Raw genomic sequence first — 72,089 nt, forward strand, 5'->3', positions numbered from 1 at the left:
GTCAGGACCCTTTATATGTCCTTAAACATGAGATGTCCTTTTAGTCTATGGGCGAGCCTTATGGCTTTGGTCTATCTAAGAGTGGTTCCTGGTTTAGGATCACTTATGGGCAATGCTATGTCATCAGGTAACCCATGATATTAATAGTGATGCCCAAAAAGGAGTCCTCCAACCCAACAAGGAGTCCTCCAACTGTCTTGTAGAGGAAAGTCATTTACAGTTATGATCTTAGTAAAGGCCTTCAATAATGGATGGCTAGCTAGTTTTGATAATTTTTTATCAAATGGTTTTCGTAAAACAATGGTGGTCTTCAAAAGGTATTTGGATATGCATTTGCGGGTTCGAGCTGATAGATTGAATGATATACCATTGAGTGGGCCCAAGGGGTAATTGATGTCCATCCTCCGTTGGACCCAAACTGGAAAATGAGAATGAGAGGAAGAATGTACACATTGGATGTGATTACGGGTATGTTGATCTGATGGTCTTCTTTAGGGTAATGTCCTGGTGGGGGTTACTTGCCTAATGCGATCATAACTAGACTACTTCCATGAGATTGCAGTGGAGCCTTTCGTGGGTTTTGCAGGGTCAGCCATCGAATCCCTGCGTCAATCCCACACATGACTCCCTTGATCCAAATGGATCGTTGGATGATCTTGGTACCGGATTTGATCGTTTGCATGGATGGATATGATCCACTGTATGAGATACAGGGAGGAGGTACACTATACATATAGTGTGCACAAGTTATTAGAAAGGAGTACTTATGGTGGGTGCATATTTATTAACATATGCTAAATTGATACTTAAATCCTATTGGTTGGAGGTTAAGTGAAATCCTATTGGCTAGTTTTTATCTTGATTCCTATTGGATAAAGTAAAAGGGAGAGAGAGAAATTTAATTAAAAAAGGTTTCTAATTTTCATGTTGCCAAATAAAAGGATTTTTATTTGAAAAAAAACATTTTGGCCATACCTAATTGTTTTGTGTTTATCAACAAATTAAATAAAAGTTGTTTTATTCTAAAGAAAAAATGACGGATGGGGGACATACTTTTTGCTGAATTTTCACCGGGTCCCATCAACTGAAAAGCTTAGTGACGGGGGACAATTCACTGTTTCTAAACAGAAAAATGATCACAATGTCCTGTTACAAAAGAAACACGTTATACATGTTCCCGCCCCTTTTTCTCTTCCCATTTCACCATTCTTCCTTGCTTTTTCACCTTCGTCCCTCCGGGAATATGACTTTGCTGGCATATGCTACCTCCCGGGAAGTTTTTCAGTCGAAAGGTTACCATCCTCCTCACAGGAACTCTATTATGTGAGTTTTTTTTTTTTTTTTTTTTTTTTAAGCTTTTTCTTAGTTTTTTTTAGCTTTTTCTTAGTTTTTTTACCTTTTTTTTTAGTTTTTAGTTTTTTAGAGGGAGGGCAAGATTAGGGTTTGGGAAAGAGAGTGGCATGAGGGTTTGGCCGTTAGGGTTTAGGGAAGAGCAAGGGCGAGATTAGGATTTTGGGACAGTGCATTGTCAAGGTATTTAAAAAATTAAACAAACTCTTGGATAGTGGACTATCATTTGACAGTGCATTGTTCAGGAATTTTAAAGCAACCATAAACTCCTGGACAATGGACTATTAATCATGATGCACTGTCCAGTTATTCGACCCAAAACACATTTGGGCAAAATGGGGGATTGTCAAGTCAAAATTTGAGGTTATCAAATTACCTAAAAGGGATCATAAATTTCGGGTTATCAGTTATCTAAAGGAGGGTTATGATGGGGTTACAAGTATGTGAATGTGGTTATTAATTCCTAAAATAGGGTTATCAATTATCTATACTTATCTAAGATGGGGATTCCAACAATGTAAAATGGGGTTATCAAATGAATTAATGGGGATTATCAAGTATTTTAATGGGGTTATCAACCCATGCAGATACCTATATAAGCACATTACTAGGCATCTTCATGGGGTTATCAAGTCCTAAAATGGGGTGTTCATCCGTCTAGAAGGGGTTTCCAAATGTCTTCATGGGGTTATCAAATGTAAATACTCTGTTTACAAATTGCTTAACAATGTGCTTATCTAAATTGGGGGTTTCAACTATGTAAATGGGGTTATCAAATGAATTAATGGGGGATTTCAAGTATGTGAAAGGGTTATTAACCGCCTTAGCTGGGCTTACTAGGTGTACCTGCATGGGGTTATCCGGTAATAAAATGGGGTGGGTTTTGAACCCTTTAGAAGGGGTTTTCAAATATCTGAATGGGGTTATCAAATACAAATTGATGCCACCCTATTTACAAATTGATGCACATAAACACAAATTTACAAAGAGTACACCTCAACTCCATATAAACTCCATTCACATTTAAAAATTTACAAAAAATCCACATAAACTCCACCTAAAACATCATGTCAACAATGAGAATAACCTAGTGGAAGTCTTGACAAAATGGTAATAAGGCCATCTTAATAGCTTCGCGTGGTATATCTTTAAGTCTAACATGTAGAAGCGCTTTCACCGTCTTCCATATTTCTAACTGCTTCTCTGATATTTTATCACGGCCTGAAGTTAGATAGCCCCAATACTTGAAAACCCCATTAACATACCTAGTAAGCCCTGCTTAATAACCCCATTAACATACTTGAAAACCCCCCATTAATTTATTTGATAAACCCATTTTACATAGTTGAAACCTACTATGTATATATGCATTTTGGCAAGCGATTTGTAAATAGAGTATTTGCAACAGTTTGTATTTGATAACCCCATGAAGATAATCCTAAAACCCCTTCTGAAGGGTTGAAAACCCCCATTTTAACACTTGATAATCCCCTAGTACTTCATTTGATAACCTCATTTTACAAAGTAGAAACCCCAAATTTAGAAAAGTACATTCTTAACCCATTTGCTTAATTAATAACCTTATTTTAGGAATTAATAACCCCATTCACACACTTGAAAACCCCATGATAACCCCCTTTAAGATAATGGATAACCCCAAAATGATGAATCCTTTAAGGTAATTTGATAACCCAAAATATAGAATTGACAACCCCCATTTTGCCCTACTGTGGGTCGAATAACTGGACAGTGCACTATGGATCAATAGTCCACTGTCCATGAGTTTGTTTGTTTTTTTAAATACCTGGACAGTGCACTATGTATTGATAGTCCACTATCCAGGATTTTTTTTTTTTTTAAAGAAAAAGGAAAAACTAGACATTGCACTATGTATCGATAGTCCACTATCCAGGAGTTTTATTTTTTTTTAAATTTTTTCCCTTCTTCTTCTTCCTCCCACATACAACAAATAAACCCTAAATAATATGCAAAAATATATTTCCGTTATCATATGAAAGAGAAGTAAACTGGAAAAAACAACCTAACAATCTATCCATTTTTTTTCTTCGTCTTCTTTCTCCCACATACAACAAAGAAACCCTAAATAATATGAAAAAACAGACTTCCATTAACAGTTGAAAGAAAGGTAAAAAACCTAATCTAAAAAGTGCAAAACCCTAAAACAAATCTCAAATAACAATGGAACGGCTTGAAAAACCTAATCTAAATACAGCAATACCCTACTTTTCACTTTCCTCGGAGCTCCAACACGCTGGCAAGAGGAGTGGTGGGAGGAAGACTGTGAAAATAGTTGGAAAAAAAGTAGAAAAGTAAAAAGTAGAAGAAGAGCCGTGTAGCATAAGTGAAAGGGCATTTTGGTCATGGTCCATGTCAGAATCTGTACTTTGTCACCCATCGGATAGGTTTTGAAAACCTGGGACCCCCACCGTTCAAAATTCTAGTGAAAGTTTGTCCCCCATTGTTCATTTTCCCTATTCTAAAAGAATAGGAATTCAAGTGGGAAACAATTTCTCACCATGAAATCCTATAAAATGGAAAGAGTGGGTTGGATATGCAATTGTATTGCGCTTAGACGTCCATCCTCCTCTACTACATACACAATTCCCATTTCCCCTCTCTCTCTCTCACTTCTAGTTTTGAGAAAAACAAAAAGGGCGAAAGGATTTCAACATACACTTGGGATTGGATCTCAAGATCGGTTCTCAATATCTTCATCCTTCAATTTGTGCAACTCAATGAGCCACTACTACAACTTCTAAAGAGTTTGTGTTTCAGAAACACCAAACACCAAGCGGTGAGTGGATCAAGTAGTGCTTATCTTTTCGATAATCTTGGGGTAAAGTTCTCTTAAACTTCTGAATTTCAATTTGTCTGGGAAGAAAAAAATTTGTTTTATGTGATCGAAAGATTCTGCCGCGCGTAATTCTTCCCATGCCACCTTCCACCCTCTGCATTGTAGTGAAGAGAAATCAGACAATTTATTATCAGAAAGTAATACAATTCCAAATGATAAGTGAAGTTCAATGAGAATTGTTGTACTGATAGATTTCTTAGCATAGATAGCTTTGAAAGTTTTAATGGCAACTCTCCTATCAATGCATTCAAGGAAAGATGATTGCAAAGAAGTATATCAAACTATAAGATAGATATAGAGAAGAGAAGAGAAGAAATAAAAGTAAAAAAGGAAAGTCAGTTGCATCTTACTGTCTTTGAGGAGGGCTTTTACAAATGCAAAATTTCACGTCTAGGTTCATTTCTCTTGTTGGCACCAAGCTTCTCTAAAAAGGAAGCTGAGCTACATCTTACTGGTTTTGAGGAGGGCTTTTACAAATACAAAATTTCACCTCTTGGTTCATTTCTCTTGTTGGCACCAAGTCTTTCTTCATTGCACTTGTAGGCCCAAATTCCTCAAGCATAAGTACTTCCAAAATAGGTATATGAATGTAAACCAAAACTGAAAAACTAAAATCCACACTAATATAGAGCCAATATTCCTTAAAACACATGAAGAATTCACAATTCAAATATATTAAACCACCAAAAAATCATCTTATACATATTTTAACAAAAGAAAGCTAAACACAAACACCAAAACAATTGATAGTCAAAGTCAATCAAACACCACACTCAAAACCAAAATCAAAACTCAAAAAATAAAAAAGTACGACTCAACTACTTGGATTACATTGAACCTGCGAACAAAATAAAGCAAAAATATATATATATATATATATATATATATATATATATATCGATAAATAATTATTCATGTCAATAAAGGCTCATCATGCATCAGTAAGTAAATGAACATTACTTAAAAATGCAAAAACCCAAGCGACATTTGCTCCAATGACATCTCTTATGGTTTTGAACCTTCCAAACGGTCTTACTTCATCATGAACCAAGGGTACTTTAATAGTGACTACACAGAATCTATATCCGAATGGTGTGCCCCCAACTTCTGCCATTGGATCTTCTGTCTAAAGAAAATATTGTGTGCCACTTCCACATCATGTCGTGTGAGGCCCATCACAACAACCTGAGCAATTGAGGGTATATGATGATAGTTATTTAAGATAATTAATCATACTTGTCAAGTATTGACATTATTCTAGGTAAAAATATCAACATATATATCTCAATAGGGGAGGGAACTGCGTGACTTGCAGAAGAGAGTGGTTCATCTAACCATCGAGTAGCAGCGTTCAAAACTTACCATATAATAAGATGGGATTTCCTAAGGACAATCGCATATGGCATTTCATGGACCAGGTGTTGCATGAGAGAGCGGCCACTTAGGATGAATTAAATGAATAAGAAGAAAACAGAGCCATGTGGTTGCTCTCTCATGCAACCGCCAGTCCTCGAAATGCCTTTTGTGATGGCCCCTAGCAATTCCTAATAAGATAGATGCATTAATCAATATGTAAAATAACAAATTTTAAACTTAATCATAGTAAACATAATTAAAATATTAACTGATTGTTACCCCTAAAATTCAACAGAATGTTTGCCCATTGTTCTTGCATCAATGTGCGCTGCTATTCTATCTCATTTGTCTTTTGAGCTTCTGCGGTCTTTCTCTATCACTCTATAGGGCTCCATACTCGGCCATGTCTCTCCTCTCCCATAACCTGAGAGAATACATCATCTCTTGTAGCTGCTCGTCGAATAGGCGGGATGATGAGTCTGGTAGTCCATGAACTAAGACTGAAAATGAAGAAACATGATGTCAAATTTGTCTAGATAAACAAATTAGTGTATGAAACTTAAAATGTATATAGTTTTACTTGCGGGCTCACATGATAGTATAATAGGGCCTTACTTGTGAGTCTATATGATTGTATTAGTGGAGCCTACTTGTGAACGGTCAAATGAGATGGTGAATTAGGCTTACTTGTAAAGGCTACATGAAAGTAAACTAGGGTCAATATGTGAAACCTATTGTAAGTAGAAGTGCATCTCAAATATATAATACACTTTTTTATCGTTTTGTAAATCTCAAATACATAAGTTGAAGGGTCTGATATAAATACAATATATTAGATTGACAATGATATGTGTAACGACATATTTTTTAACACCTTCATCAATATATCCATATCAAAGGTACATCGTTGCATATATATGTCAATGCATTAATTGACACACCCCGATTTATAAACTGTGAGGGGCCTACTCTGGATGGGATCTGGCCCTTGTTATGGCTAGGCCATGCAACAAAATCAACTCTCATCGCGATTCTAACCTTCCCATGTGAGAACCTAATTCGTTGCTTCTTTGTTTTTTCACTGCCCACTAACAACCCCATTGGAGTATGAGAATTTTTCGGCGTGAGTAGATTTTGATACATGCTCCATATTAACTAGGCCTAACAAATAAATTATTTGGATCATTGAACGGGTTCCACTTCACCTGCTCATAATTTTTCTTCAAATGGTTTGTCTGTGCATCATATAGAAACTCTCCAATGTATGGTTTGCAAGTTGTCTTAGGGAAAAAAATGCAAAGAAACCTTAAAATGTGATATTTTACGAGTAGATTTTTTTCAAGGAAAAACACCGGCAGCAAAGGTATATTAAAAGTGGGTGGTCCAACCATTCGGTGATCAAAACAATCTATCTATTGGTGTCGGTTGATGCTGAAATCTGGACTTCAGCCTAGGTTGAGCGTTGTAGATGAGCTTCGCTGTTTAGGATGACTTGCGATCACTGAGAATTCATTAAAGGGCCCGGTGTTTGGACACAGGAGCACGCTCTGATGCTCAAGTCAGAATGGAATACCAAACAATTTAAATTAAATGCTAAAGCAGGGAGAGCTTGAAGAGAAACAAATGGTGTGGTTGTGTGATGCATACTTTGGAGTTTGGTCCCCCTTTGAGAGACTAGTCCCTGGTAGTTTGGAAAAATTAGCTTTAATGGAGTCATTGTGATTGACCGACTTGCCTAAGAAGTCGGTTTCCATACATATCCTCGCCGCGAGCTAGGTTTCCTATTAGGGCACGGGTTCTATGATTTTTTTCTGGAAGAGGTGCGAAATGACTCTTGTGCCCTCAGTTGCCACTATGTGAACCTGAATGATATGACTAGTTGACCGCATACGCGGTCCTAGCCTCATGCTGAACAAACATCCCAATCAACAATTTTTTAGTAGGTCGGATCAATGGATCCTATCATATGAACATTGCACATTAAAAAAGAGCCTAAGAGACACCGTCTAGCAATTTCTTTCTCTTAACTCTAGGTTTGCAAACTACACATCTTGTCCATAAGATTAAAGCCTATGAAATCAATAGTTTAGGCATCTTTTGTTTTGGATTTTGAGAATTGACTGAGTCCAAAATTAATTATCGAACTAAAATTTTAACTCCATTCTGAGTCCAATAATCTGTTTTCGGACTCAACCAATTCTCAAAATCCGAAACAAACAGTCTAAATGAGGCCCAATAAAACGAAGAGGCTAAAGTCATTTGATCAAGGTGGGGTCGGATTGACGGATCCTATCACATGAACACATGTGGTGCTCACTTGGAACCTCCATTGATGAATATATCTTCCTCCTCATCAATATTTCTAAATACTTCGAAGGGCGATGATAATTTTGCACCCCTCTTGGATAATTCACACCCCTTTAACGGGAATCAACGTCAAAAGCCATTAAAGTCTTGCACACAACCTTCTTTTTTACGCTTTTTGATGTCAATTCATAGTAGAGAGGTGCGAATTATCCTAGAGGGGGTACGAATTTATCATCTCCCTACTTTGAATCTTATACTCTAGTTGAATTAAATTAGTTGTTGCAGATTTTGCATCTCTCAATACATTTCTAATGTCAACTTCGCGGTTATCTTATGCCCTATTTGTGTTGGATTTTGAGTACTGATTGTGGGTCCAAAACTGATTAATGGACTAAAAATTAAACATAAATTTGAATCCAATAATCAGTTTTGGACTCACAATCGGTTCTCAAAATACAAAATTGAGCCTTAGAGTTCTAATCTTGTTTTGGAGCTTCTCGATCGATCTATACTTTTTTCCAATGTGTTGTGCCTCGGTGGCTAGAACACGTTAATTAGGAAGAATAATTATCGCTTCTTTGTCTTTTATGTAGTGTGGGCACAATCAAGCATGCTTTTCATTAAGTCTGCTACTTTAGTGTGATGCTCCTTGTCGGCCATGACTGTAAGTACACAACACTTTTCAAGTCTACACAAGAAGGGCTCTGTTTGGTTGCAGGCTTACCTAGTAGATCAGTGGTGTAAGTAGTCAATAAGGAGGAGCAGAGCATTGGATTTACCTGGAACTTACCTCGTAGAATATTGGTAGTAGTTTTTGCTTGTCAACCAAGTAGAGTACTGGTAGGAGGTGTTATTACCAATATATAGATAGAGAAGAAAGTAAAAGAGAGAAAGAGAGGAAAAACATAATTCCCATGTGATCATCATAGCATGGAAAACTAAGCTAAGTTAATTGGGAGTGATCGACTAGTCACAATGGGGCCCGCTTCCCTTCATGTTGTACCATAATCCATAACCAAAGATGATCCCATACATCTACAGACTTGACTACACCTCTCTCGATTGAACCCTCGAAAATAAGTTCTCTAACGACTGGTTGACTCTGTTTCCAAGACTTTCTTTTGCAAATTTAATATTTCTTTGTTTTTGAGGAAAATTTAGAACTTGTTTGGTAAGCATGGAAAATTGTTCCTTGGATTGGTTTATTGTTTTGCTTTTATGATACTTATGAGCTTTTCTGTATGTCCCAACTGCCCTTGCAGACTTTGGATACATAAACTATCAAGATCAATCTTCTCATCAAAATCAGGTCACATATGGGGACTTGCTTCTAATAGCTAAACCGTCGATTTGAAGGGCCACGAGGCTAGGCCAATGGTTATGGTGTCATGCTTATGGATTTAAATTCCGGTTTCAGTCCATTTCGGCCGAAATTTAGTAAAAAACTTAATTAATCATTTAGGTAATTTCTATAATTTCAACCAAAATTTTGAAAAAATATTAAATTTCTTTTTAAAATATTAAATTTCTCGAGATTTCGGCTGAAATTTCTGAAATTTCCAAAATTTTGGGAAATTGCGAAATTTCGGTTAAAACTATGCCCATGCCAAACATTAAGATTAATGCCTAAAAATCAACGACTTAGCTTTTCTTGGAAAGCCCTAAACATGATTGATTTAAAAAACAAAAAGAGTGTAAACATTATCAGGTTATAGAGTAGCTATTATCTTAGAGTTCTAATCTTGTTTTTGGAGCTTATCCATTTGATTCCAGTGTTGATCCAGGTTTTGCCCAGTTATTTCTTGTGACCAGGGATGAAACTCGTACTAAGATTTTTTTCTCTCTTCGAGTGTGGTGCTAGTTGGCTTGAGCACGTGAGTGGGGTAGATGAATTATTGCATCTTTGACTTTTAATACAGTGTTGGCACAATCAAACTTTGCTTTTCTTAAAGTGGGTTGCTATTGTTTGATTCTCCTTGTTGGCCACACGGGACACTGACATTAACTAGTGCTCAAATGGGCCCCATTTGATTGGTAAAAATCTCTCCACTCGTGCTTTACTATTGAATTGAGATGGACGACTAGTATAAATTTGATGGGTCTTGCTATTTTTGACAGTCTTGTATGAGTCTTGGGGCATGTAGAGGAGATCCAAAGCAAGGTCGGTCAAGTGAACGGGGGGGCCTACTATGAGATCCCTAGAGCATTATGGGTCCCATCTTTAACTTATGGGAGCCATCCATTTCATACCAGTCCACGTGATGTCAAGAATCGACGATTTGCAATAATTTTGGGGCATGGAGATCCAAAGCAAGGCTCAACAGTTCATATCAATCAAACTTACTTTTTCTTCCTATTGTTGGTCATTATTTCTTAGTTTTTGCAAGCAATAAAGAGTATTCTAATTTTCTTACAATGATAAGAACGTGTAGCTAGATTTTTTTTCCTCTGTGTGGTGCTCCTTGGCTTGCTACATAAATCTCAAAGATGAATTATTGCATCTTTTTCTTTTTGGTCTGGCAGTCACCATCAAACTTACTTTTCTTCCTGTGTAAAATTTATTTTACACCCATTTTACGTCAAAATAATGATCCATTACTTGTTTTTCCCCTCTGCAAGAGGTTCTCTATGCTAAATAAAACCAGAGGCTTTCAGAGTTATTATCAGTTCTAGAGAAGCAACCATCTTAGTGCTCTAAACTTGCTTCTTCTTTTTTTGAATCACGATTTGTTAGTTCGTTGCTTCTTTCTCTGGGTCTTGGTTGAACGAACATCCCAATCAACAATTTTTTGGTAGGTCGGATCAATGGATCCTATCATATGAACATTGCATGATGGGGTATAAAAACTCAAGCCTATCACAAGCCGCCACCTGTCCTGGAGTAGGTGAACTCAAACCTATCACAGGCCGACACCTGTCCTGGAGTAGGTGAACTCAAGCCTATCACAGGCCGCCACCTGTCCTGGAGTAGGTCAATTCAAGCCTATCACAGGCCGCCACCTGTCCTGGAGTAGGTGAATTCAAACCTATCACAGGCCGCCACCTGTCCTGGACACCTGTCCTGGACACCTGTCCTAGGCACCTGTCCTGGGCACCTGTCCTAGGTAATGAAAAACTTCCTCTCCACCCAAAACTCTTAAACTAGCTCTGCACTCTTGCTCATACTGACTTGAGTGTCGAAGGGCCTGTCCGGAGTAACACCCGGGTTGGTCTTCTGACCTCATTTGCCATTATGCAGGACTCAGCCCCTTCACTCCGCTTTACTCCGGTCCCTCAGGACCCAGCTCCTCGAGTCCATTGTGCCGGACTCAGCCCCTTCACTCCTCTTTACTCCAGTCCCTCAGGACCCAGCTCCTCGGGTAATCCAGCTCAGCTCTTACGTCACTGCCGTACCTGTTACCGATTTCCGGCCTAACAGATTAGCGCCATCCGTGGGACTCCAGAACTAAAAGCTGTTCAGATCTCTTACAAAAATGGCAGAGCGCAAGAGTGCGCGGGTACCAACTGCACGGACTAATCGACCCGTGCTGCCTCGAAGGACCCGGAGCGAGCGAATTGCTTCACGGGTGGTGGCTACCTCTGCTACAGCTGAACAGAGCCCGGCTCGTTCGGAACACCTCAACCCTATGCCCACTCCGGATCAAGTTCAAACTCTTTTCCAGCAGATGACGGCTCTGGTCGGTCAGTATCAGCAGCTACTCTAAGCGCCTCCCCAACCTCCCCCAGAAGCTTCACGACCTGTACAAGAAAGGTCGAATATGCACAGAGAGACAGTACGCCACGATGAAGACCGGACTCACCACTCAAGGCAGGTCCATCACCTCAGGGACAGGCATGCGCATACAGAGCCTCACCGCCGCCGAAAGTCGCGGTCCCGCACTCCGCGAAGGCCCCGAGGTCGTGAAAACTGCACACAGCAAGTGAAATCCCGGCCTCACCAAAAGAATCCGGAAAGTCAGTCCGGTTCCGTGGCGAGCCCCTCAGTGGGAAGAAACAGATCGTTGGACCAGCCAGAGCGTAGGGCTGATCCAATGCTACGAAGGATGGAAGCAATGGACAATCGCCTAGAAGAGCTAGCAAAAGATCAGAGCCGCCCTACTGTGCGGGCGTTCTCAAGCCGAACGCCGTTCACCAACGATGTTATGAACGCTCCAGCTCCCACAGGGTTTAAAATGCCAACTATCCCGCAATATGATGGGACCACTGACCCTGTGGACCACTTGGAGACGTTCAGAGCGATGATGCTCCTCCACGGTGCATCCGATGGTTTCCTCTGCAGGGCATTTCTGACCACGCTTACCGGTGCGGCCCGGGACTGGTACTCAAGGATCAAACTGAACTACGTCAGCAACTTTGACGATTTCGGGGACGACCTGGTCCGCCACTTCATGAGCAGCCGGAGACCAAGAAAAACAACAGCATCCTTGATGGCCTTGCGACAGGAGAATAATGAACCTCTGAAAACATTTGTTCGTCGCTTCAACAGGGAGGCGCTCCAAGTGCCGAAGCTGGATCCTTCAGCCGCAATGAGCGCGCTCCTCGCGGGCGCCAGGTCCAACGACTTCCGCCGCTCAGTGGCTCGCCAGAATCCGCATTCATTGGCGGATCTAATGACCGGAGCTGAGGAATACATAGCAGTCGAGGAGACGTTGACGGCCCTGGACTCGAATCGGAGGAGAACCTCTGGGGAAGGCAAGAACCCTACCAAGCAACGTAGGGATGATAAAGCCCCCAAAAGAGAGAAGTCCCCTCAGAGGAGAGAGGAGAACTTCACGCCCCTCAACACCTCCCGGAGACATATACTGGCCGCCATCAAAGAAGAAGAGTTTGTAAGGTGGCCGACCAGAATGCTATCTAAGGGAAATAAGAGAGATCAATCAAAGTATTGCCGGTTCCACAAGGACCATGGTCACGACACAGACGAATGCTGGCAGCTAAAGGAGGAAATCGAACTGCTGATTGGCCGGGGCTACTTGAACAAGTACGTCCGAGGTGACGGCCGCAGACCGGAGCGCAGAGAGAGAAGTCCCCGAGGTCGTAGTCCTCGAGGCCGTAGCCCTCGACGGTCACAGCCGCCTCCTGTCCGAAATCCATCTCCTCTGCCGCCTAGTTCGCGACTAGAGGCACAACGGTCCCAGCCAAGGGGAGTCATCGGTACAATTATGGGCAGACCGGCCGCTAGGGGCACATCATCCGCTGCTTGTAAAGCATATGCACGTCGAGCCAACGCCGTGCACACATGCAGCAAGAAAATGAAGACGGAGAATGAAATCTCCTTTTCGGATGCAGACCTGGACAACCTGATACTGCCGCACGATGATGCCCTGGTCCTAACCATGCTCGTTGCAAACTGGGAAGTGAAGAAAATTCTTGTCGACAACGGGATCTCGGCAGATATCCTGTACTACCACGCCTTCGAGAAAATGATGATAGGTGATGACCGTCTGAAGCCGGCGAACTCCGATCTCTTCGGTTTCTCAGGAGAGGTTGTGAAGGTGGAGGGACAGATCAAACTCCCAGTCCTCGTTGGAGAGTCGCCCTGTCAAGCCTTCGCCATGGTCAACTTCCTGGTAGTGAAGGCCACTTCGGTCTACAACGCTATCTTAGGACGGCCTGGCCAGAACCTGATTCGTGCGGTGGCTTCGGCATATCACCAGAAGATGAAGTTCATAACGCCAAATGGCGTGGGAGAAGTCCGGGGAGACCAGCCCCAGTCTAGAGAATGCTACGCCATGGCACTCAAAGGCAAGAGGGCGATGGAGTTACTGCCAATTGAGCTAATACTAGACCTGAGGGAGGACTCAACCCGCTGAGGACCTCATCTCCATCCCTCTGAACAAGGACGATAATGGGAAAGTCGTCCAGATCGAATCTTCTCTAAGCAGCAGCATCCAGCAGCACCTCACCAAATTTCTTCAAGACAATGCGGATGTCTTTGCATGGGCTCCCATTGACATGCCTGGCATTGATCCAGAGATCACCACTCACAGACTCGGTGTTGACTCAACCTGCAAGCCGGTGAAACAGAAAAGAAGGCATTTCGCTCCCGAAAGGCGGCAGGCAATAAAGGAAGAAGTGGAGAAGCTTTTAAAGGCTGACTTCATCCGAGAAATCCAATATCCGGACTGGTTGGCAAACGTAGTCCTGGTGAAGAAAGCAAATGGGAGGTGGAGAACCTGCATTGATTTCACTGACCTGAATAAAGCCTGTCCCAAGGACAGCTACCCGCTCCCAAAGATCGACCAGCTCATTGACGCCACCGCAGGTCACGAATTACTAAGCTTCATGGAAGCCTTCTCCGGGTACAATTAGATTAGAATGTATGAGTCGGATATACTGAAGACTTCCTTTGTGACGGATCAAGGGACCTACTGCTATCGTGTCATGCCATTTGGCCTAAAAAATGCCGGGGCCACTTATTAGAGGCTTGTGAACACGCTCTTCCATAACCAGATTGGCCGCAACATGGAAGTCTATGTCGATGATATGTTGGTCAAGAGTCGAAGTGCACAAGATCATGTCTCAGACCTCAAAGAGACCTTCGAAGTCCTGAGACAGCGTAGTATGAAGCTCAACCCCACCAAATGCACATTCGGCGTCAGCTCCGGAAAGTTCTTAGGGTTTATGGTAAGCCAGCGAGGGATAGAGGCCAATCCAGAGAAAATTAAGGCCGTGGTGGAGCTCACTCCACCGAAAACCATCAGGGAGGTGCAATGGCTTACAGGAATGGTGGCTGCACTCGGGCGCTTCATCTCGAAATCTGCAGAGAAGTGCCTTCCCTTCTTCAACGCAGTCAAAGGACTTAAAATCGCGCCCTAGACAGAGGAGTGCCAAACCGCGTTTGAAGAGTTGAAGCAGTACTTGTCCTTTCCGCCACTGTTGACAAAGTCGGAATCAGGCGAGGAGCTACTCCTGTATCTATCCGTGAGCCCCACAGCTCTAGCAGCAGTCCTAGTGCGTGAAGAACATAGCCAGCAAAAGCCTATCTATTATGTCAGCAAAGTTCTCCATGATGCTGAAATCAGATACCAGCGGATTGAGAAATTGGCTTACGCGCTGGTGGTGGCAGCCAGGAAGCTAAGGCCGTATTTTCAAGCCCACACAATAAAAGTTCTGACCGATCAGCCGCTCAGACAAATTCTCCATAGACCAGACACCTCGGGGCGTCTCGTAAAGTGGGCCGTCGAGCTGAGTGAGTTCGACATTCGGTATGTGCCTAGGCCAGCAATAAAGGCTTAAGTCTTGGCAGACTTCGTGGCTGAATGCACCGTCCCCCAGCGGATAGCTGAGCCTGAAATTGTTCAAACCCCGGCCGTGGAGACTACGACTGAAGAACGAACAAGAGATGGGATCAAAACATAAATTATCCCTGCACCAGCTGGACAGGATTTAGCAGCCGCGGAGCCTATCTGGGAAGTGTACATTGACGGATCTTCGAACAAAGGTGGTTGTGGAGCCGGTTTGATTCTCACCGGATCGGATAATTTCACTGCAGATTACGCCCTAAGGTTCGGGTTCCGCGCGTCCAATAATGAGGCAGAATATGAAGCCCTCCTTGCCGGAATGAATCTCGCCGTCCAAATCAAGGCCCAAAGGCTGAAAGCATACTGCGACTCCCAGCTGGTTGCAAACCAGATCCAAGGGGTCTATGAGGCCCGTGACGAGCGCATGGTCAAATATCTCTCCAAAGTCCGCCGGCTAGCCAGCAAGTTCACAAGTTTCGAGGTCATCAGAATCCCCAGAATGGAAAATATAAAGGCAGATGTGCTATCTAAACTGGCCGCATCCGGATATACCACTCTCGGAAGAATATGCATGGAGTTTCTACAGAAATCCAATATCGAAAATGAGGCCGCTGAAGTAATGCAGGTGGAGCACGAGTCCTGCTAGATGGACGAGATTATTGAATACCTGTGAAGTAGGAAGCTTCCCGAAGCAAAAAAGGAAGCCCGCAAAGTAGTACAGAGAGCAGCTCGGTTTTCCCTCGATGGTGAGAGCCTGTACAAAAGGTCGTATACCCTCCCATACCTAAAATGTCTCCTGCCAAGCAACGCCGCATACGCTCTGCAAGAGACGCACGAATGGATTTGTGGGGAACACCTAGGGGGCAAGGCCCTGGCAATCAAGGTGCTGCTGAGAGGATTGTACTGGCCAACCCTAAGGCAAGACGCACTGAGCCTGGTGAAAAGGTGCGAGAGGTGTCAGAAATTCTCTCCCACCAGTCACCAGCCCGCCGTATCGATGGCCCCGATCATTAGCCCACTCCCCTTTGCAGTATGGGGGATGGACATCCTGGGCCCCTTTCCACCGGCCTCCGGAAGGCGCGCGTTTGTAGTAGTGGCTATTGACTATTTCACCAAGTGGGTGGAGGCTGAACCTCTAGCCCAGATTACAGAGCAAAACGTGCAGAACTTCTTCTGGAAATCAGTGGTTTGCAGATTCGGTATCCCCCGTGTTCTGATAACAGACAACGGAAAACAGTTCGACTGCAAGAACTTTCGGAAATTCTGCTCTGACCTGAAGATTGAGCAGAGATTTACTTCAGTAGCGCACCCTCAGACGAATGGGCAGACAGAAGTGACAAACAGAATCCTACTCCAAGGAATTAAAAAGAGGCTGGATGATAAGGCCGGCCGATGGGCAGATGAGCTTTATCACGTTCTATGGGCGTATCGCACCACTCCGCGCACATCGACGGGAGAATCACCGTTCAATTTGTCCTTTGGGACGGAGGCGGTAATACCAGTCGATGTAGGCACTCTGTCTCCCAGAGTCACCAATTTCAATGAACAGCTCAATGGTGACGGGCTCCACGCAAATCTTGACTTATTGGAGGAGGCCAGGGAAGAATCCCGAATCAGAGTCGCTGCCTACAAGCAGAAAGTGTCCAACTATCACGACTGCAAGATACGCCGCAGAGAATTCCGAACATGAGAGTTAGTCCTGAGGAAAGCTGCCATCTCCCAACCAACGAAAGTCGGAAAACTCTCCCCGACCTGGGAGGGGCCGTATCGAGTGAAGGAGGTGATTCGCCCGGGAAGTTATAAGCTGGAGTCGTTGGAGGACCATCTGTTACCCCACGCTTGGAACTCAAAGAACCTCCGCAAATATTATCAATAGATTACCTAATGTAAGTGACTTGTACATATGTACATATTGAGTATGAATGATAATTGCTCTTTTGTAGCTCTTTTGTAAGTCTTCACGCACCATATGGAAACCCAGTTTAACTACAAGCAGAAAGTGTCCAACTATCACTAAAACTAGGGTACTCGCTGCTTGGTTCGCTACGGCTCGTCTCCACAAAAATCGGGAGCCCACTCCTGGTTAGGAACAAGCCGGACAGCAAAAACCAAGGCCGCCTGGAAACCCGGTTCGCTAAAACTCGGGTACTTATATATGGAAACCCGGTTCACTAAAACTAGGGTACTCGCCGCTTGGTTCGCTATGGCTCGTCTCCACAAAAACCGGGAGCCCACTCCTAGTTAGGAATAAGCCGGACAGCAAAAACCAAGGCTGCCTGGAAGCCCAGTTCACTAAAACTCAGGTACTTATATCTGGAAACCCAGTTCATTAAAACTCGGGTACTTATATATATCTGGAAACCCAGTTAGCTAATACTCGAGTACTTATATCTGGAAGCCCAATTCGCTAAAACTCGGGTACTTATATCTGGAAACCCAGATCACTAAAACTTGGGTACTCGTTGCTGGTAATCCAGCTTGCTAAAACTCGGCAAGAAATCAAACAGTATTATTATTTAGAGGCAGACAAGTGGAGAACAGGTTGACATCAAAATGAGATTTCTATTCATGAAGAAGTTGGGCCTCTAAGGACCATTACAAGAAATAAGGCCTCAAAAGGCTGTTACACAAGTCGGGCCTCTATGGGCCATTACAAAAAGAATCAGATACCATGGCTTAGAAGAAGAAAGAAGAAGGGAGCTCAAGAGGCCCCGTCTGATCCACCCCGTTGTAAGTCCGCCTCCGGGACCACTGCGGCAGTGGTGGTGACTGGCTCCTCGTCGCCAATTGCCAGTGGATCAGGGATATTCAAGCCGGTGAGCGTCACAGCTGGGTTGGACGCTTTGACCTAGTCAAGACAGTCAAAGAATCCGATCTTATAGGCCTCACTGGACAAAGTGAAAAGTTCGTCCTCCTTCTTCTGTACGGCCTCGGCCACGACCGCTATTTGTCTCTCCTTGGCTCTCTCCCTCTGGGCGATGAGGGCTTCGGCTGCTTTCTGCTTCTGAAAGGCCAGCTCCTCCCTAAGCAGCTTCTTCTCTTCTTCCACCCGTCCAATCCTCGTTTGAAGCTCCTTCGCCTCCTGCACCAGCTTCCCATTCTCCGCTTCTGACTTCGTGATTGCCTCGGAGAACTTCTTACTCTTCTCCTGAAGATCATTGAAGTACACTCCAATCTACAGACACAGACAAGCAAGTGTTAACAAAAAAAGTGAAGTAAAAGACGGACAGAAAATGAGCATACTCGTTGGCCATCTTACCCGATAGAGTGAAGAGAATACGGCCTCTTCGGCTGTAGCTGGCGGTTCATGAAGAACCTGCTGTTTGTCTTTGCTGAGGATACACTTGCTCAGGATCTCAGCAGCTACTCGGCTCTCGCTAAGGCCAGTATCATTTTTCTGAACGGCCCAGTTGGGCCGAAAACATTGTCTCCCGCCTCGCTGAGGGAGGACGGGCTCCAGCTCCAGCGGATGTGCCACCGGATTTTGAGGAGCCAGTTCCTTGGCCAAAAGCGCCAACCAGTTTCACCGTGGTTCTGCCTTTGGGAGGCGGTGGAGGCGCAGTGTCTTAGGTAGCAGCCGGACTCGCCATCTCGGCTGCCTTTCTTTTTTGGCTCTGTTGGGCCACTTGCTGAGCGCCCTGCTGAGCCCTTGGGAAAGCCCCTTGCCTTATTCTCTCGACTGTTGATTGTTGCTTCATCTCTGTGCAAGTAAGCAAACAAAACAGTCAGAAGCAAAAAGAAAACAAACGGGGAGTTTAAAGCAAGTCTAGCCACATACGTGCTGGGGTCGCAGTACTGAGACCCAGCGCGATCAACATCGGTTCCCCTGAGAACTCTCCACAATGAATGAGGCCCCCCTCGTTCCACCTCCTCACGCATTAGGGCGAGCGTTCTCCTATCTTCGTCCTCTAGTAGCGGCTTGCGACTTAGCGCCACTGTGTCGGGGGCATCCCATGTTAAAGGAACCGGCCAGGGCTCGCTGGACTCCCTGTCCTCAACATAGAAGAAGCTATTCTTCCACAAGTGTATGGAAGAAGGAATGCCAGTGATTATCTTCAACTCTGGGCGCTGGCTAATGTAAATCCACCCCCCCTCCTTGTGCCTCTTTAAGTGGGCACAGGCGCGGAATAACGGCACAGATAAGTTTCTCTCTAGCCGGCCCTGGACAAGATAGACAAAGCCCGTCAGCAACCTCCACGAGTTCGGGGCGACTTGAGCCGGGGCCAGTCGGTAATATCGAAGCACCGCAGCGAAGAACGGGTGCAAGGGGAACCTGAGTCCAGCCCTCAACGACTCATCATAGATATAGACGTCGGAGCTTTCGTTGCAGGCTCTATCTCCTTCTGTCGCCACCCTCAGTCCAAACCTTGGGGGAACACAGTATCTGTCTCTAATGTCCCTCATCATGGACTCATCAAGATAGTTCTCCTCGACTAGAGCCCGTATGTTGTATTTCGGGTTTGCTTCCATCCGGGCCCTGGCTATGACCTCAACGGCCTGGCCAGGAAGAAACGTTGTGGACGCCTCCGCGGCGTCACTACCAACACTCCCTCCTGCTTGGAGATAACTATCCGTTGGGAGTGGAGTTGTATTGAGATCAAGAATCACCTCCTCCTTATCCACCTCGCTATCGCTATCTACAATTTCTACTCTAATATTGGGACTTGCCATTACTGGACTAGACTCCGGGCTACTGGAAGATGACTCCGAGCCGGACTCAGAACTAGAACTACTAGACATGAAGGTAGAAAGATGAGAGGCACAAGAAGAATACCGGGCAGAGTAGAAAGCTCCTAATCCGCGCACGACTCCAACCACGCACTACGCAGACCGAACTGGCAGAGCAAAGAGGAGAAGGAGAGAAGGAGGGAAAGTAAAGTGAAAAGTGAAAAATGAGAGGTAAAAACCTCCTTTTATAAGTTTTGCCCAAGGCGGTGTGCATTTAAATGCAGGACACACACTTCGAGGTAAAATCGTAAGTGAATACGCGCATCTCCAAGGAGCTAAGTGCATCCATGAAGCGCTCGTATAAGGAATCGGTCCGGCCGAAGCCGGACAGAATATAGCGGTTGTGTCCGACAAAAATCAGTCCAGCCCAAGCCGGACTGGATATGACGCGTCCTGCAAAACGACAAAAGTTAGTCCAGGTCAAGCCGGACTGGATATGACGCGTCTCACAAGACGACAAAAGTCAGTCCAGCCCAAGCCGGACTGGATATGGCGCGTTCGCTAAACGACAAAAGTCAGTCCGGCCTAAGCCGGACTAGATATGACGCGTTCCACAAGACGACAAAAGTCAGGCCGGACTGGATATGGCGCGTTCGCTAAACGACAAAAGTCAGTCCGGCCCAAGCCGGACTGGATATGACGCGTTCCACAAGAGGACAAAAGTAAGTCCGGCCCAAGCCGGACTAGATACGACGCTTCACTAAACTCCAGTCCGGCCCAAGCCAAACTCATTCTAGGCCAGACTGGCAAATTTTCGGACTCATTTCCGGACTCATTTCTGGACTCATCTCCATCGAGTTTCCGGACTCATTTCCGGACTCATTCTGGACTCATTTCCGAACTCCTCCAGCGAGTTTCCGGACTCATCTCCAGCGAGTTTCCGGACTCATTTCCGGGCTCATTTCTGGACTCATTTCCGGACTCATTTCTGGGCAGTTTCTGGACTCATTTCCGGACTCATCTACAGCAAGTTTCCGGACTCATTTCCGGACTCATCTCCAGCGAGTTTTCGGACTCATTTCCGGACTCATTTCTGGACTCATCTCCGGACTCATTTCCGGACAGACTCCGCCCATTCAGGAATGTGAATCACCACACTTCCCCAAGTCACCATAATGACTTGGAGAACTGGGGGGCAACTGATGGGGTATAAAAACTCAAGCCTATCACAGGCCGACACCTGTCCTGGAGTAGGTGAACTCAAGCCTATCACAGGCCGCCACCTGTCCTGGAGTAGGTGAATTCAAGCCTATCACAGGCCGCCACCTGTCCTGGAGTAGGTGAATGCAAACCTATCACAGGCCGCCACCTGTCCTGGGCACCTGTCCTGGACACCTCACCAGGTCTTCCTCTATAAAAGGGGGATCAAAGCTAAAACCAAAGGGTAATGAAAAACTTCCTCTCCACCCAAAACTCTTAAACTAGCTCTGCACTCTTGCTCATACTGACTTGAGTGTCGAAGGGCCTATCTGGAGTAACACCCGGGTTGGTCTTCTGACCTCGTTTGCCATTGTGTAGGACTCAGCCTCTTCACTCCGCTTTACTCCGGTCCCTCAGGACCCAGCTCCTCGGGTCCATTGTGCCGGACTCAGCCCCTTCACTCCGCTTTACTCCAGTCCCTCAGGACCTAGCTCCTCGGGTAATCCAGCTCAGCTCTAGCGTCACTGCCGTACCTGTTACCGATTTCCTGCCTAACATTGCACATTAAAAAAGAGCCTAAAAGACACCGTCTAGCAATTTCTTTCTCTTAACTCTAGGTTTACAAACTACACATCTTTTCCTTAAGATTAAGTCCTATGAAATCAATAGTTTAGGCACCTTTAGTTTTGGATTTTGAGAATTGACCGAGTCCAAAATTAATTATCGAACTAAAATTTTAACTCCATTCTCAGTCCAATAATCAGTTTTCGGACTCAAATCAATTCTCAAAATCTAAAACAAACAGTCTAAATGAGGCCCAATAGAACGAAGAGGCTAAAGTCATTTGATCAAGATGGGGTCGGATTGACGGATCCTGTCAGATGAACACATGTGGTGCTCACTTGGAACCTCCATTGATGAATGTATCTTCATCCTTATCAATATTTCTAAATACTTTGAATGGCGATGATAATTTTGCACCCCTCTTGGATAATTCACACCCCTTTAACGGGAATCGATGTCAAAGAGCATTAAAAGTCTTGCACATAACCTTCTTTTTTACGCTTTTTTATGTCAATTCATAGTAGAGGAGTGCGAATTATCCTAGGGGGGTACAAATTTATCATCTCGCTACTTTGAGTCTTATAAGTTGAATTAATTAGTTATTGCAGATTTTGCATCTCTCAATACATTTCTAATGTCAGCTTCGCGGTTATCTTATGCCCTGTTTGTGTTGGAGTTTGAGTACTGATTGTGGGTCCAAAACTGATTAATGGACTAAAAATTAAACATAAATTTGAGTCCAATAATCAGTTTTGGACTCACAATCGGTTCTCAAAATACAAAATTGAGCCTTAGAGTTCTAATCTTGTTTTCGAGCTTCTCAATCGATCTATATTTTTTTCTAATGTGTGGTGTCTCGATGGCTAGAACACGTAAACCAGGAAGAATAATTATCGCTTCTTTGTCTTTTATGTAGTGTGGGCACAATCAAGCTTGCTTTTCATTAAGTCAGTTACTATAGTGTGATGCTCCTTGTCGGCCATGACCGTAAGTACACACCACTTTTCAAGTATAAAAGAAGGGCTATGTTTGGCTGCAAGCAATTACCTGGAACTTACCTCGTGGAATATTGGTAGGTAGTTTTTGCTTGTCAACCAAGTAGAGTACTTGTAGGAGGCATCATTACCAATATATAGATAGAGAAAAAAGTAAGAGAGAGAGAGAGAGAGAGAACATCATTCCCAAAAAAATCCAAGCAAAAAAATCACATTTTTGCAGTCCTTTGCTTGTATTTTGTTAGTAGAAGACACGGGTGACATGTCACTGCACAAGGAGGATTCATTCGTCTAATGCCAACCAAACATAGCATATTGATGATGTGGCACCCAAAACTCAAGTAAAACTGGCGGCTACAAAAGCCAGGCTTTTGCGAAACCAAACAGAGACTTCTTTCCTATTTTACGAGGAGATCACTTGACCACTACTCTACCAAGACACAGGTAATTAAAAAAAACTAAATGGGTTCATGAGAAAATAGCATTTGATTGATTCTACGTTGAAACATGACACCTGGATGGTCACATGTGATCATCATAGCCTGGAAAACTAAGCTAAGTTAATTGGGCGTGATCGACTAGTCACAATGGGGCCCGCTTCCTGTCCTGTTGTGCCACAATCCATAAACAAAGATGATCCCATACATCCACAGAAATGCAGAATTGACTGCACCTTTCTCGATTGTACCCTCGAAAATAAGTTCTCTAAAGACTGGCTAACTCTTTTTCCATAACTTTATTTTGCAAATTTGAATATTTCTTTGTTTTTGAGGAAAAGTTAGAACTTGTTTGGTAAGCATGGAAAATTGTTCCTTGGATTGGTTTATTGTTTTTCTTTTATGATATTTATGAGCTTTTCCGTATGTCCTAACTTCCCTTGCAGACTTTGGATACATAAACTATCAAGATCAATCTTCTCATCAAAATCAGGTCACATATTTGGACTTACATCTACTATCTAGACCTTCGATCTAAAGGGCCATGAGGCTAGGCCAATGGTCATGGTCTCATGCCCATGGATTTAAATTTCGGTTTCGGTCCCAGTTTTGGCCTTCGTTGAAACTAAAATTTCTGCCGAACTTCGGCAAAAAAAAAGAAATTAATTAATCGTTTAGGAAATTCGACCGAAATTTCATTATAATATTATTTTTATAAATTTTTTTTTTTTCGTAGTTTCCAAAATTTCGGTTAAAAGTTAAAACTATGCCCATGCCAAACATTAAGATTAAGGCCTAAAAAATCGACTACTTAGCTTTTTTTGGAGAGACCTAAATATAATTGATTTTTTGAAAGAAACAGAGGGTAAACATTATCATGTTGTAGACTAGCTATTATCCAAGTTCTAAACTTCTAATCTTGTTTTTGCCTGTTTGGGGCTTATCCATTTGATTCGAGTATTATCTAAGTTTTGCCCAGTCATTTCTTGTGACCAGGGATGAAACTGGTACGAAGATTTTTTCTCTCTTGAAGCCACCTTGGCTGTTTTTCTAACCTGTGGTGCTCGTTGGCTTGAGCACTTGAGTGGGGTAGATGAATTATTGCATCTTTGACTTTAAACCATCAAAGTTTGCTTTTTTAAAGTGGGGCTGCTATTGTTTGATTCTCCTTGTCGGCCACACGGAACAATGACATTAACTAGTGCTCAAATGGGCCCCATTTGATTGGTAAAAATCTCTCCACTCTTGCTTTACTATCGATTCGAGATGGACGACTAGTATGAATTTGATGGATCTTGCTATTGTTGACAAGTCTGTGAGGTCAAGATGGAAGGATTTGTATGAATTTTGGGGAAAGATTTGTATGAATTTTGGGGCATGTAGAGTAGAGCCAAAGCAAGGGCCAACGATTCAGATCAATCTATATCCGATTGTTGGTCATTATTTCTTAGTTTTCTAATCTTCTGACCATGACAAGAACGTGTAGGCGATGTAGCTAGATTTTTTTTCCTTTGCGTGGTGCTCCTTGCTTGCCACATAAATCTCAAATATGAATTATTGCATCTTTTTCTCCTTACTTTTCTTCCTGTGTAAAATTTGTTTTACTCATCAAAAAAAAATTTGTTTTACACCCATTTTACGTCAAAAGAATGATCCATTACTTGTTTTTCCCCACTGTATGATTTTTGGGGCATATATAAAGGAGATCCAAGGCAAGGTCAATCAAGTGAACGGTTAAGATCAATTGACTATTGGGCATACTATGAGATCACTAGAGCATTTTGGGCCCCATCTTTAACTTATCAGAGCCATCCATTTCATACCAGTCCACCATGATAAGAACATCATGTAAGTATAGAATTTAATAACCAATAGGTACCTCCGTATAAAAAAAAGTTATGCTTGGTTACTACGCAATTCATGATTTCCTTCTTACCAACCACAAAGATAAATCTGCATACATTTTGATGTTTTCCTTTCCTTTTGTATTGTTATATTGGTCTGATGCTTCAGGACTTACTAAAGGAGCCTCATGAACTGTCTTTTGACCCAATATGTGGTTCGTTTTTTAGAATAGAACAAAAAAGGAAGAAGAAACAAGTTCAAAGAATTGAATTGCAATATTCTTAATAGCTACCACAAATTCAAATAGCCAATAATGAAATCTCCATTACCAATTCTATCTAAAATGCCTCTAGATGGTCATTATTTCTTAGATTTCTATCTTCTGACCATGATAAGAACGTGTAGGCGATGTAGCTAGATGTTTTTTTCCTTTGTGTGGTGCTCCTTGCTCGCCACATAAATCTCAAAGATGAATTATTGCATCTTTTTCTTTTTTGGTCTCGCTGTCACAATCAAACTTACTTTTCTTCCTGTGTAAAATTTGTTTTACACCCATTTTACGTCAAAAGAATGATCCATTATTTGTTTTTCCCCACTGCAAGAGACTCTCTGTGCTAAAAGAAACAGAGGCGTTTTGAGTTCATAGTGCTCTAAACTTGCTTTTTCTTTTTGAATTGTTGCTTCTTTCTCTGGCTCTTCTCTCCAATACAGGAAGAAGGTATGGCAAATCTATTACTGTCTCCTCTTGTTGATACAATCGTTGGCAAATTGATGGATTCAGTCATACAAGAGATTACATTACTATGGGGTGTTGATGAAGAGGTCAAAAACCTATCCACCACATTATCTGCAATTCAAGCTGTGCTTCAAGATGCTGAAGAACAGCAAGTAAGCAGTAATGCAGTGAAAAATTGGCTTCGGGAGCTCAAGGATGTTGCTTACGATGCAGATGATGTAGTGGACGAGTTTACAACTGAAGTGCTCCGATCAAAATTGGAAGGAAATATCCAAACCAGTAACAGGAGGCAGGTGCGCAGCTTATGCTTCTCTTGTTTTACTTCCAACCCAGTTAAGTTTCGACATGAGATAGGACATAAGATCAAAGAAATTCGGGAGAGATTGGATAAGATTGGACAGGATAGGCATCACTTTCATCTGAAACAAGGAGATGCAGGGAGGCGGCGTGAAATAAAAAGGCAATTGGTGACTAGCTCCTTAATAAACGAATCAAATGTATTCGGTCGGGATAACGATAAAGAGAAGATAGTAAAATTGCTACTGGATGAATCTGCATCATCGTCATCGTCATCGTCGTTGTCCAAGGATATATCAGTTATTCCGATTGTCGGCATTGGGGGCCTTGGAAAGACAACTCTTGCCCAGTTTCTTTACAATGATAAACGGGTGGGGGATCATTTTCCAGTTCGAGGATGGGTCTGCGTCTCTGAAGAGTTTGATATGTGTAGAATAACAAAAGCAATTATGGAATCAGTGACAAAGAAACGTTGTGATCTTAACGAATTCGACCCACTTCAAGTTAGCCTCAAGGAAGAATTGAGTGGCAAGAGATTTTTACTCGTCCTAGATGATGTATGGCATGACAATCCTAATGACTTGCAGAGGCTACAGTCCCCATTCAGTTTTGGGGCAAAGGGGAGCAGAATTATAGTTACTACACGGAGTTCAACCGTTGCTAGAATCATGGGCACAATTCCTGACTATAATTTGGGTTGTTTAGACGATGATGACAGCTGGTCCTTGTTTAGAGGACGGGCATTCATAGTGGAAAGCTCAGATGTATCTCCAAACTTAGTAGCAATTGGAAAAGAGATTGTGAAAAAGTGCAATGGGTTGCCTTTGGCAATAGAAGCTCTTGGAGGTCTCTTACGTTCAAATACCGATGAGAACAAGTGGAAGAATATCCTTGAAAGTGAAATGTGGGAAATATCAAAGATGAGTAATGATATTATTCCAATATTAAAATTTAGCTACGATCATTTACCTGCTTATATGAAACAATGTTTTGTGTACTGCTCCCTGTTTCCAAAGGATTATGAATTTGATAAGGACACTCTAATCCAACTTTGGATTGCAGAAGGATTTATCCAATCTGAGAAGCGATTGGAAGACATAGGCTCTGACTATTTTGATGACTTGACATGGAGGTCGTTCTTTAAATATTCTAGAGGGCTCTACGGATCATGCTTCAAGATGCATGACTTAAATCATGACCTTGCGCAATGCGTTTCTGGTGATGAATACTTCCGAATAAAAAATAGCATTTCGTCGTGCATCAATATGGCAATGCAATGAACACTCACGAATTTTCGAGTCCTTTCATGAATCTGAGAGGCTGCACACATTTCTGCTACCGCCAAGGTACGAAACACTCACTAAGCAAGTTGCTCATGATTTCTTCCTAAAATTGAGATGCTTACGGGTGTTAGATTTGGGTGATGCTTGTGTAAGAGATTTGCCAGATTCTATTGGCGAATTAAAATATTTGAGGTACTTTGATCTCTCTTCTACGACTATTGCAACCTTGCCTGAATCAATAGGTAGGCTCTATAATCTGCGAACACTGAAACTTTGCTATTGCGAGCAACTTGCTGAGCTACCAAAGTCCACCAGTAACCTAATTAACTTACAGCATCTCGCTTTGGAGGGTTGTAAGATTTCTACGCCGCCGGAACTTGGGAAATTAATAAGTCTTCAAACACTGACTATATTTGTTGTGGGCAAAGAAAGTGGATGTGGAATAAGGGAGTTAAAGAACCTGACAGAGTTGAGGGGAACTATTCACATTTCAAATTTAGAGAATGTGATAGATGGGAAGGAATGCAAGGAAGCCAATTTTAAGAAGAAACAGCACCTTGATGAGTTAACGTTGGGATGGAGCAATAATAATCCACGAGATGTTGCAGTTGATGAGGAGGTACTTGAAGGCCTCGAACCTCACACCAACCTCAAAACCCTAAAGATTTTATCATATGGTGGTGTTAGTTTCCCCAGGTGGATGATGAGCGGTAATTTGACGAATCTGAACACTGTTAGTCTCGTTGGATGTTTGAATTGCCAACAACTTCCACCCCTTGGGCAGCTACCTTTCCTCAAGGAGCTCAAGATTAATGGAATGGATGGATTGAAACATATTGAAGGTGAGTTTATTGGTGGGTCCAATAAGGTTATTAAGGGTTTTCCATCATTGGAGGAATTAGAGCTTGTAGACATGCCGAATTTGGAGGAATGGTGTGGAGCAAGGGAAGGGGACATGCCATGCCTTGGTACACTAAAAATATCAAATTGTCCTAAGCTGCAGAGATTTCCCCACCTCCCATCCATTAATAATTTGGTATTACGAGACTGCAATGAGATGGTATTGGCCTCGGTTCCTTGCCTCACTACTCTAAAGTCATTACAAATTCGCTCTATTAAAGGCTTGATATCCTTACCCCCTGGATTTCTTCAACCCTTAACCGCACTTGAGAAATTGGAGGTCACTTTCTGTAATGAGTTGGTGTCTTGGCCAATATTCGGCTTGCATGACCTTCCTTCTCTCCAATATTTAAGAATTTCCCAGTGTCCTAAACTCGAGTCATTGGGAGACGACGAGGAGGGCCTTCCCATCACGCTTAGATCTCTCGATATATCCAACGGTTGTGATAGCCTCAAGTGTACGCCTACAAGGGGGCTAGGAAAACTGAGTTCCCTCCAACATCTGGACTTGGTTACTCAATGCCCATTCTTGCCAGCGGAGGAACTGCCCGCCACTCTTCAATCCCTTAAAATATTCTCATGTTCTAATCTCAAATCCATGTCCAAGGGGATTTTCAACAACCTTACATCGCTCAAAGAATTGGTAATTAGAAATTGTCCGCAATTGGAGTCATTGGCAGGCGAGGAGGAGCTACCCACCGCGCTTACAAATATCTTGATCTCCAACTATCCTAATCTCAAATCCCTATCCAAGGGGATGCGTAATAACCTCACCTCCCTCGAAGAATTATATATTAATAAGTGTCCACAACTAGAGTCATTGCCAAACATCATTGGCCTCCGTACAATGAGAATTATAAAGTGCCCTCTAATGCAGCAGTTTCCAGAGGGAATGCTTGACATGCTTACATATCTCTCAGTTGATAATGTTGAGATCTTTTCTAAAAACCTTACATCCCTCCAAACCTTAATTATTTTTGAATGTTCACAAATCGAATTCTCTCCAAGCATGCTACTGCCCCCCACGCTTAAAACCCTCCGTATCTATTCTTGTCATAATCTGAAATCCCTGCCCAGGGGGATGTTGAAGAACCTCACCTCCCTCAAAGAATTGGCCATTCGTTATTGTCCTCAACTCCTTTCCTTGCCAGAGGAAGGGCTGCCCACCACGCTTCAGGAATTACATATTGATGGTTGTCCGGAAGTAGAGAAACAGTGTCAAAAGGACGGAGGCCAATATTGGCCCAATATCTCACACATCCCCAAAATACGGATAAATGACTTGAGGGTTTGAAGACTACTCTGAAGAAGGTACACGACTGTCTCTCCTCTTGGTTTTTGTTTTATTTATTTTTGGTATGTAAGATGGGATTGAACCTCCGACCTCCAGGTTGATGAAAAAGCCTTAACCATTGAGCTAGAGGTTCAATCCCAAATTAGGGCTCTTGGATTTTATTAATCATATGAATAGATTTCAATTCATTATTTATTTTAAAGAATAGTAAACCTCAATTTCTCTCTATCTCTTTTCATTTCCTCATTTTCTCTCTTTCAAAACAAAACAAAGGAAACAGTTAATTTTACTGGAATTCCAGGCTCATAAAGAGATTTTTTTTTCAGGTTCTTTAATTTTTCATTATATCTCAAAATTTCTTGTCTTAGTCTTGCCATACAGTAGATTATGACTTGTTTAAGACAAAAGGAACCCTAACTAGGATGAATTTACCTTACATGCTTCATTGAATTTATGCTCTGTTTTGACCTCTATGGTATCATTCATATTAATTGATCTTGTAGCTACTCTTCAAATCTTCTTTCTTTTTATTTAGTGTTGGTTTGCTTTAAATGTTATTTGATTGATGATTTCATTTGCAATTGATTACATTTCCTAAACTTCTGTTAGAACTGAGCATCAAAACTCTGTTAGAACCCCTCACACACAGAGACACATTTTATTGAAATTTCAAGTTCATAAAGGAAGTGCACTTTTCCATGAAAAATGAAAACAATAAGACAAAGCAAAAATCCCCCATGACTTTCTTCTCCAACCCAAACATTAACTGTTTTTCTCATTAAATCTCAAAATTATTTACTAATATCTCAGCCCCTTTTCTTCTGATTTTTTATAATAGTACACAAAAATGGTTTAAAGCCTATTATGTTGCATGTGCTCAATTTTTTCTAATTTTCTTTTTTTTTATTTCTTATTTTCTAAGAAAATAGATACACTTCAATCACCACATGTTTGAGTTATATTTCTTACTTCTAATTAAGTTAGTTTCACTAATGCATAAGTATTTTAAGATTAGGAGGTGCTAAATCAGTCACCAAAGACAACCTCCATCTGCTAATTGTTGATCCTGACAGATACAATTATCATTCATGCATTTTGGTTTTGTGTATATTAGAAGACTTTTTCATTTACACTTCTTTTACTCTAGTTTGATCTGACAACAGCTGTTGAATGTACCTAAGCGTTCATGCAGTAGAAACTTTTGAAATTCTTGATCAATAAAATGTGGGAACCCCATTAGTGCACGTAAAATCTCAAGAGACAAGACAAGGAACACATACATGCCTAACATTCAAATTAGTAATGCTTAAGAAACTCAAAAGAGATTAAAAAATGAATGCATTGATAAAGATACATACTTCTATTACTTACGGTCGGTAAATAGAAACCCAAATTCGAAACTCTCTATTCTAGTTTTTTAGCCTAGTATGGAACACCATGATGCTGGCAAACACATAAATTCAAAAAAATTGCAGTTCCAAAACAGAATTATGTTTTACATAGTTCAAAGGAGGTTTAAATGCGGTATGTCTAGGTTGAGATATTTTAATCTAAAATCAAATTTGAAATTAGTTGATTTGATGCTAGTAGAATGCTCTTTGTTCTAGTTCTATGGATTAGGATGGAACAACATGATGCTGGAAAAAATTTACTCAAAGAAATTTTAGATGCCCTTACAAAATTCTATCTTACATGGTTCGAAGTAGGTTAAATGTTTTTCTTTGTTGTATGTTTGGGTTGAATTTTTCTTCTCTAAAATCAAATCTGACATTAGTTGATGATGCTAAAAGAGTGGTTCGTACATTCTTCGCCATTTATTTTCAAATTTACTTACCTAGTAGTCTACAATAAATTGTTACCTTTTTTGTAACAAAAAGAATCCAACTGGGATGAATTTACTGAGTACCCATCGCTGAATTTAAGCACTGTTCTGGCTGCTTTGGTTCTTATGGGATTTCCTTTTCTTTTCCTTTAGTGGCTTTTTCCCTTGGTGCAGTATTTGTTTTATTTTTCTCTGTTCTCCTTTTTCAATTAGTTTCAATTTCTCAAGAAGAAAAGAACTGTCTGTATTAAGAATTTCATCAATGTGTGTAACTAAGATCTATGCACAATTAACTTTGACAATGTCAAACAAGCCACCATGGATTTTTATTGAGCTTTCTATTCATTGGTCATCATTTCTTTGTATCTTTTTTATTGGTGATTTAGTTTGCAAATAGTTACATTCCATATGCTTATAAGAAGATGGAGTGGTGTCTAAAGGTTTCTCTTTTGCATTTGTTACACCAACTTCTATTAGAACTTAGCATCAACATTTAATTAATTTTCCAACTTGCATGTACCTCTTTCTCTATCTCTCCCTTTTCCTCACACACGCACACACACACACACACATTGATTTTTTTTGCTAATTAAGGAAAATTAAAAATACAGACACATAAACACACTGGCATATTGACTTCTTTTTTGTTAAATAAGAAATAGTTAAAAGCGCACACACACAAACATACATGTTAACTTAAAATGCTTTATTGGACCTTTCTTAGTTGCAACTTTTTACTGCCCTAAAGTTTCTCCAATTTATTTCAAAATCTCACCTACTCTTTTAGTTTAGGCCTACCAAATAAAGAATGATAAAGAAGTTGGAGGTTATATCCTAGCTTACCTTTAAAAAAAAAGAATGATCCCTGCCTGTTTCCATATGTTTCCCCTTCTCCATGATTTTTGGATGCCTTTATCCATTCACCGAGGTTAGTCAAAAGTATCAATTGGGACTAAAGAATAGTAAACCTCAATTTCTCTCTATCTCTTTTCATTTCCTCATTTTCTTTGTTTCACTTTCTTACAAAACAAAAGAAATAATTAATTTTACTCGGATTTCAGGTTCATAAGGAAAGGACACTCATCCATGAAAAATTAAAAGAAAAGGCAAGGTGAAAATTACACCACATTCTTCTCCCCAATCCAATCATTTCTTTAATTTTTTCATTATATCTCAAAAAAATTTGTCTTGGTCTTTTGCCTGATATAAAGTAGATTATGACTTGTTTGAGACAAAAGAAACCCTAACTAGGATGAATTTACCTTATATGCTTCATTGAATTTATGCTCTGTTTTGGGCCCTTTGATTTTTGTTCCTTGGTGGAGTGTTTGTTCTACTTTTCTTTTTTTTCATTTTTCAATAAGTTTCAACTAATCCTTGAAAAAAGAAAAAGTATCTTTGTATACATTACTTCAAAATTTCATCAATGTATGAATGTAAGATCTATGCATAATTAACTTTTAACAAAGTCAAACCAGCCACCATGGATTTTTATTGTCTTTACTACTCATTAGTTGTTCCTTGTCATTATTTCTTGGTATCATTCATATTAATTCATCTTGTAGCTGAAATTTTAGGCATTCAACTCTTCAAATCTTCTTCCGTTTTATTTAGTGTTGGTTTGGTTTACATGTTATTTGATTGATGATTTCATTTGCAATTGATTACATTCTTTATGCTTAACTTCTGGTAGAGCTGAGCATCAAAACTCTGTTATTTTTCATCTTACACACACACACACGCACATCGACGGACAAATTTTATTGGAATTTCAAGTTCATAAAAAACAAAAGTAGCTTGCATCAGAAGCCATCCAATGAGACTATGTTTTGCCTTGAATGTGGTCTTTCCATTCATTACCCGAGTTGATTCGGATTTGATCTAGCCACTTCTTAGTTTGATTTTGTTGAACATTCTGCACTAGCGAGCATTTCTGTTTATTATGGTATTTTAGTTTTTTGGTAATTTCTTTTATGCAAAATACATTGTCAAGCTCATTAATAGAACAAAGAAAAATAGATTATTCTCCCCTATGGAGGATTTCTCTCCTCTATCTCTCTCTCTTATATGACTATAGATGATATTACACCATTCCATAGCATAGGGAACCATTACCAATTCTATGTAAAATGCCTCTAGATGCATAGCCAAAATTGTTTCTTGAAGCTCCGTCTTTGTTAACAATTTTTATTTGCTTTGCTAGTGTGTATTGTGTGTAACTTTCTACTAAAGCGTGCGTGGGCAGGGATTGCAATGCAAAGCCACTGGCACAATCCCTAAGTCTTGTACAATCATTGAAAGACTGATGCTTCAGATGCAACAGAGCAACTGTAGTATGCTTTTCAACACCAAAACCATGTTTTGTCCTGCCCTAGAAATCTTACTAGTTGAGCCCTTTTGGGTTCTTCATCTGTTGATCCTACCAGCAATTTATCTTCAATTGTGCGTATTGGATGGTATGAATTTATAGTTTGCATCATTTCATTGGAAGCTTTGCCCCCCTAGATGAATAGGAGTTGTAGAAATCTTTTTTTATTTTTTTAAAGACATAGGGTATCCCCACCCCAATTTTTAGGGCAGGACTATTCCCTACAGATGCGCGCAATCACCCTAGATGAATAGAAGTTGTAGAAATTTGACAAGCCTAATTCGATCTCACGTACAAAAGGAACCAAACAACTAATATAATGATAGCAGTGTTTTATGCTGTTTGAAAATGGTGCCTACATCCATGGGAGAGACGACAATATTTAAATATATGAAAAATAGATAAACAAAGATTACAATAGATTAATGAAGTAGAACTATTGGTGGCTCTTTGTATCTTCAAGGAAGAACTATTCCTAAATCTTATAGTCAAAGGTGATCCACACCAATTGATGTAGTAGAAGAATGTCCTATGGACCTTGGAGATTAGCAAAATGGCTGTCAGAATTCTATCTATACAAATTTAGTCCAACATTCTTCAACTACATTTCGACATCTGTTAAAGATACTGCAAATAGGAACCAAAGGAGAGAGCATGGAGCGCTCTTCGCGGAGCATTGAGAACACCCTCCCCTTGCAGTAGTTCGTGGTACACATCAGAGGAGTTGTTGTTCCTGTCCGCATCCTGCTCCATCTATCCAAGCAGCGAAAGTTTCATCCATTTTGTGCTGCTGTTTTGTTTCAGGCACTATTTTCCTGATGGCAGGTTCTTTGAGATTTAGTTTTTCTTAGGCATAGTGGTTGGGTTATAGAGTTGTTAGTACTTTTTAGTCACCTGCTTGGTATCGTCTTTGTTGAGACATCTCGTTCCATTTTGTTGTAGCCTAGGCATCTGGTTGTATTAAAAAAGATTACCAGGTTTTAGTCATGACCTTGACTTGAGTTGACATGGCTAGTCACCCTACTGAATAAAATGGTTGCAAGACATTCTAAAATATTGGATAAAACTTATTTTACTTGTAGTAAAATAGGACAATAAATTCAGATTCTCAATAAATTATTTTTTATTTTCAGTTTTGGAAACTTGGGGGCTGATAACTCCATGTTCTCCAAGCCTCAAACAAAGACACGGTCCGGAGCAACTGGCGAAGGTGTTGGGACCACTCTTCACAACCCTATCAATCAATATGAATCCCAATTGTTCCAATACTCAGGCATATGGGTGTGTGGCACTATGAGTGCGTGGAGCTGGCATTCACTTTGTAACTTCTAATAATTCTTCGATATTGGCTTTATATTCAAGGAAACATTATTGTACTAATAGAGAATCTGTATGAATATACTAAAAAAACGCATAATAGTGAGAGACTGCAAATTTTAGGAAATACAAAAATAATTTACTGACATTCATATTATTGTTAACCTACCACTAAATAACAGCGTAAGTAGTGAAACAATCTGATTATGTAGCCTGCAATGTAACACTAAAATATATTGACAATCCCGTATTCTTGTATGAGAGCAGAGCAATATATTAAATTTTGTCCATGATTACTTATATTATTAGGTTGCATTGGAAGTTCAAAAGGTTATAAATTTGCTAATAAAAACCTCTGCATATTGGCCCATACCTCCTACTGACAAGTAGAAAATCTAAACTAAAGAAATCTAGATGCCAAACATGTAATCAACAATCCGGAGAGTCGCAAAGTAAATGTTTGCATAACTTATTAAATGTTTGTCTCCTAATGATAGTACTTTCAGTACCCAATAGCTTAAGCATTGCTGCTTTAGGCACCTCTCAGCTGGTGTGTTCTGTTAGAGCATAAGTTTGGACTTGAAGAGGACCCTATTGGGTTTTACCATGAAAATTGCTTGATTTACTATTTGAAGTGGACTATTAGAGAATAATATAAGAGAAATGACAATATTTTGTTGTACCCTGAAAATTGCTTGATTTATGATTTGAAATGACAATATTTGGTCTCTACCTCCTCTTATAAGTTAGGCATTTCTCTTAACTCTATCCAAATCCTTGAGTTGTGAGATTACGTAAATTAAGCTACGCTCATCATTTATGATCCACGGCTCACTCAATTAGAGCCCTAACTACTTCAATGAAATTAGTTCCAAGGATGCTATTAATCGTTGCGCTGGAACAATTTGGTCGAGAGTTTGTCCAGTCATCTCAATGAGGAATTTAGCTATGCCACCCGCTGACCTTACACTATGAGTACTGTTGTAGCAAAGCCAACGGGAAGATCAGTCCCCGGACCCAATCTAGGCTATTAGCCAGGGTCAAGATGGATGAAGGGGTTGTCAGGGAGCTTTATAAGGAATTGTAGGATCCACAGCTGGGAATACTGAATCTTCAAGGCATATACTTTTAGCTGCTCAATTTCATTTTGAAGGATTTCTGTTCAATTTTTTCTATCTTTCCACTTTGGTTGGATTCCTCAAGATACAATCTGATGGCTTGGTAACACGTATTCCTTCTTTGGATGCAAAGTTATATTATGGAAGGATTTGCTGCTTCTCATCCTTTTGGAGTAATGGAAGAAGAGGTATACGAGAAGGTTCAAAGAATGTTGCAAGTTATGCCTCCCCCCCATCTCAAACAAGGAGATGAGGGGAGGCAGCGTGGAATAAAAAGGCAATCACAGATTAGTTCCTTAATAGACAAATCAAATGTTTTTGGTCGGGGTAGCGATAAAGAGGAGTTAATAACATTGATGTTGGTTTCGAACGAATCTGCATCATCATCGTCAAAGGATATATGTGTTATTCCGATAGTCGGAATTGGGGGCCTTGGAAAGACAACTCTTTCCCAGCTTATTTACAATGATAAAAGGGTGGAAGATCATTTTCAAATTCGAGGATGGGTTTGTGTCTCTGAAGATTTTGATATTTGTAGAATAACAAAAGCAATTTTTGAATCAATGACAAAGAAACGTTGTTGTCTTAACGAAATCGATCCACTTCAAGTTAGCCTCAAGGAAGTATTGAGTTGCAAGAGATTTCTACTCGTCTTAGACGATGTATGGAATGACTGTGACTGGCAGAGGCTACAGGCCCCATTCAGTTTTGGTGCAAAAGGAAGTAGAATCACTACAACAAATCTGGGCTTTCCCTACCGACTTTAGTTATGTCAGTAGGGAAAAATTCACCTTTTCCCTACCCATTTTATATCCGTATGAAAATACTTCATATCCCTACAGGTGTTAGTTTTATCTGTAGGGATATAGTGTCTACCTAAGGATTACTATGCAATTCGTAGGGATATCCTGAGCGATATGCCTACGGTACTCCTTTCCCTACAGGAATCAGTAGTTTTTCGTAGGGAAATACCGAGTTTTGCCTCCTTAAAAAATTTCCGTAGGTAGGGTTTCTTTTGCCGCAAGAGGCTTTGCTCGGGAACCATTTCATAGATTTATGTTTGTTACTTTCTCCTTTTCGTTGTGATTTTGGAATTAATCATGTCTTTGCGTACTGAATAGTGTAGATGAATTACGTATTTGTTTCCTTTTCATTGCGATTTTGTTTCCTGAACAGCAAAATGGGTTTCTAGGGTTTCTTTTGCCGCTCTACTACTGATGTGTAGGCCCTAAATTTAAGGCCCAGGTGAATGATAATGGCGTTTTTGTTCTTTTTTTGTTCTTTTTATTGACCTTTTTGAATATTCTTTTGGTGCCTAGAACCCACATGCTTATTTGCTAATGGTTTGTTGAATCGATTTTATATTTTAATTTGGATGCTAGGACTGTTATTCAATCCTAGTTTCTGCCTTTCTTTTCTTATGGTTTTTCTAAAGAAGAAAAGGTTGATAGATGAGAGGTTGGAAGGAATTTAGGCAGAAAAACACAAATTTGGGGTTGAAAATCCGAACCCTTGTTATACACCGAGATTGACTTTTGCTGCAAGAGATGTTAGTATGGAAATCAGATCAGATTATCAAAAACTCTCCCCGTAAGAAAGCGACTTGGGGTTGCAAAAGAAGGATTTTGGACTTAGAACCCTAGGGTTTTTTACTTGGATTTTATTTTCCTCATCTTTAAAGTTTTATGGTTTCAGGTGTGTCATTGATTATTTCTGTACTTTCTCTTTTGTTTGTATTGCTGTAATCAATGCTTATGATTTTCTTTCATGCTTTGTCTTTCTTTCTGAAATTTCTATTTTCATTGCTATGGTCAGCACTTGATGGCAAATACAAAGAGGCTTTTTGTAAAACCCATTGAACTCTGTTTTTGCTACTCTTTTTGTCATTTTTTGTTGTTTTCAATGGTAACTAACTTTGAGCTGAGGAGATATCCTTTGGTGACCAAAAAACATAGTAATTATCCACATGCATTTCTTGCCATTGATACGGACCATTTTGAATATGACAGGTTTTATTCACTCTGTGATCTCATTTCAGACAATTGTATCATAACAATGGAGTTTTGCATTAAAATGTTAGAATTGTATCTTAGTTTTGCTTCCCTTTTCATGGAACACCCATGTCTTACTTAGGGATTAGCCCAACTATATACTGCTAAAATCTGTTATGGTATTCCTCTCTCTTTTCATGTGTGGCCTATGCATCCGATCAGGAAAGATCATCTTTGATTCTTATGACTTCAGAATTGTTATTCTGGTTCCGAGTTTGGTTGATGTGTATGTAAATGATTGTGCATAACACTCATCTAAAAGATGGAATTAACTGTCTTTCTCAGTATGCCGGCTTGCAGCTAATGATGAGCAATAGTAAGTTGGTAACATGGAACTTTAGATAACATAGAGCATGTATGTACTCCATAGCAGGGAGCAAATTGGGGTGTGTAGGGGGATCTAATTCACATATATGATAAGTTCCTTTTTGTCTAGGTGACAATACATATCCATGTATGTGGATCACTTTAGAGTGATAACTAAATGATCAAAATTAATTAGGAGTGGTAGCTACTAATGTAGCTAAAATTCTTCTTTCTTGATCTTAATAAGCTATCAAAGCTGGGAAATAAGACCTGTCTAAGGCTTTTGATCTTTTAAGCACCTATCTGACCATGGTGGGTCCCTCTTGCTGGACTATGTGGACATATGGTAGGTCCGACTAATACTCCAATTTGGAACTTGATGAGCACATGGGATCAAGTATACAAGGTAAGGCACGACCAACGTAACATAATGAGTGCTACATTCGGTTGATTCATATTCTAGCTAGCAGGACAGACCATACATGGATGATCCTAACCATCCAAGTAGACTGTCATAAAACATACAGGTGATACCCTTATAATTCTGTTTTCCCTAGTAATGATGAACTTCAACTTGAGGTTAGCCCCTCATTTGTTAGATTGTTAGGGAGATGATTAGCATTTTTAATGCATGACTTCCCTGGGAACTTTATGAGTCTAAAAACTTTATCCATCTTTTAGATATTTTGCTCATAATAACTTCAAACTTGATTTTGAAATTTGAGTTTTCTGAAATTAATTTTCCGTTTCAGACGAGGTATTTAATTTTGATCCACTTACCCTTTTGGTCACTGATGAGGTTTTATTTACAACTTAAATCTTTTTATCTTATTATATGTATGTGTCCTTTTGCAGGTTTTCAATGATTTTGTTCTTTGGAAGACCTATTTCCTAGCAAGAGTCTGGCAGATGGTTTCAAGAGGGTTCAGGCCCTCCGTATTCTTTCTCAACAGGTAAAACGTGAAAGCCTTTGGAACTGCATCAGGTTTTATCATGGTTTATTTGACATTCTTCATGCTATTAGCCAATAATGAGAAATATACAGCCGTAGCATATAGCTCTTATTAATTTTCAGTTAACTGGTATTTTTTACATTGTTAAGGACATCAATTCTGCATCTCTGTTTGATATAGTTCACAATGCCTCTTAATGTTGTTTAGAACATTCGCAATGCCATGTCTCCCGCTGGTTTGTGGCATATGAATGATCCGTGTGAGCCGAATAATGTTTTCACAATTATTCTTCTCTTTCATTTTTCTTGACCCTCATAGTTCTTTCTACCAGAATATGTCAAGTTCATGAGGTTTAGGTTTGTGGTTAGTAAAAGTGGCACCGAAATGTCAGCCTTTTGAGAAAAAAATAAAAGGTTTCCTTGTTTCATTACATATTTATTTCTTGAGTAATCCTCATACTAGAAGGTGATATGAATTATGTTACTATTATAATGCTCGGATATATTGTTTAAGCTAAGAGCTCATCTGACAGACATCTGTTTCTATAACTGAATCTATTCACTCTGGTACTTCACATTCCTCCATTTATAGTTTATGATATAGTGTCTTTTAATATTATTTAGTTATATGTAGTTATTCTACTGCACTCTAGATGATTTTGTGCTTGCAATTACACTTTTTGAAAGCTATGTAACATGCTTGCTGTCATTTCCTATTTCTAACTGAATTGTTATTGTCTTAGATGCTATACAGACTGTATTGTGTCTCCATTGTTGTTGGGAATCCCCCGAGGCCTTATCATATCGACATGGGTCATGGAGTGATTTAACGTGGATATAGCATGACGCTCCATGCACTAGCTGTGCCAAGGTACTCTCCAATTGGCAGTTCAAGATTCTTATCAAATTCCAGCACTCTCCAATTGGCAGTTCAAGATTCTTATCAAATTCCAATTTCTTCATTTAATTAAAGTTCAAGTGGTCAAACTCGTAAACATTATTTTTTTTGTCCATCTGGACACCATGGTGTCTAATTGTGTCAATGATGAACTAGCACTTAATAGGTGATATCACACTCTCTAAGATTTAATTCCACGATTGCTTTGTTGCAAGCATGATAATCTTTGATAGTGAGAAGAATGATGGCCACATTTGAACCAATTTATCAGCCTTACCCTCTTTTATAGGTCCCTGTGTACACTCTGGATATGCATGGTCTGTCTTGCTTGTTTTGTTAGGCTTGTACAAGTATTGTTTACTTCGTCTCTCGCTTGTCTGAGTTGACAGGTAAAATGTAGACATGGTCTTCTTGTGATAATTGGTTTCAGAAAAAAAAAAAAAAAAAAAAACATCACTCATACTCTAATGGAGACAATTTATGTAGGGACCACATCCTCTTTAAAGGCATACCAAAGGGAAAATAGTGACCGCGAGGGATTCTTTGAGCCTCAAATTTCAAAGAGATCAGAATCATGGATGTTGTCTCTTGTCAAGGCGACTATGCGATGGAATATTCAGATAATAGCTCCTCCATGTATCATTAAATGAAAGTTAATTCATGTATTAGTTTGCAATATTCATTTATAGGTGTGCATATGGTCAGCAAGGTCAAGTTTTAGTCTCTTCTGCAATGACTGATCCGATTATTGGACTTAGCGGACCAGCACATAACTTCCCTTCTTAGCTGGCAAGTCAATGTATCATCATCTATATGGGATACTTGGACATAGCTTAGTTTCAATGTATATTTTGATGTGATATATAAGGGAGATGAATTGAATGAGCCTATTTCTTGACTCTTGCATTACATAAAACAAAATATATAATCTACGCAATGTGTCTCTTTTGTAAATATGGCCATTGATGTTTTTAATATTACTTGTGTTTCTTGTGGTCGTATAAATGTGCAACGCATGCTTTTTTTCTACTATATGTTGTAGTTGTTTCCGTATCATTCATTTTGAAAGCGTAATGTATGCTGTGTATTCTTGTATGTATAATTTTTGCAGAGAATCGGCTAAGAACTTCATTCTTTTTAACTTTTTGTTTGGCAGGATATGTCACATACCGTTGCTCCTAAAGAGGTTCAGTGCCTGTAGAGCCATCCATCTCAAAGAGTTCAACATTCAACTGAAAATCACATGGAGTTCTGGAGTAATTGATGATGAGGATCGAGGAGATGATGAGGACATGATGAAGATAGTGTTATATAAATCATTAGATGATGAATGTTTAACAATGCTGTATTTTGTCAAGTTCAGTTGAGGGAACAATATCGAGACTTTTGTTATTAATGAATTTTTGTAATTTTAAAAATATTCAATTAAAATAGTTAAGTTTTTATATATTTGTATATTTTGGGGGGAAATGGATGTTAGAACTGTGGAAATTTTGATGTTATATATAATGTCTGTGAATGTACAGATCCACTAGGTCACAAAGAATTGATATTTAATGGATTAAAAAAATAGGAAAGGCTATCCCTACGGATTTATTGTTGAAATTCAGTAGGGAAAAGCACATTTTCCCTACGGCTTTTTTTTTTTTTTTGAAATTCTGTAGGGAAAAGAACATTTCCCTACTGATTATTTTGAAATTCCGTAGAGACAAGGCTGTCCCTACGGATTTTTTTTGGAAATTTTGTGGGGAAAAGCACAATTTTCCCTACGAATGTTTTTGAAATTCCGTAGGGAAATATGATCTATGCCTACGGAAAAAGCCGTATGGAAAAGTACAATTTACCTACAGTATTTATTAACTTCCGCAGGGAAAAGGCTTTCCCTACCCTCACCTAGCCTACGGAAGTTGTGCAAGCTAAAATCCGTAGGGAAAAACCATTGCCTACGGATTTTGGTACTTTTCCCTACGGATTTGTCCGGAAGTTTCAGGTATCATAGGTACAATGCATGTCTATAATTTGGATGGCTTAGCGGAGGATGATAGCTGGTCCTTATTTACACAATCAGCATTCACAGTGGGAAGCTCAGATGTACCTCCAACCTTAATAGCAATTGGTAAAGACATTGCAAACAAGTGCAAAGGCTTGCCTTTGGCAATGGAAGCTCTGGGAGGTCTCTTACGCACAAACACTAATGAGAACAGGTGGAAGAATATACTTAAAAGTGACATGTGGGAAATTTCAGAGATGGAAAAGAATATTATTCCAATTCTAAAAGTTAGATATGATAACTTACCTGCATGTCTGAAACAATGCTTTGTGTACTGTTCTTTATATCCAAAGGATTATAAGTTTGAGAAGGACACTCTAATCCAACTATGGATTGCAGAAGGATTTATCCAACCTGAAGGAAGGAAGTGATTGTAAGATATAGGTTCTGAGTATTTTGATGAATTGACGTGGAGGTCCTTTCAATATTATGCTGATAAGTACGGATCATGTTACAAGATGCATGACTTGATTCATGACCTTGCACAATCCATTTCTGGCAATGAATATGTTAGAATGGAGGACATTAACTCTTGCAATACCCGTGCAAATGTTGCATTCCTCAGTGATGTGGCCCCACGACGACTTCTCACAAAATTTTGTGACCTTTCATGAATCGAAGAGATTGCACACATTTTTTATATTGCTTTACAAACCACGACACTTATCTCCCAAGACCATCAGTTGTGGTAATCTCATGTCCCTGTCCAATGATTTGCTCAACCTCACATCCTTCAATCAATTGCATATTGCTGAGTGTCCACAACTGGAGTCATTGGAGAGGCTACCTGCTACGCTTACATCTCTCGATATCTTCAGTTGCGATAATCTCAAATCCCTTGATGAGGCATCACAAAACTTCACCGATTGGAAATTAAAATGTGTCCTCAAATAAAGTCATTGCCAGAGGGGATGCTCAACAAGCTTACACACCTTGTAGTTGATAATATCGAGATCTTGCCCAACAACCTCACCTCCATCCAATATTTGAAAATTCAAGACTGTCTGCAACTTGTGTCCTTACCAGGAGAACTGCTTCCTACCATGCTTATAAAACTCGCTATCCGCTCATGTCATAATCTCAAATCCCTTCCCAAGGGGATGCTAAGGAACCTTACCTCTTAACATCTCACACAGCACCCAAATATGGATAAATCACAAGCTGATTTAAAGGCTACTCCGCTGAAGGTACATTTCTATTTCTCCTCTTGGCCTTTAATAATTTTATGAATGGTTTTCACTCCATTATTTATTTTTAAAGACAAGTAAACTTACACAGTCTTTGTATCTACTTTCACTTCCTCATTTTTTCACTTTCTTGTTCTTACAAAACAAAGGAAATAATTAATTTTAATTGAATTTCAAGTGCATAAAGAAAGGACACTTGTCCATGAAAAATGTAAAATATGAGACCAAGCGAAAACTGCACCAATTTCTTCTCCACCCAAAAATTACCAGATTTTCTCATTAAATCTCAAAAAAAAAATTATCTTAATCTTGCCTAATCTACCATTGATTATTACTCATTTGAGGAAAAAAGGAACCCTAATTTGGACGAATTTACCTTGTATACTTCGTTGAATTTATGCTCCGTTTTGGATTCTATGGTTACTTCTTATGAGATTTCTTTTTTTGTTTCTTACCATTACGAGCTTTTTCCGCTGGTAGAGTGTTTGTTTTATTTTTGTTGTTATCCTTTTTCAATGATTTCTAGCTTATCCTGAAAAAAGAAGAAAATTTTTTGTATAAATTACTTGACAATTTGATCAATGTATGAAAGTAAGGTCTATGCACAATTAACTTTAACAAAATTAAACCAGCCACCATGATTTTTATTGACCTTATTAATCACTGGCTGTTCCTTGTCATCATTTCTTGGTATATTTCATATATTTGATCATGTAGCTGAAATTTCAGACATTCAACTCCTCAATTCTTCCTCCTTTCTTAGTGTTGGTTTGCTTTAAATGGTATTTGACTGATGATTTCGTTTGCAACTGGTTACATTCTCTATACTCATAAGTCATAATAAGATGAAATGCTATGAGAGGTTTCTCTGCTGCATTTATTACACAAACTTCTGCTAGAACTTAGCATTGGTAATTTTCCATCTTGCATGCACCTCTCTGGCTCTCTCCCTTTCTCACACACACATTGCCGTTTTTCACTAAATAAGCAAGTAAAAACAGAGGTGCACACATGCATATTGACTTCTTTTCTTTCTAAATAAGTAAGAATTAAAAGCGCACACACATGTTGACTTAAAATGACTTCTCTCATTCTCACACAAACATTGCCTTTTTTGGCTTATTAATCAAGAGTTAAAAACACAGGCACACACAGATATTGACTTCTTTTCTTTCTAAATAAGAACTTAACATGCACACATTTTGACTTAAAATGCTTCTTTGATTCTTTCTTAGTTGCAATTTTTTACTGAACTCAAATTTCTCTATTTTATTACAAAGTCTCATATACTCTTTAGTTTAGCTCTACCAAATAATGAATGATTCCTACGTTTTACGTATGTTTCCACTTCTCCATCCCTTTTGAATACCTTCATCCATTCATTGAGAATATTCAAAATTCTTGCTACTTTGGACTAAATGTGATAAAATTAGGAAAAGCCTTTTCAACATCATGTAAGAAAAAATTTACAGAATCCGAATCAGAATCAATACGACATGAGAGACAACAAGAAGTTAACCTTTTATCTATTCTCTGAAAGCATTTACAGCTAGAAGCCTATTTAAGAAATTATATTATGTTAGGATCAACATGTTGTGTAGTTTCATATAAACTCTAACTCATTTTAGATAGTTTCAACATATTGAATATGTTTTCAAGCCTCTTGGTTGGAATCGCTGCATTTCATATTGGGATCCATAATATGGTTCTATCTTGGGAATTCAGTCCAATGACTAATATGCTTGTGAAATCATGTGCCAAGTTGTTTTGAATTTTGCTTGAGCCTAAACTATTTCCCACCCCATCCGATAATAACCAAACTGATCATCTTGCAGAAGCTGAGGGAATTTTTCTTTTTTCTTTTTATCATGGTTCTTCCATATTCAGCCTAGAAAATGTTTCTTGAAGCAGAGACCACACAATTTTAATAAGAGAAGTTTTCCTTCGTTAACCTTTAAATTCCCAAAATTTTTGTTCACGGATATGACTTTCTAGCTTACCCAACAGAGATATCATTGTGGCAGTTTGTTATTTTTGTATTGTTGGAATCAGAACCTTGGGTTCTAATTATCTAATTTTCCTTTTGGAAGGAAGATTATAACATGATCACTTCATATTCAAAAACAGAATTTATCTTCCATGACAACAGATAAAAATCAAGCTACATTGGAAGGGACTGATCGTCCCACTTTCCACATTTGTTCACTGATCTCAGCCCTTGTGTAGATACTTGAAAGTTTGCTTTATTTGATTCCCAAAATCATAGAAATTCATGCAGGAATTTAAAATAAAAATTCCCAAAATCATTAACTGCATTTTTTAGCTGCAAGAAAACATGTTCAATAAAATAGGTAATCAAGAACTGTTCAATTCAACCCTACGGGTGAAATATGTAAAATCTTGGCACAAGAAGCTTCTTCTAAAGTGTAAGCTATAATTGTCTAATCCTAGACCAATAGTGCTTTCTAAATAAACCCAAAACACATTTCCTCTATACTCTAAATTTCTAAAGTTTAGTACGTAAGAGTTGTTTTGGCCTAAAAAACTCAAAAGAGAAAAGCAATTTCTAAACTCTTGAAACGATTAAACTTAGACTTCCTACTTCCGAAAAACAAACAACGATTGTTTCTCCTATTGCAAGTTATGAATCTCATCATACATACAGTACTTCCCAATTAAGTAAAAATCCCAATTAGAAAGAATAGAGATTTTGTGCAAGTAGTTCGTACACTATTAGCAACTTTAGGGCTTGAAGAACTGGTTTAGAAACTACTATAAATCCCTCTAACTCAAAAGGAGATCAACATGAAGCCCTACTCAACCCAATTGCATTTATTATCTCCAAAGTTTCTTTTTGGAATCTTTCAAACTGGAAAAGCTCATGATTGCCAGTTCATAAACTTACTAATTTGAGCATTTTTAAAAAAATAATCAAAATTGGTTTTAAAATGTTTTGAAAATTTAGCATACATCAAAGTAGATAGGAATGAAGAGGAATGGAAAGTTTTAGTTGTTTGATGAGGTTGGGAGTTCTTACTGACATCAACATGACAACATAATGTTTCATCAGTAAGGGTCGCTTCTGGATCCATGTTTCCTACCACACCTTTCTTCATAATTTGTATGGAAGTTTAAACAATTCCTTGGGACTGTTGAGCTTTACATTTGTATATCACTATCATACATCTTGTCATATAAATGTTTTGTATTTCTTGAACTTGCTGAATCTTCGATTGTTTAATTTGCATTTGAGTGTTACTTGATTATTTATTTATGTAATGTACTAAGTCTCTACATCTCATTGTTATAGATTAATGTACTAAGTCTCTACATCCCATTGTTATAGATTAATATACCTCATTGAAGTGCTATCATGTTTGTGATTGGTGACTGTACTGGCTTAGTCTTCACTATATTTTCAGGCTAGGAGCCTAATGTCTTAACTAACCAACTTCTTGAATATATTCATGGGTAATTCTTGCAGCCCGGTATCGAAAACTTTATGGTAAGTCTTCCTCTTGATATTTTATGTCTAGGAACCACTTCATGCCTTAATTCAACAAGTATTCAAAAACTTTACTACCATATCCTCCCATAACATAATAGTATGGAAGAACTAGCACCATTTTCATAAAACCCTTGTATTTGTAAAGACTTCTTAGAGTGAACAGCTTCTTTGGCAAAGCTCTAGATTTAGCATAAAATTTTTCTTCAATCTAGCAGAACCATTAAGCCTAATAGTGGAAATATTTAATGTCGTTTGCTAATTGTGTAAGTTTTTTTTTCTTGATAAGCTGCTAATTGTGTAAGTTGAAGATAGGGAAGAAGTGCTTCATTTCTTATGCATCAATAAAAAAATCATTAAGACATCCTCTTGGCCAAGAATTTTGTTTCACTAAAAAGTTTAGAGAAACAGGCATATGAGTTTTATTTTATTTTGAATGATAAAATAAGCATATGGATATTGTGTTCATCTATGAGTTTCACATTGATATTACTTCCATTTTTTCCCTTATGAAGATCTCTTCTTTAATCAAAGCATTTAAATAGGTTTTAATGTGAATTTTCCACCAGAATAACAAATGCAGCTACCACCACCTTTTGTTTTACTCTCTCAATAGACAAATATGAGTTAAATATATGGATTGTTGATTTTTCCTTACCTGATAATAAGACATTAATATTATTTTGGTTCTTCTAGAAATCTTATGGCAGCTGGAATTACCTGTAGTTTGTGAAAAGTGAAAACATGCTGTTCAACAGTGTATCATATCCTCCAAATCTCAAACTTGTGCTTGGGAGGTGGAACTTAGAATTTAACTTGAATACATTGCAATGTTACCAATGCCTCTCTATGTGTTCCATATATCAGTTGTTAAATTTCTTGAAAATAAATGAATTTGTCCATGACCTTTTCCCATTCATTGGTGACATTAGAACCACAAGCTAGATTCAGACAAGGAGCGGTAGGTTTATTCTATTATCATCCTTTATGGGCTACGAACATTTGTAATAGGGATTTTTGCATATTGGCACCTGTACTGTGACATCCCCAATGTCATTACAAGTACATTAACAAAATTTGATAATTAAAAGATCAAATACACTTTACGATAGCAAAAAGGAGCTAACTTAAAACTTTTCACATTTTTATACAAAAACATGTCCAAGTAAGAATTATACAAGTCAAGCTTTTACATCCCACAAAAGTTTCATTCTTTTACTTTATGCAATAGTCCTTCAACATAAGGATTTTACAAAAAACTACAAATCCTAAGAGAACACAAACAACCTGACGCGTCCTTGTAATTCCCAAAACCAGCTCTCACGTTCGATGCTCCTCGGTATCACTGACCTGTAAAATAGTCATAAGACATGGGATGGGCGACACAGCTTAATAGATGCTCAACTTACTCAAAAAGTGAAGTACACCTTTGAGGTTGAGTGAAAAATCAATATTACACGATCAAAAGTATGAATTCTATGATATAGCAATCCAAAAGTTCAATGATAAGATACTAGTCGGTAAGTACGATATGATATTAATGACAAGGAGTGGAACCATGTTAAGCAATTCCTTTAGCAATCATAGTCATTGATTCACTTTTGAGTCATAAGACAATACACTTCGAGTACAATTCAAGGGTTTAAACACTTGCATATTTATCCTGACAATACTTCAATATTTTATCCTCCTACACACCCGCTAGCCAACACTCCAAGCAATTAGGCAAAGCCCCTTTTTCCATACATAAACCTGTAACACTTCAGAATAAGCACTTCAATATTTCTATCCTCCTACTCACCCGCCAGCCAACACTCCAATAAACACTTCAATATTGATATGCTCCTACGCACCCGCCAGCCAACACTCCATGCAATCAAGATTTCTACAATCTACGACCACACTATCAAGTTCTAAAGAACCCCAGGATTGAGAAGAGTACAACACTTCAATATATATAACTAACACACCAATAAACACATCAATATTTATACAACAAAATTTCAACATTTCAACCCAAGTCACTTTAATTTGATACATTCCAATTTCAAGAGAGAATAACAAAAAAGATTTTTATCACTAAGTTTGATCCTAAACAAATATATAGCAAATGACATTCAAAAATTATGAAACCAGGTCCATATGAAAGATAATTGAGTGTACATTAAAATATATGAAGACATCATTCTCAAATAATAACTACATAAGTAGCAATAAGGGTAGACTATACAAAGGTCAAATTCAAGCTCAACACAGGGATTTTCTGACCATTCGCTTCATTAGAAAATTTTCAGAAAAATATAGACGTCCAAATGCACTCAAATTTTAACATGTAGATTACATATTTTTAATCAACAGATAAAAAATTGGGATTCAAATTGCACAAAAATAACAGAAATTCAATCAATACGGACCAGATTTAAGATTCTGTCCTTAAACTTGAGTTGAGTCAAAACTATAGTAAATGGTGTCCAAAATTTATAAAATTTGTACCTTTCAAAGATATTTTCATGTACTAAAATCTTGTAGAGACAAGATTTCAATTTGATAACCATAGAATTAACTATAATAGAATTACTACATGCATTAGATTTCAATGAATTCTGATGATTACAACAAAAATTCTACAGACAAATCCTGTGATCCAAATACTCTGAAATTTTTACCACATTTCTAAATATCACATATGATTCTCTGTTAAAATTTTCAAAGTAAAATTCAAACGAAAACTATTTTTCCAGTATTTAATAAAAACGGGTAAAAATAGGAATCTTTGTAAACTAGATTTCTAGTAAGGAAAACCATAGGACTTTAAGAACAAAATCATACCACGTTTTCACTTTAAATAAAAAATACACTCCAAGCTAAGAGGAAGTTAGGAACCTAGCTTATTTCAAGAAAATTCCTCTCCCTTTCTCTTCTCTTCTCTCTCTCTCTCTCTCTCTCTCTCTCTCTCTCTCTCTCTCTCTCTCTCTCCTCACTTCCTTTTCTTTCTTTTCCTTTAGTCTCTTGTTTTCTCTTTAGCTAAGCTCTAGAACGAAATTTCTTTCTGTTTCTATCATGTTCTACTCCCTTCTAGTCTCTTCTCATTGTTTCTACAATTTTCATTAGCTTTAGAAGTAGTTAGTTGTAATAAACTTGTTAATTATTAGTACTAATAATGGTGAGGTGTTGGGGATTGACTTCACTAATGTGTGATGGGACTATCTTGACAAAGACACCTATCTATTAAAGGATTAGCTTCATGTTATGTGGACATATGGCAAGAAAACCTCTAAGTAGACTTTTGCCCTCCATTTTCCGTACAATTTTACAAATTTGCCACCTCAAATGAAAAGTCTATTCTATCCTTTCTTCAAATAAAATTTACAACTCTTTAATAATACATCCCTAACTATATTTAAAGGTTAAATCATCCTCTAATCCTAGGTTAATAGGTTGGGTCTTTAGCCTTGTGGACCTCCATCAAAGCCAAGTCTAACATAATTCCAAATGGAGTCTAATTAAGAGTCCTAGGATGTTCTAACATTTTTAATCTTAATCATCCTCTATCCAATGTAGTGTTACAAAATTTATACACAATAATATTTTATATCTTATAGATATACGGTATGCTATACAAGGAGGTCACTTCATCATAAAGTTATAATTCATTAGTATAATATATACTTTAATTAAAAGTGACACAATATAGTTATGGTAATATAACTAAAAGTATGAAAATATGTAATTAATAATGCATGCTAAACGACAATTAAAATCCTAGGTTCTCACATGTACTTAGATCTTTTCTTAGAAAAACTCCTCAACTATCATTTTTTACATAATGACACCTATTTGTGTTTACTTTGGAGAGAAACCATCTTAAATTAATAATCATACTGAAATTTAAACAGATCATTGGTTTTTGTTAGAGAAAGAATAGATTTTCCATGTTCTTAAACTTAATTTTCTTTTCTCGTTGTTTACTTAGGGTGTGTTCTTTAACGATTCTCCTTATTCTCATTCTGGAAGCCAAAATCAATCCTTATTCTTTGGAGTGCTTCTTGAATCAGAATCGCGTTTCTGAACTCATTTCAGAGAATTTTTTTTTCAATATTTTTAGAATAAAATTACATTCTCGTAATTGGAAAGCAATTGAAAGAAATTTGCAGATCAGGTCATGCCATCATTTTGTGACCGAAATGCCCATGACAGATTTTTCACAACAGAGAACTCCAAAAAATTTACTAAAATAATAAAACAATTCTGGATTTTTCTTAACTTCCCAGGAAAGAGATTATAAATCAAAGCAATGGTCAGCAGAGAGCATCAAGGAACAAGAAAACCAAAAAGATCAAAGAAACCAAAAAACAAAACCAAGTGGAAAAACACGCAAATTGGAACATTATATTATGAATTCAAGTCATAAACCAACAAACAGTTCAAGTTCCAACCAGGCTACGAATAACACAGAGGAACAAATCTAGAATTTGCTTTGATATCTAGCAATGTTAGACCACTGGAAAAATTAACAATTTACAAGTGTTACACTTTCAGAGAAAAACATCAACCAATACAATGTAAAAAACACAACAGTAACATTCTCAAACATTTGGTGTGCAAATAATACAGTGGGGAGAAGATGGAAGACAGTCTGGTTGTCTTCTTGAAGAAAAAAAAATGTAAAAAAAAAATACAGGGAACAAAGAGAACTAGGTCGGATGGTCATCATCTTGAGGTAATAAACAAAAAACATGTTAAAGAAAAGATTCACAGCGGAGAAAAAATGTTTTAGATGAAGAACATAAATTTTGGATTGGTCACGGAATCGTTCTAAGCACTCTCACGGCTCCTCTCCGTTAGTCACTACCACTGGTTTTCTTAGATGAAGCCCTATGAACAATGATATTTGTTGAGACGGGAGAAGATTGAGAGGAATACCTAAAGATTCGGTCTGGGCGATGATGGGCGTAGAAACGTGAAGAGAGTTGTGAGAGGAGAGAATGAATGTGCCGAGGAATCACTCCACATCCGTTGAAGCGAGAAAAAATCGCTCCCAAAAATAATGCCAAAAAATAAGGACGATTTTTTTTTAATTGGATATTAAAGTAGTTACAGAACGACATTCTTTCCGATTTTTATTCCCAGGGAACGAAAGATGCGAGAATTCATTCCCGAGAAATGTTAAAGAATGCACCCTTATTTTCATTGTAGATGATCCTAAACTAACAAACCTCTTTCCTCTTTCCTTCATCTCTTTTGTTGCAAGTTGAACGGTCGTCTCTCTCTTTATTTCTCACAAAGAATTAAACAACCATTTCTTCGGAGATTTAGTTCTAATTTCATCGCCATAATCAGTTCATGTGCCTTTTTCTTTGCATTGATACTGATTCATCAGTTGACTAGATGATACAAAAAAAGAATATATGGTTTCTATTAAAGGATATTTTTGTCTTTGTAATATATGCATCATATAAATATGAAATTGTGTGGAAGAAAACTCTAACTCTGTCTCACGCCATTCTCCATTTCTTCTTTTTTTCTCTACCTCATCATCACGTAAGAACTTAACAGTTCCCATGATAGCAGTTTAGTAATACATTTTTTTTATCAGTAGTTTAGTAATACATTTGAAGCACTAAGAGGTTTACTTTTCATTATTTTCATCACGAGGAAACCCTCTTCGGACTACAGCTCAGTCGATTTTATAAAACTAGCTGTTCTTAATTTTCTATGTTCAATTAGAATCCCCATCATAAGAACCAATCTCCTAGAATGTAAGATCTCAACATTATTCACGATTTCAAGAACAATATCCAACAAAGATGCATCATTCAAAAAATATATCCAACAAAAATATTATTAGTGATATCCTAACATCTGTGAGTGAAAGAAAGAGAAGAGAGAAGAGAGAAGAGATGGGGAGGAAAGAGATGGGAGAGTTCAATGTCTTTCCCTCTCAAAACATGTATTATATATGTGTAACTAAAGTTCACGAACAGTGACTAAAAATGTTAAGTCTATGTCACTGACAATGTCCTGGGGCACTCTCCCTAACAGAAGAATTGTCTCGACCATAACCATGAACTTTTAAGGTCTACAAGGAATCGGGATACCATGTCTCCTTGCTCCTTAGGATATATGAATCCTTGAGCATGGTATTCCTATATTGCTACCTAGGGATTAATATGTGTCAAATAATACGCACATCACACATATTCAATTAGATAATAGCCAATATATGTCATGGAATGAAACCTTTATAAATACTTAAATGACAATGTACTGGCTTTTCAGGCACTGACTCTAACAACCGTGTACATTTATAGCAAGATTTCTGGGATACGACAGAGCTTTTGTTTCTTAGGATATGGTGGAGTCCCTCAGGTGGTGACAATATTGAGATTTGTCTCTTGCGAAATCTCCTATGAACTGGTGGAGTACATATTTTCTTGCCACCTTCGGATATTTCTCGATCTTGTGCCACGTGTTGTGATCTTGGATGATCGAATCCCACCCTCATCAGTCATCTTGATTGACCTAGAGATTATATTCAAGTGAGAATTTATTTCAATTCCACACATGTTTTTAAGGAGACTTGCCATTATCGTATGCGAATCTGAGAAGTGAGATTTTTGGGCTACCTCTTGAGAATTAAACTGGTTTTACCTTCTCCAACTCTGCTAGCTTAGATAATTGAGAAGATAACGCTTCGTCACATAAGATGTAAAGAAGAGAGGGAATCCCCTTGTAAGAGTCATTTGCGCTTGGATAATTTTACCATGAGGGGTTCCTCGGGCGTGTTCGGTAACACTTCCCATTCTCTCCCAAAAAATCAGGTGGAAATAGATTAATGAGAATCTTCGAAGTGGTTCTGACTAGCTCTAAAAAATTTCATTATTTTGTCGGATGAAAAAAAAAATAGAAAAGAAGGAAATCAACTCTGTGGACGGAATGAGATTCACAAGATTTTTTTATTGCCTTGTCGAACACGTCCTTAGGGAGTGTTTGGATGACTGGAATGAGGAATCAAAATTAGCATCATATTTTGATTCCTATCCAAATTCACCCGAAAATGAAATGAAAAAATAGAATAAAAAATTTAAATACAAATTTCAATCCAATTGGGCCGGATTGAGAATATAATCTCTTGGGACAGGAAACAGATTCAAAGCATTCCCCCATTTAATTCCCCCTTAATGTCATTTTTGCCCCTTGGTTTTTTGTTCAGGTTTTTAAATCAAATGCCGGGTAGAATAGGAATGGGGTGCCAATTCCAACCTTGATTCCTGCAATCAAAACAAGGTCCTCATTGGATTGCAAGAATTTTTTGGAAGAAGTTTGGAAAGGAAAAATATTTCTAAAATTTCCTACTTTTGTACACGTGTAAAAAAGATAAAATAAACCAACCCTATTCAATTTTCAGTTAGAGGGACCTTAATATCCCTCTAAATTAACCATAATCATCTAATTTCCTTCTAAATCATTGAAAGAAAAAATTTCCCATGAAAAAATTTAAAAATGTTTTTCTTGGTACGGGACCAGGGATGATCTTCCGATACGCCATAAGATGAACGGTTTGGATCACTTGCCCTTGTGCCTTTTCTCACACGTGCAATTTGAGGCTCCATCGAAACAAACAGGCGCGAGATTTTCACCCCTCTTCGCGCTTCTTAAACCCCCCTTCTCTGTTCCAACGTCAAAACCCTAAAAATCCTCAATACTCCATGTTAGGGTTTCATCTCTACAAACCCTAATGGACATCCACAAAGGCTCATGGATTCTCGAATTCCTCCTTCGCCAACCAATCGAAGACTGGGTACTCAACAGACTCATCTCAATTCTCCCCACTTGCAGACAAGATCTCCGTCTAAAGAAAACAATACTCTTGAGAAGAATCTGTACATCACTTTTGAAATGTTCAATCGCAGAGAAAGTTCTCGATTCCTTGGAATCAATCGAATGGATCGACCGTGGAATCGGAATTAGGGTTTCGGAATCGATGAAGGCTGCATATTGCACAGTGGCAGTAGAATGCGCAGCGAAGTTTTTCCGGGAGAATTGTGTTAATTCTGTTGAGAGAATTTGGAAAATTAGGGTTTTTGACATGGAGAGTTTTGGTTTGGGTTCGGAATGGTTGAGGGAATCGAGGGATGAGATAATAGAGGCGATTGGGAATGAGAGTGTTCGTGATAATTTTTTGATGAAGGATACGCGAAAGGATGCTTTGGAATGTGTTTGGGTTTTTTTGGAGGAAGCAGTGGGAGAATTGGGTCCTTCTTTTTTGGAATTTGCGGCGGAAATGGTTTGTACTAAGGAGGAAAATGCTTGGATTTTGGATGGAAATGTTAGCGTAATTGAGTTAGGGGATGGTGTCTGTGGCATGGAATTGGATCCCCCTGTTGAGATGGAGAAGGAAACTGTGCTTGAACCAGCACAGATAGGTTGGTTGTCTGATGTTTAATTTTAGTTTTCTAAACTGGAATTGCTTTTTCTCAAGGATACTGATACTGGCACTACCATGTTTTAATAATTGCACAAACTCAGCTTGTCTTCTCTTCTTTAATTGGCTTCCAAGAGCTTTTTGGGAACTATAATAACCTTTTACATCTGTTTAAACAATAAAATTCAATATGAATTAGTGCAATTATAAAAACAATTAATGTTTTCTAACTTAAAATTGCTTTTTCTAAATCATCCTGTTTAATTGTCATTTTGTGCTGGTTGGATATTCTGACTGTTACGTGCTTAATTGGCCATAAGGCCATAACACAAATAAACAAAGGAAAAGACAAAAAAAAAGAGAGGGGGTAGATAGGTTGATTCGAGACAACCGGACCTCCTAACGGTTCAATTCGAGAGGAACCATAACTCTCCTGGCAACCGGATCTCCTAACGGGTTCAATTTTGGAGAGGAACCATAACTCTCCTGAAACATAAGCTGCAGCTTTGGTTGCAAATTCTCTACATTTTCATTGAAATACAAGAACTTAAAATACTATCACAAAAAGAGTGCCAAATCATCAACTCATTTACCCACTACCATGACACATAATCAAAACTAACACCCACGACCTTGACATAAATAACTATCTGATAACTACTTTGTAACTGAAGCATATACTCTATAACATTTATCGGTTACAAACTTGAATCAGTTCGCAACATGATTGATCTTCTTAGTGGGAAGATCAACCTCTGGACCCACTTCGAGTCAAGGTTCTATGCGTAGAAACACAGTTTTGAGTTTGGAATTATTCATTAATTCGGAAAATACTGCTTGCATGTTATTGATAAATAGAGAGCCTACTTGACCACTTCCTCTATGACTTCTTTCCAAGAAAATCTAGATAACCCTTATCTCTAAGACTCTTATCCATACCAAACAACTAGGCAGAGATTTCCACAAGCTATTAAAAATATAAATTAATTTATTCTACTCTAAGTGGGACCATCTAGGCACACAACAGTTATCTGTTTTTGTTATTTTTTTGTCCTGGCAAGTTTTCTTATCAATCTTCATTTGAAATAAAAAATTAAGCAATTGCATGATTGTAACTTATGAGTGTGACTAAGGTAATTTTATATTCTTCATGTTTTGTTTCATTGTTTTGGTGCTAATACACTATGCTTGTTTGTTATTTTATCTTAATGAATTCCACAATCAATCTGAGAAAGTTTTCTTTTGACGTACATTTTCTAGATAAATGTAAAGGGAGTTCACAGCCTAGAGAGAAAGATGTACCCATTGAAGAAATAACTTCTACTGAGGAAAGAGAGAAGCCTAGAGAGAAAGATTTACCCATTCAAGACATAAATTCTACTGAGGAAAGAGAGATTGCAATGTCAAAAGAAGTGGGCATTTCTCCCGTTGTGAATCTGGGTAGCTGTGTAATGGGGAATAAATATGATGGCCTGTCTACACCCGATGTAAATAAGGTACGAAAGGACCTTAAATCCAGCTGTATAAATCTGCAAACAGTTGTGGAAGATCCTCTTCCGGATTCTTTGAAAATGGCTGAAAGAATATTAGTAAATATGCCAACTGAACAAATAAATCAGGAAGGTCCTGAAGAAAATCATAATCTGGTAGATGTAGATGTGTGCAATTCTTCTGTTGATAAGGGTGTTGAAGCTACTCATGTCGGGGAAACTAATACAGCAAACCAGATTGACAGACAGGATGGAACATCGTGGCCTGGATTTATGGTTCGGAATAGGACTGCCCATACTTATGAGGTAATGATTGCATTGTCCTTTGATTTGTTATTCGTCATTTCTTTTCTGTTTGCACTGTTTTTAAGCTTATCGATTAGATATTGCTGCTTTGTAAATGTCATTTAAATATGCAGGGGACTTGAAATTCATATTCCTACTGATCATAATTTTTTTTGTTGGAATATGGCCTTCTCAGGCCTTCATCTATATTAGACAGTATACATAAGAGGAAAACATGGGTTTCCATGCCCATCTCCCCGCGCCATTTAGAAACTTTTGAAGCCATTTATCTATCTATATCCATCCCTATACCAATTATGACTAGAACGTTTGGGTTGCCATGAACAATCCCTATCTCTAATACCAAATGCAAATAAAATAAATGAAAATTTAGGCTGTTTTGTATCTCTCTATCAAGCCCCTAGGTTATTTAAAACCCTAGATATGCAAATCTCTCTCTATTAATCATCTAGGCTATTTAAAATTCTATAAATGTGAGTCTATCTCTGTTAGGTTCTTAGCTATTCAAAAGATTCAAAACCATATAAATGTAAATCTCTCTCTATTAAGCCTGTTAAAGTATAAAAGATTAAATAGTGCCCTTCTCCAACAGCTTAAGCTTTTGGAGAATTCGGTAAGTTTCTAACATGGTATTAGAGCCAAAGGTCTCGATTTCAAACCTCCCCGATGTAAAAAAAAATAAAAAAATCTACATGCAATGGTCGGCCTAAGGTGGGACCACTTGTACCACGTGTTTGCCAAGTGGGGCACATGTGAGGGGGAGTGTTAAGCTTTTGGAGACATGGTATCAGAGCCAAGGTCTCGAGTTCAAACCTCCTCGATGTAAAAAAAAAAATCCACATGCAATGGTTGGCCCAAGGTGGGACCACATGTGCCACGTGTTTGCCAATTGAGCCACATGTGAGGGGGAGTGTTACAGTATAAAAGATTAAATACTGCCCTTCTGTAACAGCTTAAGCTTTTGAAGAAGTCGGTAAGTTTCTAACCAAGCCCTTAGGCTATTTTGATCTTTACGTATTAGATATATAATATGTTATTTAAGCCTTATAACTGTAAATTTATATATTAATAATAAATACCTTGCACTCATAAACAATACTATGATGTGATTTAAATGCATGCACATAATAAAGAAAAAAAAGGAAAGGTGGCTCTAGGCCCCATGCATGTCACATGTATGTCAATAAAAACTCCTTTGACTCTCCCCGATTTTTGACCGCATCAACCGAGTACTCGACTGTGTTGTTCCGAGTTGACTAGAATTTTCTTCGGACCGGTTTTGACCGACATCTGCGTTTTGAAACACTGTTTTGAACCACAGTAATGAGTATGGGTCAGCATTAAAGGAAGAGAGAAGCTTTTGAAGAAATGGCTTACAACCCATCTATGACAGATTTCAAAAAAGTTGGAAGCCCCGCCTCTTTTACTAAGACAAGGGTTCCATATTGATCAATTCCTTATCTGTACCTACTCACTAATCTTCACGTTCTCTTTGATTTTGCCTTGTGAATCTGATGCCCTAATTTGTACTATCATTTCTCTGCCCTTTCTGTACTCAATTTTTAAGCAGATTTTTACATTTGTTTCTTGAGAAATAGTTTGTGAACGTGCATCTTGAACAGAACCACCTGCCTGCTCCATTCTCCTCAATCCTAGTTTTTAATCGTTCTCTTTGGATATTTTGTCGTTACCTTGTTCTTTATTTCTTTCTTTTTTTCAGTCATCTTTCTTGCCCCGAACTTCAAGCACTCTCTCAAAACCTCAATATCGGACCAAATCACGTCTCTGTAGCTGATTCAATCCATAAAAAAACCTTAGGTCTACTCCATAAGATCAATTAAGCTTGGAACTTATGCTTAACAACACTCCAAGGTAGTGGCCACTTCCTCAACAGATCGCTACCATGGACTTACCTTTCCTTTTCATCCATCGTCCTTTGATCCAGTCTTGGCGTAGAATTTGCTCTGCATCAATCCCTCCCTATTAGAGAGAATTCGACTTTGAGCTCGGAGAGATGTACTTAATAAATTCTTCCATAAAGTCAAATACTCAAAGGGAATGATGTGCAGATTCCCTTGTTAATTATGTCGGTTTCGTAGCCGAGGCCCATATGAGTTTCCGTTGGCCTTCTTGGTGTTGCTATTATTGTTTTGCTTTATTAATATATTTCACTTGTTCAAAAAAAAAAAAAAAAAACTTGAAGTAGACGCCGTCTTGATTTTTATGACTTTTATATCTAAGATGAATACTTTTTTGCTTAGGAGTTTCCTCAAACAGTTGTACTGCCTTTTCAACTGGATCAAGATTCATGTGAGCATTAGCAATATCACACTAATAACCAAGCCTCTGTTTTGCATTTTATCAAACAATTGATGTACACATGTCCAGCCATAGGCTTTGTTTTATGATTACTATTTAGTTACGACGGTGTTCCTCCTTTTTCTTGTAGCTTATAAAGAAACCTAGATACTCCCCATAATTCTCGTAGACATCAAATCCTTGTAGAATTTTGGTTGGTGCATCTCTTCATTTGGATATTCATCATAATCGGACTCATAAAAAATATCTGACAAGGCTGTCATTTTCAGAAATGTCGATTTCTTCTTTTTCACAACCTACTTTCTCCCCCTTTATCTCTCCTATATTTTGTTTCAGAATATGTTGTTTTGATGCCAAGCCTTCCTTGCTGCTTCTGTTTGCACTCTCCTTCCCATTAAAAGTCGGTTGTAAACTTTTCATTCTTGATGATAACACTCCGTGTATCTTTAATGACTTCAAAATATATAGTAAATTTGTGAATTAGCCGAGCTTTGCTCAATGTTATTCTCCCATTGGAAGATAACCTTTTTTCCATGATGCTAGTGTTCCCCATACACAAACACTAAGGGGCCGTTTGGATACGCGGATTTTAGAATCCAGGAGTACTTCAAAATTGTAGCTAAGAGACGAGAAGAAGTGGACCGGCCGTCGTTTTTGACCTCTCTCCCTTCTTTCTGTCAGCAAGAGAGTAGTAGATCCTCCCATATTTCCAGGTTTTAGAAATCTCAGGATGCAGGAGAGATTTTAAAACCCGAATTTTTCATTTAAAATCCAAGAAACGCTGTCGGGAGAGCATACATCAGCTTGATCATGAACCCTCTTTTACACTGTTTTCAAACTAAAAACCTGGATTCTAAAACCCGCGTATCCAAACGGCCCCTAAGATGACAAATTGGAAGTTGGAGAGTGAGGGAAAAACAATAGGGTGCCAGTGTATTTTTTATTTTTATTTTTCTATGACGTGGCTTAGAGCCACACCTTAGTAAATAGGTTGAGAAGAACCACGTGAGAAAGATTACATAATACTTGTTGAAATTGATGTGTCAATGAGATATCATTATATTAAAAGCCATTGTATAATGTTCTTGATTTCTCTTCTTTTATTTTTCATAATTCCTATTCATCATCAGGATAAAATAACACTGGTTGATGTTTAACACATTTGTTCTACTCCAACTTTTGCACATTTGAAATCTCAAGTTAAGGACTTATGTTACACATTTTTTGTTAATTGAGTTGGTAGTTTTTTCTCCATGCAGTGGGATGAAGATTCGATTGAGTCCTCGTCAAAAAATTCACTAAATCGTTCGAGGGAAATTTGTTTGCCTAGCCCAAAGAACAACGCAATATCGCCTTTGAATAAGCGAGGTGGGACGAGATATAGGAGAAAAAATAAGAGGTGGAGTTTACAGGAAGAAGAGGCTTTAAGAGATGCTGTCCAAAAGTAGGTAGTTGTTTGGGCTAGGAAAAATAGCATCCGAAAATTCCTGTTTATTTTCGATTATTCTTTAATAATTATTGTTAATTGTAGTTTTTGTGTCCATTATAAAGTCATGTTGTAAGTTTACCATCCGTACCTTGACATGATTGTGTCTATTATTAGAATACAATATACAAAAAGACGGGTTGGGCCTCTAGCTCATTGGGTAAGGCTTTGTTCTTTGACTTTGAGGCCGGTGGTTCAATCCCAGCTTACCTGCCAAAAAAAGAAAAAGATTTGATTGTGTCTATATGTTCAATTATCTTGAGTTCTCTATCTATTGCTTTGTCTTCTCATTTTCTTGAATAGATTGATGAGGGTTAACCTTTGTACGCACTCATGTTTTCTTTTTTCCTATGAAGGCATGGCACGGGGAGATGGGCATTCATTTTGAATCGCTATACTGAAAACTTCGAGGGGAGAACACCGGTAATTATGATGTCATATGCTCATTTAAAATCTCTTATGATGTTCTATTTCAAAAAATAAAATAAAATCTCTTATGCTGTTTTTGTATTCTTGATGGAGGTGAGTTTGATAATGAGCGCTCACATTGCACATATTGATTTGAAGGACAAGTGGCGAAATATGGTGCATTAGCTTATTTGATATGCATTTTGTGGTCCTTCCACTTATCAGGTACATTGTCTATTTGTCGTATTTATTTGTGCATTCTCGCTTTTCGTATGCTGGCTGTCCGCTAAAGTCCTATTATTGCTGAAAAAGGTATTATAAGTATTTTTGGAATTGGCCAAACTTCTTATTATCTTTTGGAATCTTTTGCTCTGTAAATTCTCAGTTCCTAATATTTGATTGGTTAACATGCAATCCCTTCAATGCGTCTGTAATTACGGAAGTTACCAAGACATCACTTTGTTAGTTTTAAGCAAATCGTTGAGGTTAATCTATTAGTCTTGCTTTTGGTTCTCTAACCTTTGGTTGCATCTTTGTGTGTTGATGCAATCGTTAGCCCCTTGAAGAAGAAGCATTGACATCTCTCTCTTTTCCTTTTTGTTCTTAAGGGGATGGGGGTGGAGGTGTTTCTTTTAGTTCTATGGGTTTTGGATTTTTCATCATGTTGGTTTTGGGATTTTCATCATGTTGCTGACTTTTCGTTTGTAATGACTTAAGATTGTAGGGACCATTCACTTAAGTTAACCCCTTATAACTTAAGTGATCTTTTAAGTTATATGTGGTGGCGACCATCATTTTAAGTAGTTTACATTATGTTAGTCACTTAAGAAGGATTGTAGGGTTCTCATTCAAAAAAAGAAGGAAGGATTGTACAGTTATATTAGAATAGGTTCACGGGTTACTTGAGTATTAGTATTAGAATAGGTTCAAGGGTTACTTGAGTATTAGAATGGGTTTTGTGTTGTAAACTAAACAATTTTTTACAGTGTTGAAATTTGTGAATGAGCTTTTTCTGCAGTCTGCACTAAGATGCTGCACAAACAGTAGCAACACCACTCTTGGTGATTTCAATCTCTCTCTCTTACTATTGCCCTTGAAAAGCTTGAACTTCCCCCTGAAGGGAAAGAGCTCTTGATTCGCTCAAACAAACCTACTCAAAAGAGCGGTTCTGACTTAGCTTTGCTCAAGAGACACTTCTCTTCGAGCCACAAATATTCACTTTTTCCTTCTAGTGGTATCGTGCTTTATGCCTGCCCGGATCCAAAAGTTTGTGATCTAAAAGGATGGCGTGAATTAGAGGATTGGGAGGTGAATTAGAGGATGGTTAGTGAAGAGGACTTGATCTAAAGGTCAGAGGAATTACGATGAGGTTACTGATTTTTCGGGAAGATTCATGCCAAAGCCTTACCGTGATTAGGAATCAATCATAGAGTTATTTTTAATGGAAATCAATGACAGAAGAAAGAAATGTGCTCTTTGTGAAACTGAAATTGAAAGAGTTGTGCTTGAGTTTTGGAAGAGGGTTGAAGAGCGATGTATCACACAAGTGAGGCCTAAGATTCGCACCTGGGAACAGATGAGGGCCAAGATGAGGAAGCAATTTCTCCTTGCTGATTTCTGATTACATATTATGAATCTATGATGTATCAACATTTTCATAGTTTAATTCAACGTGAAATGAGTGTAGAAGTATAGACATCGGAGTTCAACAACCTGTCCATAAGGGTAGGTCATCAAGAAAGTGACGAACAACTCGATGCAAGTTATTTATCCTGGCTCAAGCTGCTGACTCAGGATCAGATGATAGTTATGTGGCTGACTAACCTTGAAGATGCACATCAGTATGGTCTTTGGGTAGGAGAAATAGTGATCCATTATGGCCCTAAGTTTAATATGATTGGCCATAAGCCTACATCTGCAAACACAATGAGTTATAGTGTCGTTGGGGTGTCAAGGATTGACTAAACAGCTACTAGAAGCGATCATGCATCTCTTTTATCAAATTCAACGAGTCCCAGGACTGTTGAAGGGGTTGACCGGACTGTTAAATGAAAGGAACCAGCGCTCATCGGGTCGATGATTCAATGTTTCTCTTGTGGGGAATTAGGACATGCATCCTATTCTTACCCACAAGAGTGTTGACTTTGCTAAAGGTGATGACGACGAAGAGGATCAAATATGGCATATTTATGACCGGTATCAAGACAAAGATGAGGAAATTAACATGATGCCTGTTTGGAACTAGAATTTGGTGGTTCATGAGAATTTATGACCGGGTCCGTAGGTTGATTTCTGAGAATTTAGGTGCACGAATGAGGTGTTCTAATTTAATATGGCAGCAAATTATATATTCAAAAATAGATTAAACATCATATAAAATCTAATTCCAACTAGGTATTGTAGGAAAGCAGAGCCTTTGAAATTCTTTCATCAAATAGTAAATAATTCAACCCCATGTAGGTTCTGTACATCAAATCCATAAACAAAACAACTAGCGACCGGAAATATGGAAATAATGTATGATAAGATTCAGATATATGAAATAATCTATTTTTTTAAATGAATATGAAATAAGCCAATATATGGCTCAAATAATACCTAAGGGTGGCTAGGGTGTGGTAATACTGTAATAGGCAATGACTCAGGGCAAGGTGATGGGAAAAGTAATAGGATCTGGGAGGGGAATGCAAGAAAAAGATGAGAAAGGTTCAAGGGGTAGAGAATATGGGCTTAGTTTATTGAAAATAAAGTGAATGTGATCTGTACCTTAGAGTGACATGTCGGTCTTCATGCCTTGATCGTTCGCTGCAAGTAATGTCCAAGAGGAAGAGGAGAGAGAGAGAGAGAGAGAGAGAGAGAGAGAGAGAGAGAAGGTAAGAAGAGAAAGAGAAGAGGCAGTTGCACAAGGCCGATAGGGACAGAAAGAGGAGAGGAGGAAACAAAGAAAAAAAAGGGCAATAAAGAGGGACGCACTCTATGCAAGGGTGTGTTTTCTTTCTCGTCGATTCAAAATTAGGATTTATAGAAGGGTGTTGGTTTTTAAAGAGAGCGGTATGGATAACTGTTGGGCCATAAGGAGGCTGGCCTATAGAAAATAAGAAGAGGGGCTTATGGGGTTTAGTAGTGGGCCATAGGGGGGTTAGCCAATAGGATATAAGAAAGGGGTTGGAGGTTTAAGTCGTTATAAGACCTTTTATGTGAGTTTGAGAATGGGTTTATAGTGGTGGGTCATGGTTAATAGGCAAGTAAAGTGAGCCATAGGTTGATGTGGACATCCTACCACGTCTAGGACTAATAAAATATGAATTAAAATATTAAATAAAATTTAAATAAAGAAAAGATAAAGGTGTATTACTACTCTAAATCACATCACTTAGACTTGAAATAATTAAAATAGAACAATAAATGGACACGATACCTTGGGCCCTCTACCTAAAAAATAACTAAATACCACCCAGGGGAATGTGGGGCCAAATCCCTCTCCTTTTGAATGCTGACTTAGCTCCCTCTTTTCTTCCACCTGTTTTTTCAACTCTTTTGGTAGGATGAACCGCATCACACAATGACCCTCTTTCTCCATTTTGCTTAAAATCGAGCTAAATCTTTAAGTTGAATCGTGGATAAATCTATCTGTCCGCAACAAATTTCACATGCATGAAAAAGAGCATCACACACAAAATGTATTGGTATCAAATTTCCCTCTTGCTAGAAGAGGTTTTATTAATTTTGGTAGGGATCGTACACATTCGGCTTTATTAGCCGTTAATTACATTTCTTGAAGAAAAAGAGAATACCTCTGATTATCCATCAATAGGTTCCCTATCTAAGTACAAAATTTTAATTAATTTATCCCCCAGAAAGATTTAATTTTTGTTAACAGATCTTCTCGGAGGAAATTTCATCTTCTCAAACTTTCTTCATTTTTTTCCTTCGGAGAAATGTCATCTTTATCGTCTTTCTCCGTTTAGAAAGTCCCTGGAAGAGACTTTAAAGGGAGGGAGTCTTCTGATTTGATTTGGTAGGGTCAGCCACTATACTCTTATTTTGATAGAATAGGTCCCACCCACTATGCACTCCACTATGCACCGAGTAGGCCTTACCATCACCAAAGGCTATGCTTAAGGTGGGGCCACTATTCCAGAACAAATGCTGACTTTCTTTTTTTTCACCGGATGCTTTGATGAGGGCATTATTTTACACTTGTTCCTATGAAGTGGGCCATCTGAATACATGCAGAATCCTAGTTTCACTAGGGTAAGGGAGATATGATAAGCATGGAAGGATTATATCATGAAATATAATTGGATGAAAATCAGGGATCCTAAGAGGCGTGTGATACTCTTTAAGAATTCATTCGGGACAGGAGATAAGTATGCACAGATCATATGATAATCCTTGTTTCATAGGGAAGGGAAGATAAATACGAAAGACTCATGTAATTGGGTGAGACTCATATAATTGGGTGAGACTCCCATAAGGATTGATAATTTTCTCCCTGTTCTTGTATATAAAGACTGGGGCTCTTTTTTTTTGTTTTTTAATGTAAACAGCTCAAGGGCAAGGAGACACAGAGTGAGAGAGAGGAAATAAAAGCTTTGCCTTCCCCTCATCAGTATGGGCTTCATGGACTCCCGCAAGTCACTCATTTTCCCATGTTTAGTTTTTCTGTTCTCTCCTCTGGAAAAGATGACATATGTATGGATTTGTGGGATGTTTTCCCTCATCTTCATGATTGTACTGCAAGAACTCTACCACTTGAAGGAGTAAATTCTGGAGCCTTTTCTGCTGCGTTCATGTCTTCACAGATCTTTTATTTATTTATTTATTTATTTTTAACTCTTTTCCAAGTACAAACCAGCACATGGAAGTTTCAAAGATTTCGTTGGGAACTATCTTTGCTCGCCATATGTTTGACACAACTCCCCACTGGTTTGACCACTGCAGGTGTAATTTATTGTTTGAGGGAATGCTTGATCTTAAGCTTTCTCTGCATCTTGGTCTTTTTATGTTGCTGTTACAACATTAAGGGCTTCATTGTATCTGAGATCTGATCCCATCTTTACTCTTTTTCTATTGTTGTTGTTTCAACATCGCCTTGTGAATGGTTCGTTTGTGACGATCTGGGCACATTTACTCGTTGCTTCGTCATCCAGGTAATTTTAATTCTTAGGCTTTTTCACCATATTACTAGAGCATAACAGCCTTCTTCTCAATGAGAATGCCGGATCAAAGGAGGCAGACATACCACAGGTTACTACAGAAAACCCAGCTGAGAGAGTCACAACCTATAATGCTTTTGAAATTCTGACAGAGGTTGAAGAAGATCCAGCCCTCACCTCCAAATTGCCCCCACCCCACACATTCCCCTTCAATGGCTACAGATGTGGTGGACAAAATGAACAGCCCAAAAGATTCAGAATCTGTACCCAAAAAAGCCTCCTCCTCCCCCCTTGTCAACCAAAAGCAACCTGTTGCCTCCCCAAACTCCCCCAAAGCTACCAGAAATAAAAAGAAGAACAGTAAAAAAGCTCCATTACAGCAAGTTACAACCATCCCTCCATCACCCCCTGACCTTCAAACGACCACCGCCTTCCAATCCCCTTCAACCACCTCCCCCTCCCAAAGCATCCAAAATGAACTTGTCTCTTCTGATGATCCTGAACCAGTTATGATCAAGCCTAATTTACAACCTTGTAGTTAGCCCTTCCTCTCCTCAAAATGTCTCCTTGAGAGCCCATTCCCCTCAAACCTATGTGCAAAATGAAAGTAATTAACGTCTGGAATGTCAGGGGTCTTTGCTCTAACTCAAAGAGGAAAGAAGTAAGAGAGTTAATCAGAAAATCCAGAGCTCCCATCTGCTGCCTCACTGAAACAAAAGCAAAAATTCAAAAATTACATCAGTATTCCTCTTTCATTTGTGAAGGTTGGCAAGCCCACGGTAATTACTCTGCTTTGATAAAAGGCCGTATCTGGATTCTATGGAATCCAAAGATTGTGGATATCACCATTCTTGAAGAATCAAGTCAGCACATTCATACTGAGGTACGAATGCTCCAAACAAATTATTGTTTTAACCTCACTACAATCTATGCTCACAATTACTACATTTCTCGTAGAGCTCTTTGGTCCAACCTTGAAACTTTAGAACCCCAGATAAACCTCCCCTGGCTTCTGACTGGAGATTTTAATGTTGTTAGATTTGCAAATGAGAGAATTGGAAATACAAATCATCATTTAAATGAAATGGAGGAATTCAATGAATGCATTTCAAACTGTGATCTTTCAGATCTGAGATCAAATAACCAAAGCTGGACTTGGCACAACAGATCCTCGGAAAATAGGAAACTGACAAAGCTAGATATGTCGTTGGTTAATGATCTCTGGCTTCACCACTTCTCGCTATCCTTTGCTGAATTCCTTCCCCCTGGTATCTCGGATCATTGCCCAATATCCATCTCCATTGAACCCCATAAAAACCTTGGTCCAAAACCCTTCAAATTCATGAACATGTGGCTGGAAGATCAGTCCAGTTACCCAATTGTGGAAAGAGCCTGGAGCATAAAAGTTAAAGGAAACCCCACGTACCAACTCTGCCAGAAACTAAAGGAGGTGAAAGCTCATCTGAAAGAATGGAACAAAGACACCTTCGGCTGGATCGACGTCAGTAGTCCTCTGACCCAATCCCAGCTTGAAGAAACTCAGAGGCTTCTACAATCTAGCCCCCTTGATCCATCTCTCATAGCTCAAGAAGACAAACTCAGAACAGATTACATAAAAGCATCAAATCTTGAAGAGTCTCTATATAAGCAGAAATCCAAGGTCCAATGGTTGCAGTTAGGGGATTCCAACACAAGATTCTTCCATTCGGCCCTCAAAGCTCGTCAGCATCAAAACAGTATCATGGCCATTCACAGAGCTGATAATTCCCAGTCTACGGATCAGAGTGAGATAGCAGACTCATTTGTTCAGTATTTCAGTCGAATTCTAAACAATGGTAAGTCCAATTTGCATAACACCCCATGTCCAATCAGGAAACTAACGCCTGAAGAAGCTATCAAGACCCATTTCCATTGAAGAAATTAGCAAGGCGGTAAAATTGGCCAGCAGAGATAAGGCCCCCAGGCCAGATGGATTCAATGCTGCTTTCTTTCAGGCTTTCTGGTATGTCATTGCAGATGATTTTAATAAAGTTATCCTTAACTTCTTCAAAAAAGGCACCCTTCTATCTGATATCAACTCCACCTTTGTTGCCCTCATTCCCAAGTGCATAGATGCTACCTCCCCGGATAGATTCCGCCCCATTTCATTGTGCAATTTTGTATATAAAACCATCTCCAAAATCCTTTCTGAAAGACTGAAGACATTATGGGCAACCTTATCCATCCGGTTCAATCAGCCTTCATTAGAGGGAGGGAGACAAATCCAAGACAATATTCTTCTTACTCATGATTTGTTGCATAATTTCCATTCCCCTTCATCCCCAAAATCCATGTGTTTAAAGCTGGACCTTGCCAAAGCTTTTGACAACGTTGATAGGACTTCCTTACTGAATTTCATGCAGAAACAAGGATTTGATGACAGATGGATCAACTGGATAACTGAATGTATAAACAAACCCACTCTCTCCATCCTCATAAATGGTACACCTCATGGATATTTCACCTCCACAAACGGTCTAAGACAAGGAGATCTTTTATCCCCCCTCTTATTCTGTATTGCAATGGAAATGTTGTCCATTCTTTTTGATGAATCCCTCTCTCAAAAAAAATTGAAACTCCTAACAGTAAAGGTGATGTCTCTATCACTCACCTCCTGTATGCAGACGACCTGATGGTGTTCGCAAAGGGAAACATGAAGTGTGCATCTGAAATTCTGAACTGTTTGAGTCATTTCTCTCAAATTTCAAGTCTTGACATTAACAAAGAAAAGAGTGAAGTTTTCTTTGCAGGTACTGGCCGTGGAGCTAGAAGGCAAACCTCAAATGCTCTTTTTATCAGAGAGGGAAAATTACCCATCCGTTATTTGGGGATACCTCTACTCTCTTCTCGTCTTTCTGCAAATGATTGTACCCCTCTCATCTCCAAAGTCAGGAAGAAAATGTAGCAATGGAATTGCAAAAACCTCGCTCAAGCTTGAAGAATTGACTGAGTGAAATCTGTCTTGAGTACCTTTCACATATACTGGGCCTCTGCATTTGCTCTCCCAAAGGGAATCCTCCATAAACTCGAGCAAATTTTTCGGGATTTTATTTGGGGTGGTTTGGACTTTGAAAAAAAATTCCATTCTGTCAACTGGAATGAGTTATGTAAGCCAAAAAATGAAGGGGGAGTTGGGATCAGAAAGTTGGATGAGATAAGTAAAGCTCTCCATATAAAGTTACTATGGAACCTGCTAAACCGTTCTTCATCCCTTTGGTCGAGATGGGTGTATAAGAAATACTGTAAAGGCAGGAACATCGGGACATTTCCAATGCCTTCGAAGCCATCTTGGGGCATTAGAAACATCCTAAAAGTTCGAGAGGTGGCTAAACCATTCATTCGTTATCAGGTTGGGCTCAATGAGGAGAATGAGATTGATTTGTGGGATCAGCCATGGCTTCCTTCGGGTCCCTTAAGTAGCCCGTTCTTGAGATCTCGCTCAGACTCTTCTCTCAGAACTTTAAACCTTCTCTCCGATATTTACAAAGATGGAAGATGGAATCCCATTTTGGACAAGCCCTCCCTCAGAGAGGAAAAGGCTCAACCAAGCCATTATTATCTCAGGAGAGCATACTTGTCCTATTTGGAAGCCTATCACTAATGGGGTCTACAGACTCTACACTACCAAAAGTGGATGGAACACCTCTAGAGAAAAATCAGCAAAGCCTCCTTGGATTTCGTCTATTTGGTTTGCAGGCCATACTCCCCGTCATGTTTTAACTTCTTGGAAGGCTATAAAAAAACAAACTCAGTACTAAAGACAGGCTCCAAGCCATTGGAATGAATGTGGATCCAATTTGCATCCTCTGCAGATCCGAGCCTGAATCAAGAAATCATCTTTTCTTCCGATGTAGTTACTCCTCTTGGATATGGAAATCCATTCTCTGGAGAGGGGGCCACCACAGAAGATCTCTTAAAACATTAGAAGACGAGGAAGATTGGCTTCGACATACTACTAAAGGCAAAGGACAGGCAGCGACAACACTCAAACTCTGTTTCTCCTCTTTGATCCACAATTTGTGGTTTGAACTTAACCAGAGAATTTTTGAAGCAAAGTCTAGGCACAAGAGGCTTCTGCTAAACCCTATCCTTTCATAAATTAGTCTCAAGATGAATGGCTTGAAGAGAAAAGACAAGATATCAAGCTGGAATGTTAAGTCAGCACAGAATTTCAGATACAAGCTCATCCCAGAAATAACCCCAAAAAGAACCTGCACCTGGATTGCCCCTAGTGAAACAGAAATGAAACTAAACTCGGATGCCTCGCTTTCAGTTGATGGAGGAGGAATTGGAGGTCTTATTAGAAACTCTTCTAGAATGGTTGTAGCAACTTTCTCTGATAACGTAAATCAAGAGGAAATTTTCGAGCTCGAGCTGAATGCCATTGATCAAGGGATTCACATAGCATTATCATGGGGAATCCAGAGCCTATGGATAGAATCCGACTCAAAATTTGGGGTGGATATCATTCAAGGCAACTCCCTATCCCATGGAAAAAAAGGGCTTTGCTGAATCAGACGAGGCATGCTCTAAATCATTTCCATCATTGGCACATCTCCCACATCTGGAGAGAAGCGAATTCAGCTGCAGATTTTCTCTCAAAAAGAGATTACCCTTTTAAAGGAAATCCTTTGAATGTACTTCTATCTCCTCCTGCTCTTCTTTCGATCTTCAATTCCGATAGAAAAGGAGTCTGCTACCAAAGACGGTAGTTTCATGCTATCTTCCATCATGATGTTCTTCCTTGTATTATGGGAGCATGTTCCCTTTTGCTTGGCTTTTAAGCCCCCTTAACTGTTCTCTCTTTATTTTCTTCAATGAAATCTGGTAGGGATCTTGCCTAACCCCAGCTTACCTACCAAAAATAAAAATAAAAAATAAAAATCAGCGGTTCCATGGTTCCATTGTATTTGATCTCATCTCTGCATGCAACTTGGATGCTCTTAAAGCTCTTGACATGCCGGAGGACCAATGTACTCCTAGTGTTCCAAATCATAATCAAAATCTCCATGTATGTCCAGCTTTGAATAAGAATCTTTGTCATAGATTCTCGAGGCCTTCTCTGAAGAGGCATCCTTCTTATTGAGACCACCATCATCGGTTCTCCCTCGATATACCTTCCAATATTAATTTTTTTTGCTGATTCTTTCCTGACTTCCAACAGTCTAACCTCAGATCATTACGTACATGTAAAGGCTTACATAGCAAGTTCAAATCGCCTTGTTCAACAAAAGAGTTTTCCTTTCCAAGTGTTCCTTTTGATGGCGATGAAGCACGGGTATGGGTACGGGGTGTGGGTACGACCAGATACGGGTACGTGGATACGTGATTTTAAAAAAAAAAAGGATACGGGTACGTTGGGGTACGCTGAATATAATATATTTTTATATTTTATTATATATTTATAAAAATAAAAAAGATAAATATTTTGTTAAAGAATTCAAACAATTTAATTGGAGAACGATCAAATAACAATAACATCACCAAAATCTAATATTACTTTTAAGTTGTTAGGTTTTTAATTATGGGATA

At 38.9% G+C, this 72,089-nt stretch overlaps 4 protein-coding genes, 1 long non-coding RNA gene and 1 pseudogene across 7 annotated transcripts; all 6 read left to right on the forward strand.

The window, feature by feature from the left end:
• Positions 1-12,126: 12,126 nt before the first annotated feature.
• Positions 12,127-16,822, forward strand: LOC143850422 (uncharacterized). The gene is made up of 5 exons (XM_077359676.1): positions 12,127-13,458; positions 13,730-14,035; positions 14,342-14,515; positions 14,777-15,096; positions 16,327-16,822. Exons 1-5 carry the CDS (start codon positions 12,127-12,129, stop codon positions 16,820-16,822), a joined length of 2,628 nt encoding a protein of 875 aa, XP_077215791.1.
• An 8,739-nt stretch (positions 16,823-25,561) lies between these two features.
• LOC143850423 (putative disease resistance protein RGA3) lies at positions 25,562-29,452 on the forward strand. Its single transcript, XM_077359677.1, has 2 exons — positions 25,562-26,975; positions 27,121-29,452. The coding sequence occupies exons 1-2, from the start codon at positions 25,562-25,564 to the stop codon at positions 29,349-29,351; spliced, it is 3,645 nt and encodes a 1,214-aa protein (XP_077215792.1). The 3' UTR covers positions 29,352-29,452.
• A 6,664-nt stretch (positions 29,453-36,116) lies between these two features.
• LOC143850424 (putative disease resistance RPP13-like protein 1) lies at positions 36,117-36,743 on the forward strand. The gene has a single exon (XM_077359678.1). It carries the CDS (start codon positions 36,117-36,119, stop codon positions 36,741-36,743), a length of 627 nt encoding a protein of 208 aa, XP_077215793.1.
• A 162-nt stretch (positions 36,744-36,905) lies between these two features.
• Positions 36,906-41,641, forward strand: LOC143851546 (uncharacterized). 3 transcript variants are annotated; one of them, XR_013236404.1, is made up of 4 exons: positions 36,906-36,979; positions 39,189-39,286; positions 40,029-40,156; positions 41,340-41,641. It is a non-coding gene; the product is annotated as an uncharacterized LOC143851546 (long non-coding RNA). The 3 variants fall into 3 exon arrangements; XR_013236403.1 differs by lacking the exon at positions 36,906-36,979 and adding an exon at positions 37,011-37,221; XR_013236405.1 differs by lacking the exon at positions 36,906-36,979 and adding an exon at positions 37,288-38,343.
• Positions 41,642-42,187: 546 nt separating this feature from the next.
• On the forward strand, positions 42,188-42,604 carry LOC143850425 (putative disease resistance protein RGA3 pseudogene; annotated as a pseudogene).
• A 12,059-nt stretch (positions 42,605-54,663) lies between these two features.
• On the forward strand, positions 54,664-55,371 carry LOC143850426 (uncharacterized). Its single transcript, XM_077359679.1, has one exon. It carries the CDS (start codon positions 54,664-54,666, stop codon positions 55,369-55,371), a length of 708 nt encoding a protein of 235 aa, XP_077215794.1.
• Positions 55,372-72,089: the final 16,718 nt, after the last annotated feature.

The sequence above is a fragment of the Tasmannia lanceolata genome, unplaced genomic scaffold (genome assembly GCF_043159265.1).
Source record: "Tasmannia lanceolata isolate RefF3 unplaced genomic scaffold, GAP_Taslan_0.1 ptg000018l, whole genome shotgun sequence".
In the NCBI taxonomy this organism is placed as follows: Eukaryota; Viridiplantae; Streptophyta; class Magnoliopsida; order Canellales; family Winteraceae; genus Tasmannia; species Tasmannia lanceolata.

Coding starts and splice junctions, on each gene's coding strand:
- LOC143850422 (XM_077359676.1), top strand. CDS start 12,127: ATGATGCTCCTCCACGGTGCATCCGATGGTTTCCTCTGCAGGGCATTT. Junction 14,036..14,341: donor GGTTGGCAAACGTAGTCCTG/GTGAAGAAAGCA, acceptor TTCCATAACCAG/ATTGGCCGCAACATGGAAGT. Junction 15,097..16,326: donor CTGAGTGAGTTCGACATTCG/GTATGTGCCTAG, acceptor AGTGGTTTGCAG/ATTCGGTATCCCCCGTGTTC.
- LOC143850423 (XM_077359677.1), top strand. CDS start 25,562: ATGGCAAATCTATTACTGTCTCCTCTTGTTGATACAATCGTTGGCAAA. Junction 26,976..27,120: donor GAAGCGATTGGAAGACATAG/GCTCTGACTATT, acceptor AATAAAAAATAG/CATTTCGTCGTGCATCAATA.
- LOC143850424 (XM_077359678.1), top strand. CDS start 36,117: ATGGAAGGATTTGCTGCTTCTCATCCTTTTGGAGTAATGGAAGAAGAG.
- LOC143850426 (XM_077359679.1), top strand. CDS start 54,664: ATGGACATCCACAAAGGCTCATGGATTCTCGAATTCCTCCTTCGCCAA.